The 60,948-nt window shown below is 46.0% G+C and overlaps 2 protein-coding genes across 4 annotated transcripts; both read left to right on the top strand.

Moving 5' to 3' along the window:
* The first annotated feature begins 299 nt into the window (after window positions 1-299).
* RHOH (ras homolog family member H) lies at window positions 300-27,923 on the top strand. 3 transcript variants are annotated; one of them, XM_054989570.1, is made up of 3 exons: window positions 300-584; window positions 4,050-4,178; window positions 26,257-27,923. In XM_054989570.1, the coding sequence occupies exon 3, from the start codon at window positions 26,407-26,409 to the stop codon at window positions 26,980-26,982; it is 576 nt and encodes a 191-aa protein (XP_054845545.1). In that variant the 5' UTR covers window positions 300-584; window positions 4,050-4,178; window positions 26,257-26,406; the 3' UTR covers window positions 26,983-27,923. The 3 variants fall into 3 exon arrangements, with proteins under 3 accessions (XP_054845545.1, XP_054845544.1, XP_054845546.1); XM_054989569.1 differs by lacking the exon at window positions 4,050-4,178; XM_054989571.1 differs by lacking the exons at window positions 300-584; window positions 4,050-4,178 and adding an exon at window positions 24,513-24,580.
* Window positions 27,924-50,886: 22,963 nt separating this feature from the next.
* On the top strand, window positions 50,887-60,088 carry CHRNA9 (cholinergic receptor nicotinic alpha 9 subunit). Its single transcript, XM_054990350.1, has 5 exons — window positions 50,887-50,969; window positions 51,470-51,615; window positions 51,712-51,866; window positions 53,244-53,776; window positions 59,498-60,088. Exons 1-5 carry the CDS (start codon window positions 50,903-50,905, stop codon window positions 60,055-60,057), a joined length of 1,461 nt encoding a protein of 486 aa, XP_054846325.1. The 5' UTR covers window positions 50,887-50,902; the 3' UTR covers window positions 60,058-60,088.
* Window positions 60,089-60,948: the final 860 nt, after the last annotated feature.

Raw genomic sequence — 60,948 nt, 5'->3', positions numbered from 1 at the left:
TGGCCCTTGAGGGGGCTTCCTTGCTTTCCCTTTTGGTAGGGATGGTCTGGGGCAGATTTTGGTTGATAAGTTGTGGGACAGCTGAGGGGGGGGGCGCCTGCTTGAGAGAGACAGAAAAGGGAGGGCTGGGGGGGGGGCGTGAGAGTGAGAAAAGAACCGGTTCCAAGTAAGACACCCCCCTGCACCTCTTCCTCTTTCTGCAGGCTTGACACGTTCAGATTGTCTCAATCATAATGAGACACACACACAAAACCCACAGCAAAATCCACTGAGGTCGAGCCAAGCAGCTCTCAGGAAACGGAGACGGACGAAACCTGCTTGCTTATCTCTCGCTCCGCATCAGATCTTCTGTCGCTGCTGTTTCTCTGCTCAGATCGTCAAGGATCCTAAGCTGAGTAAACTCCACGGTGGCACTTTTTGACAACTTCATTCGGTTTTCTCTGCTCTTTAGGGAATTAAAACATTCATTCAGCGCGAAGCCACAATTGGGAAGGCAATGTTTCCATTTTTTTCCAGATCGCTTTTCTAAGAAAATATTTGCTCTGGATACTTTACAAGAGGCTTTGTTTCTTATTCTGTATTTGGTAAGTAGGGTCTTCTTCTTTTTGAATTGTTCAAAAAAGGTGGACCAAAGCATTTCCAAATATCTAATGGGAAAGTGAAGCCCATACCGAAATGCTTTGATTGGAGTCTGTAGGACTTGAAATTGCTGGACCTTGGGCTATGTACTTTTTATACTATGTGCTGAGGATTTTTTTTTAAAAAAATGGAGGACTAATCATGCTTCAAAATGTGCCCTAATGCTTGTGTTTTGTGTGTAGAAGCTGCAGGAAAGCTGGGGTGACCCTCTCAACTCAGCAGCCCATGTGCCACTGAGATCAGAGGTGGGGAGGTCACCTGAAAAGCAAAGCTCTCTGTATCCAGTTGGAATACTTTGCTTTTCGGCAGGTGGTGGGGCACTCAGTTAGACTGTACAGACAGAAGGCAGATCACAGGACTGCCCTGTCCACCTCCCCGCCCATAGATCCTTGCCTGGATTTCTGTACGCAACAGCAATCTTCGGTACTGTGCTGTACTTTACAGGGTAAAGAAGTGGCTCTGAAAGTTAGAGTAGTTATTTATTATGATTATGCCTTTTTTGTGCATGGAGCTCTGCAGAGGAGCAACTAAGAGGCAAAATCCCCGTGCGAAGGAATTTTTAATCTAAAATTTGCCATGGAAGAGATGACTGAGAAGATGGAGGTGAGAGTGGGTTGTAGATTCAGCATAAGAAAGTATGTATTTTGTTAAATGTAATTATGTTCCAGCAGGGGGCAAGAATTATGGGATTGTGCCCCTGGCTTCTAGAGAAAGGTTGGTTTTCTTGTGGGAAATGGCAGAGACGGGCGTCACGCAGATGTTCTGGAATGAAGGTCCAGATCTAAAGAGCTGCAAGGCAGAAAGGGTGGAATTGTCTTTGGGCTAAGATCAAGTGTAGAAAGGGTGGAATTGTCGCAGGGAGAACTTTGGACCATTGGGGATGGCAGAGGCAAAAGAACAAAGGTCCCAGCCAACTCTTAACCAAAATCAAAGGCAGAATAGTGTCGTGGACTAGGACCCCACCTTCAAACAAATTCTCACTCTGCCATGACAGGCCCCGGGGAACTGTGGTCCAGACTCTCTCTCTCTCTCTCTCTCTCTCTCTCTCTCTCTCTCTCTCTCTCTCTCTCTCTCTCTCTCTCTCTCTCTCTCTCTCTCAGCGTAACATGCTTCACAGGGTAGTTGTTTACGAGGAAGAGAGCAGAGTGATATATGATACCTTGAGCTCCTTGGAGGATGGGAAGCATAAAATAAGTAACACACAACATTTAAAAAATAAAATCAATATTCAAGGACATTTTGTGTAAGGTTGGACTTTTCCTGGTGTTTTAAAAAAATATTTAACTGATCTTTAGGATTTCAACAAAAAAATTGCCTCTGGATAATTGCACCCAGATGTTGCCATTATTTATTTATTTTTAAACAATTTCTGTTCTGCACTGATGGTAACTTAGAACAGTTAGCAAAATATTTTTATTAAACATCAATAAATACTATTCTAAAAAGTTCCGTCACCTTGAGATAAAAACCATCAAACCTCTAACAAGGCCCTGCTAAAAAGAACACTTTTGTAGATTTCAGGAAAGCTGCTATTGCAAGCACCCTCCAAAGCCCCTCTGGTAGCCCATTCCCGCAGGATCTGTTCTATGACAGAAAAAGCGTGAGACCTCACGAATTAAGAGGGCACCTGATAGACGGAGGACACAGCCGTGGTGTTACCATGACCAAAACTGGCACCCAGGCTCGGTTGAATATGCTAGTATCGCAGTCCAGCCAAACTTATTTATTATCCTTTCATCCTTTTGATTTCAATGGCAGATCTTTAAACATGCATTTAACTTCCTGTTTGAAAATAGTGGGTCTTAAAATATGGTTAACATGAGTTGAGAAATGCATATGTATACACACTAAAGGAAAGAAAATAATGAAAATAATTACTTTGCAAACCTGGGATATAATTCAGGCCATATCCTGAGGGCAGGTCTATATTTCTCATCAGAAGTTTATAAATCATTAGAAATAGAAGTAATCTCAATCAGAATCACGCCCCCCCACAGTAAACTATATTTAATCAGAAAACAAATTCAGAACATTTAGTTCAAAACATAGCCCTCATGCTTTTATGAAAGAAAAAAAGGAAGCTAAAAGGGGAAATATATATCATGACTCCGAGCAAGGTCCAAACATTCATAGCAAAGAAATACGTGTGCAGTGAAGCTTGTACTTTAATGGCAAGAAACCTGACAAATGCCATAAAAATGGCACTTGGCATGCAAAACAAAATAATCTAGAATAAATCGACAAAGGAAAAAGAGTCACGGGCAGTTCTTTTGCATCAAGCCAACGGCAACCATTTGAGGACAGAATTCAGTACAGAGTTAGGCATGTTTCAAACCTTTGATATCAATGGGCTTAAATGTGCCTAACTCTGTCCTCTAAAAACCTTTACAGAGATAGCTTTGTTTTAAGAAATTACATTTACAAATTTTTATTTTTCTCACAAATGAACTATTGTCCCTGAGAATTTCCGGGACCACCATCTTTTATTCTGTGCATAAATGTTTCCAAATTCTAATGCAGCCCCCCTGATTTTCATTGGAAAGATTTTGTGTTAGATTCTTCCATTGAAATGAACAGAATTAAAATAATTGACTGGATTCCACCCTTACCCCTTATTTCATTGCTTTCTCAAATCATGCTTAAGGGTCACGTACCAGAAGTTACTGCTAGCTAGGAAATAGATCAAAGAGATGCCTTGATAAGGGACAGTGACTATAGATTAGGGATGTGCATTGAAAACAAAATTCCATTTCAGTTTTGGATCCTGGGATTTTGGACCAACTATGGCCCATTACTGATTTTTCCAGCTGGGGTGTGGCCGGCTTGGATCGAATCCATTTGGTTCTTTTCATTGTCATGCGATTCGGCCCTGTTCTTTGCAGAACAGGCTTCTAGGCACTTTGGGGCAGCTGTTTTAGTCACTTCACAGCACCAAAATCACATAGAATACAGTCCCCTCTCTCGTCAATCAAAACCCCCAACTTTTCTTCAGTTACACTACACGCGTGCGCGCATGTGCGCGCGCGCAGCAATGGACCCTGAAGAAGGCAAGGGTTTGTGGGTGCTCACTACGGCAATATACTGGCTGGAAAAGGGATAGTGGGGCAGAGGTGGTGGCCTTAAAAACAATCCTGCTTTATGTTCACTTTTTTCTTTTTCTATAGTGCCAATAAATTATTACCCTTGGTGCCACTTTTCCTTGTGCTAACTCCCAGGGAAGTGTCTTTCGAATGGCAACCTATGATTGAAGTCTGCACATTCCCCCTTCCAAACATTTCCAAAGCTGATAGGTAGAGAGGGGTCCTTGTGAGGACCTGGTTGTCAGGGAGACCCCACCACTGCCTGGGTAGTGATGAGGGGGGGAAGATGCACTTGTACACTTTATGCTTATCCCCCCTTCCTACCAACAGAGTTAATTAATAATGTAGGAGCTCTCTCTCCTTGGGATCCAACTGGTGAAGGCTGTTAAAGAAAACAAGAGGCTGCTGTGTGAACCCAGCGCCCGCCCGCCTGCTTACTGCTGCTGCTGCTGCTGTGAGGTACAAACCAAAATGAAACACACAAACTTTTGAGTGGGAGTTTGCTATTCATCTTCGTATCTTCTGTGCAGGCACACATGGGAACTGTGTATGCATAGGCCAGCCAGGGACATTCCAAAACTTCTAGAGGGGTGAGATGCTTGCTTAGCTTTTTCTCGTGCTCCCCCCCCCCCCGGCACAGCTATAAAAGGCGGGGCAAAAGGCTCCCTCTCTTAGTTCTTCTTTTTGCCACCACTTAAGAAGGACATGTCTTCTCTCTGCGCCTTGGTTCCAATCACGGCAGGTGCGAGTTCAGGCCTTTGATTCTGTGATGTTAAAGGCCCTATTCAAGAAGTGTTCACACTGTGGGACAAAGATGGCTCAATTAGATGGGCATGACAAATGCCTTCTTTGTCTGGGTAAAGGCCACGACACAATGTGGTGTGGGATCTGTAAACAGTTTGTGCCCAAAGCGTGCCATGAACGGGCGTCACTACTTCAAGTGGCTCTTTGGGAGTCAACTCTGAAGGGAGCTACCGACTCCAAGACTAATGCTGCAGATAAAGGGCCGCAGCACCCAGAATGGCCTCCTTGGTTCCCCCAGCATGCTCATGGCCTATCACTGCCTAGAAGGACCAGTTGGTTCCAGCTGAGCCTTCGTTGGTTCCATCTCAGTGCCAGTTAGAGCTGTCTACTAAAAAAGCTAAGCTCAAGTTGAAGCATGCTGATAAAACATCCATTTCTAAGTCACAAAAGAGAGAGAAAAACCCGCTTCTTCATCTCCAAATGCTTTGATTGCATTGAGTCTGCCCAGGGCTCCGAGAACCCCATCTCCAGCCCCCAGAAGGCATTCCGCTTCAGTTCCATCCCTTTCAGAGGGTGAGATTCTGGAAATCACAGAACTGTCTACAGCTATTTCTCCATTGCTGCCGTCACCAATACAGCCTGGAGAAAGACAGAAGGGTTCCTTGACGATTACTTGGAATTGACTCCTCACCATAGACACCATTGATTCCATTATGCATCTGACGAAGAGAACTGTGATTCTCGAAAGCTTATACTACAGTAAATTTGGTTAGTCTTAAAGGTGCTACTGGACTCTTTTCTATTTTGCTACTACAGACTAACACGGCTCACTCCTCTGGATCTATTGGTTCCATTATTCTCCATATGGCTTCCCATATCATTACTATGCTTAGGGGTTTGAAGGTTCGCCAGGCATGCACCCATTACTTCTGTGATGAGGGCCCTTATGTTTCCATTCACTCAGAACCATGATGTCAGGCTATGGATGACAGGATACGGTAGACAGATCCCTGGACCATTGCAGCAAGACACCGGTTCTTGGTTAAATGGTTTTATTTATTTATTTATACCCCACCCTCCCCACAGATGGGCTCAGGGCGGCTCAGGATTGTTTTTATTCAGAAATCAGATCATTTCCATATATATGTCCATAGGACTACTCAGAAGCAAGGTAAGCATCTAAGCAGAAAGAGTAAAAGTTGACAGGAGTGACATCATGTGAGAGAGACCTCTTTTAACATTCAAGACTGCTCTCCCCCCCCCCCCCCAAATCATAAAGAAGATTTTGGCGCTTTTCTTGGGTGAGAACGTTTCACATATTTGTAATATCAAATTGAGTCACTAGCAAGCAAGACATAGCAAAGTCTGAGAGGGAGTAGCATACAAGGTCAGAAACACTGGAAGCTGTTGCAGTTCATTAGATAAACACCTGTGAAAGCCTGTGAAAGAAATAGTTATGGCATTGGTAAAAGGACATCGAGTTACAGCAGGATACATTGGTTCAGAACAAAAGGATTTAAAATTGGCATGGATGGGGCTCAGACATGACATTCTGCCTCCCTAAAGATGGTCCCTCTCCTTAAGGGCCAGGTTTGTCAGGATAACGTTTATGGAAGTTTGAAATCAGTCCGGGGGCATTCATATGGGATTGCTCCACCCATTCTTGGTAAGATTCATCAAAGTCCACCTGACCAGGTAGAAAAGTTTGTTGTGTTTAATTTTAGAGTCTAGGGTTTCACTATTCACTATGAAGTGAATATGTCCATCCACCAGCATTGGATGTGGGGGTCCCCTTTCTGGATGCCACTGATTAGGTGGGGAAGCCTTTTTTAGAGGACTGAAGTGGAATACTGGGTGGATATGTTTCAAATTCTTTGGGAGTTCAATTTCTACAGTCACATCATTGATTAACTTCTTCACAGGAAAAGGGCCTAGATATCTCAATTCTAGTTTTTTACGAGGTTCTTCCACTTTTATGTTTTTGGTGGAGATGTATACAAAATCTCCCGGTTGTAGTTTCCATTGCTCTGAGCGTTTTTTTGTCAGCAAATGTTTTGTAGTCCTCTTTTGCTTTGTCTAAAGTCTTTTGGATGATTCCCCATTGGGAAATTAAATTAGTCCACCATTCCTCCAGGTCTCCCACTTGTGAGGAGTTGGGGGTTGCAGAGGCGTTTCCTTCATATCCATGTACTATTTTAAACGGTGTGGCTGCTGTTGAGCTATGTACTGAGTTGTTATAAGCATATTCGGTGAAATCAAGAAAATCAAACCAATCTTCTTGTTGATAGTTAAAGTAGCATCTAAGAGCCAAAACACACGTTAAGAAAAACCTAGGTTCAGCACGTGTTCTCTTACCTCAAGGTTTGCTGGGATCTGTAGGCGTCCTGGAAGCTTAAAGTTTAGCATTTACAGAGCAGCAAAAAGGGAAAGGGAAATACAGGCGCCTGTATTTTAAGCTTTAAGCTTCCAGGACGCCTTTAAGCTTCCAGGACGCTTACAGATCCTTTAAGCTTCCAGGACTTTAAGCTTCCAGGACCCTTACAGATCTTTAAGCTTCCAGGACTCCTACAGATCCCGGCAAACCTTGAGGTAAGAGAACACGTGCTGAACCTAGGTTTTTCTTAACGTGTGTTTTGGCTCTTAGAAACTGTTCAAGTACTTGATTTGTGTGTTTGGATTGTCCGTTGCTTTTGGGATGGTAGGCGGAGCTAATTCCTTGTTTGATCCCCGTGAGTTTAAGGAGCTCCCGCCAGAAGTTGGCAACTAATTGTGGACCTCGGTTGGCTATTACCTTATTAGGAAACGAGTGTAGTTTTACTATGTGCTTCAGGAACAGGCTGGCTAGTTTCTTAGCTGTAGGAATTGTAGTACAAGGAATAAAATGAGCCTGTTTTGAAAAGAGATCCACCACTACAAAAATGACTGTGTGTCCTTTCGAGGGGGGAAGATCGGTAATAAAGTCCACTGAAATCACAGCCCAGGGTCTAGGAGGGGTTTCCAATGGTTGTAAAAGTCCAGGAGGTTTCCCCTTCCTTGATTTTCCCATTATACATACTGGGCAGGATGATACGTATTGGGACACATCCTTTCTCATTGCTGGCCACCAGAATTGTCTTTATATTAAGTGTAAGGTTTTAAGATATCCAAAATGTCCAGCGGTTTTTGCATCATGGCATTGGTGCAAGATTTCCTTTCTTAAGCTGGTTGGGATGTAAAGTTTGCTCCCCTTGTACCAGTGGCCATCCCCCTCCTGTTTCAGTTCGGCTTTGGGCACATTTCCCCCCTCCTTTTCAGTTTCTGCCTTTACTCTCTCCATTCTGAGAGATCAGGTTCCGTGCTGCTTTGCTTTTTTCTGGCTTGGCTACGTGTCATCACCACTCCTCCCAACTGAGCTGGTGAGAAAACTGTATCAATTATCTCCTCCCTCTGGCTGTCATGTTGGGGCATGCGCGAAAGGGCGTTCTCTAAGAAATTCAACCACCCAGGGAGGTACTTCAATGTGAAGTTGAATTTAAAGAAGAATTCCGCCCACCTTAATTGTTTGGTGTTCAGTCTGCGGGGGGTGCGTAGAGCCTCTAAGTTTTTGTGATCAGTCCATACTTCAAAAGGCACCTTAGCCCCTTCTAGCCAATGCCACCAGGTTGTAAGTGCTAATTTTACTGCAAAAGATTCTTTCTCTCATACTCTCCAATTGCGTTCAGTCTCAGAGAATTTTTTGGAAATGTATGCGCAGGGGTGCAGTTCCCCCGCGTCATTGCGGTGGGAGAGGTGCAAGAGCACCCCTCCCACCGCAGTGTCACTTGCATCCACTTGTACTATACATTTCTGGTTCTCATCAGGGTGCTGTAGAACCGGTTCAGAAATAAACAGGATTTTTAGGTTTTCAAAAGCCTCTTGGCACTCGGCTGTCCAGTTTAATTTGGAACTGGGCTTTTCCCCTTGCAGTCCCTTCCCCTTCATTTTTAACAAGTCTGTTAAGGGGAGGGCAATTTGAGCAAAGTTTTTTATGAAGGGTCTGTAAAAGTTAGCAAATTCTAGGAACGACTGCAATTGTCTCCTTGTTTTGGGGGCCTCCCACCCCACTACAGCTTGGACTTTTGCCGGGTCCATTTTCAGTCCCTGGTGAGAGACTCGGTACCCCAAAAAATACAGCCTCTCTTCATGAAATTCACATTTAGACAATTTCACTAGCAGTCTGTGTTTCTTTAAAGTGGTCAGTACCTTTCTGACCAATTCTACATGGGATTCTTTATCAGCAGAATAAATCAACACATCATCTAGATAAACAACCACACCTTTGTACAGGTATTCATGCAGCACCTCGTTGATTAGGTTCGTGAACACACCTGGTGCCCCCTGTAGGCCAAAAGGCATTATGAGGTACTCAGACTGCCCTAAGGGGGTGTTGAATGTGATCTTCCACTCATCCCCCCTCCCTTATCCTCACTTGGAAATAAGCATCTTTTAAGTCCAGTTTTGAAAAGATTTTACCTTGCGCCACCACACTGAGCAAGTCTCTAATTAAGGGAAGGGGGGTATGCATTCGACATGGATACAGCATTTATTCCTCGGAAATCAGTACATAGTCTCAGCCCCCCATCTTTCTTTTTGTGAAATAACACAGGCACCACATGGGCGGCGCTAGCAGGGCAGATGAATCCCCGCTTCAGATTTTTATCAATAAACTCAGTTCCTTTCTTTCGGCTGGGCTCATCGAGTACAATTTTCCTTTAGGTAACTTTCCCCCTGGAATGAGTTCAGTAGCACAGTCTGTGCCTCTGTGAAGGGGTAGCTCATCAGCTTCTTTTTCATCAAACACTTGTTTTAAATCTCGGTATTCGGAGGGAATGGCTTCTTCCTCCTCTGCGGTTAATAACACAGTCTCTAACGGGGAGGGTGCCTCCTGGCCCCATACTTTAGTCCATGCATGTTTTGCAACAATGATCCCCCTTAAAGGCCACCATCCCTGTGGACCGTTTGATGTACGGGTCATGGTCCCATAGCCAACGACTTCCCAGTACCAAGGGATATTTAGCCATATCACTATATAGGTTCAATTCTCCCAATGGCCTCCCATGCCCGTAGGGGTAGGTACTGTTTTGTAGGGTGCAGGATACATATTGGACCCCTCTATTTGTTCAAATACTATAGGGTCTTTGAGTTCTATTAGTTCCAAGCCCAATCCATTAACCAAGGCTGGCAATATTAAGTCCCGGGAAAATCTGGAATCTATTAAGGCTTGCACCTGTACATCCATTTTTTGGATTTAGTAACATTACGGGCATAAATAGTATGGCCCCTCTTTCTCTCACCTTTGGTGGTTTGGGTTCCTTAGAGACCTGCCATCGGGACCTTTTTACAGCAGGTCTGTCTTGTTTTCCGCCTGCAGGGTAAAATCCTCCTTGGTGTCTTTTGGCGTGGGTGTCTTAGTATTTCCGGGACTTTCATCAGCATCAAAACCAGTCTCTGGTGTCCCACATTTCGGGCCCAGTTTCTGGCCCAGGGGTTTAGGGGGCCCTGTGGGTTTCACTACGCTTTGGTTCTTTCCCCCCTGCACCTGCCTTGTGGGGCACTGTGCTGCAAAATGTCCCATGCCCCCACAGTTGAGGCATAGTCCTTGTCTCCATCATGCTTCTCTCCCAGTCATGGAGATGGGAGCTTTTGGACCCAGTGCATTACGACCCCTGTCTGAAGTGGTTCGTCTCCTCGCCCCAGCATGCTGTTTCATCCGAACAAGTTTTACTACTTGAGTTCTATTTTCGACCTCACATGCCAACTGGATCCAACCTAATAGGGTTTGTGGGTCATCCTGCATTAATGCTCTATCTAGCAAGTCAGCATTTAATCCTTTTTGGAAAAGTTCAATTTTTACTTCCTCATGGTCACCCTGTACTTTGGTGGCTAGTTGTCTAAATTCGGCAGCGTATTCTGTGATGGTCCTGGACCCCTGTCTGATGGTTCTGAGCTTTGTTCTAGCTCTCTCCCCTTCTAGTGGGTCATCGAATTGGGCTTTGAGCACATATACCAAACATTTAAGTCATGCAGCTTAGGTGCTCCCATGTTACGTAGGTTCACGTACCACTCGGCTGCCGCCCCTTCCATTCGAGATCCCAGGTGTTCCGACTGTGTTCCGAAGGAAACAAATATCCCCAATCTTGGAAAAAACTCCGTGGCTTGTATTATAAAAAATCCTAAGTTCCTGGGGTTCCCATCATGGTCCCAATTTGAACCATCCTTGCAGCAATCCCACTGCAAGAGCTCCTGCTCCCTGGTACCCCACCGCCTGGTGGATCGGGGCTGCTCCAAAGGGAGGTGGTTGAATGTGTCCCAGCGCCACATAGGGTATCTGGTAGGCTCCATTTGCTCCATAGTCCATTGGAGCAGCCTGCAGTATCCCTCCATACTGTGGTTGAAAGGCTTGTGCTTGGATTCTTGGGGCTCCCTGAGGGAAATTCACTGAAGGACCCCCCACTTGCGGGTGTCCTATTTGTACTCCTTGAGGGACATTCATTTGAGGACCCCCACTTCCAGGTGTCCTATTTGTACTCCTGTCCCCGTTGGGACAATGATGGGGGTTTCTTGTGGTTGGCCTGGTTGGGGTACGCTCATCCCACTGACTGCAACTGATGCCCCCGTGCTTGTTTGAACTTGAACTGGTAGGTTCCTTGACACTCTCATCCCCGTTGTGGCACTTGGCGCCCCTGCGCCTCTCATTCTTGGAGGTACAATCAAAGGCTGTGGGGCCCCTCTTGACTGGGTCCCCCCTTGTTGGGTCCTCACTCCCCCCTGGGGTGGTAAAGTGGAAATTGTCTGGGCTGGTAGGGGAGTTTGGCTCTGTAAGTTCGTTGGCACTCTCATCCCCATTGTGGTAGTTGGTGCCCCTGCGCTGGCCCCAATCGGGGGAACAGACAACGATTGTACTCTCCCATACGAACCCATCCCTACTCCCCGGGATGGTACATTTGGTGCAGTCACTAAGGGGGAAGGTGGTATGATACTCCTTCCCTCAATTCTTGTTGCTACTACCAGAACCTGTGTAATTAAGGTAACTATTTGGTCATCCATGAACTGCATGGGAGTTATTAAAACCGCTCTTCCCCTTTCCAGCGATACAATCCCTGTAAAGTCTATTGGTTCTTGCCCAATTTGTGAGACTCTCCTGCTGTGGTAGAAGAGGGGGGTCTCTTTGACTCCTCACTGGCTCCTGTTATTGTCCTCACCAGTGCCTCTGGTGCACTTATGTTCTCTTGCTCTTTGAGGAGGTTCCATTCCCATTCTTGTATTCTCAAGGCATGAGCTAGTTCTTCTTGAGTTGGATGCATCCCATCTCTCTTGATTTGCAGCGTCTGGCCCCCGATAGGGATTTCTTGCCCAGCTGACCCCTCTAAGTTGCTTGATTCCAGGGATTCCATCTCTTCCTTGATGGTATAATCCACCAAAGTGTGTCTGTTATCAGGGGTTAATCCATGTTCCCCCTGCCTTTGTACATCCGGCAACTCTGATTGTGTTGCTTTATTCTGCAGCACGGGTAGCTGTGGCGTCTGGCCCCAATCCTGGTGTGTTGGCCTGGCCACAGCCCCCAGCTCGCAGGTATCCAAAGGATCTGTTCCTGGGTTAATGACAACCCCACGATATTCCACAGCGTTGCCAGGGAGTAATCCAGGGTCCCCCAATGTTTGTAATTCCTCTGATGTCTCTCACAGGAAGCAGGACTCTTCGGTCTCCTCCGTTTACGGTGGCCTCAAGCTCCATCCTGTGTGGGTCACTAAAGTGGTGGCCCTCCTTGCCATCGGCTCTCCAACATAACCTTCCAGTTCGAGAGAACACCGAAAATATATTGTTCCACGGTGTTGCATCCTCTCCTCTGCAGTTATGGATCTGCGAGGGCCCCTCTCACGCGTGGTTGGCAGATTCCATTGTTGGTAGGTAGACCCGGCTTTGGGGATCACTCCCAGTTCATGATACATTGGGAGGGTTCCTGTGGCACTGAGTCCCCTCATAGCAGAGATATTATGGTCCATTAGGTAGTCGAAACGAGTATGGGTCACCGGTACCAGCTCTCTGGAAGTCGTCTCTAGAGTTACACCCAGTCCCAGTTGATTGATGGGATCCTCTGGTGCTGTTGGCCCCAGGTCAGGCTCTAACGACGGGAAGCCGGTAGCCATTATCCAAGGGTTGCAGGTACAAAGGAAAAAAGAGGATTCCTGTCAACATGTCAGGCTATGGATGACAGGATATGGTAGACACATCCCTGGACCATTGCAGCAAGACACAGGTTCTTAGTTAAATGGTTTTTATTCAGAAATCAGATCATTTCCATATATGTCCATAGGACTACTCAGAAGCAAGGTAAGCATCTAAGCAGAAAGAGTAAAAGTTGACAGGAATGACATCATGTGAGAGAGACCTCTTTTAACATTCAAGTCTGCTCCCCCCCCCCCCCCAAATCATAAAGAAGATTTTGGCGCTTTTCTTGGGTGAGAACGTTTCACATATTTGTAATATCAAATTGAGTCACTAGCAAGCAAGACATAGCAAAGTCTGAGCGGGAGTAGCATACAAGGTCAGAAAAACTGGAAGCTGTTGCAGTTCATTAGATAAACACCTGTGAAAGCCTGTGAAAGAAATAGTTATGGCATTGGTAAAATGACATCGAGTTACAGCAGGATGCATTGGTTCAGAACAAAAGGATTAAAATTGGCATGGATGGGGCTCAGACATTACCCATGAGGCAAAACTAAACCTTCATCAGTTCTGACCACGGATCCTGAGGACAACGCTGTTACAGAGCCAACACTGAACCATGCTACTCAGTCTGATGACGACTCTGATGTAAGATCGGGTTTTGCATCAGAACCATCTCCACCAGGATCCCTAACTGAGGATTCTGCTGTGTCCCCGAATGAGGACCTCGGTTTGTACATTGAAGAGTTAGTCTAGATGGTGAGATCTCTGGACAATGAGGCGACTTGTTCTGCTCCGACCTTGTCAGATCCAGCCTTCAATGTCCTACGTCTGAAGTGGCTGCATCAGTGGCATTCCGATCATGCAAGGCATGTTTGACCTGACCAAAGATGTGTGGTCCAGACCAGCCTTGACTCCAGCAACGTCAAAAAAGCTGGACCATATGTATAAAACCAAACAAGAAGGATCAGGTTTCTTGTTTACTCACCCTTCTACCAATTTGATTGTTACCAAGAACCTCCAAGGCAAGGGTCTCCAAATAAGCACAGGCTGTTCCGCTCCAATTGATAAAGAAGGCAAGAAACTAGGCATCATGGGTAAAGTGCAAAACAAATTCAAAGACTGTTAGGTTTTATGGCCACTCTGACCCCGAGAGTTCTGTTTGCCAGGCTGAGGCTTCATCCCTTGCAGAACTGGTTCATCAGACCAGCAGAACCCGTACAAGGGGTTATCTGTCCCGAGGTTCACCCACAGGTCCTTGAAGTGGTGGAACAAAACGTAGAACCTCTTGGTGGGGACCCCCTTTGTCTCCTCCCCGGTGCATATATCAAACTGCACAGATGCCTCTCTGTCAGGATGGGGGCTTGTTCTGGAAACACCCATGTAAAAGGAGCCTAGTCCCCCCAAGAATCATCCTTGCACATCAACCTCCTTGACGTCAGGGCAATAAGGTACATTCTGAAGGCTCTTGTTTGCCCAGCGGAAGGCAAGAATGTTCAGATATGCCCAGACAATATGACTGCCATGCATTACTTGAACAGGCAGAGGGACACAGCTTCCCTGGCCTTCTCCCAGGAATCCTCACTGATATGGGAATGGGCTGTGCAGCATTGAGTCGCTCTCTTTGCCATGCACATAGCGGGCAAGGACAATGTTCTGGCAGATGCACTAAGTCAGTCCAAATCCCAGAACTACGAATGGTCCATCTGCATGGACTTCCTCCATCCTGTGTTTGAAATGTGGAGGTATCCTACCATAGATCTGTTTGCCACAGACCTTAACAGGAAATCTGCTCAATATTGCTCATGAGCAGGAAAGGGGAAGACCTCTTTTGGGGATGCCTTTCAGATTCCTTTGTTGGGCACCCTCCTATATACATTCCCTCCTCTTCCTCTTATGATGTTGACACTCAGCAAGATGATGAGGGAAGGTTCCTCAGCAATTGTAATCGCCCCTTATTGGCCAAGGCAAGCCTGGTTTGCCACTCTATTGCAAATGGCGCAGGACAGAACCTACTATTTTCCCCTAACACCACACCTGCTGCAGGACAATGTGGTTCTCCTCCGTGATCTGGGCACTCTGAAACTGACAGCCTAGTTCATATCCCCCTTGGACTGAATTTCTCCTCATCAGGCTAGAAAGGCCTGTTGGAAACTAGGAAACCATCCACAAGGAAATCATACCTTGTCCAATGGAATAGATTTTCTTTTTGGGCCTCACGCAACAACTTGAGCCAGTCTCAGCCTCATTTCCATCTTACAGTATTTGGTCCAGCTAAAGGATCAAGGTTTGGCTAATTCCTCCATTAAAGTCCACCTAGCGGCCATTTTGGCCTGCCATGACTATATAGACGAGAAATCTCTCTTTGCCCAACCACAATGCAAGTTCTTCCGTAGAGGCTTAGCAAACTTATATCCTCCAGCATCTAGGCTGATTTGCCAGTGGAATCTTCCTTGGTTCTGGCTTCACTCATGCATAAACCTTGAGGTCCTGACAGCTAAAACAGCCTTCCTGGTGGCCATAACCCGGGGTAGGAGGGTGAGTGAATGGCAAGCCCTGAGGCACGGCCCTCCTTTCCTTGAGATGTTCCCAGGTGAGGTTGTCCTCTGTCTGAGCCCCCCCTTTCTGTTGAAGGTTGTCTCCATTTTTCACTTAAACCAGGACATTGTCTTACTGCAACTCCTTTCTCCTCTCCCCTACCACTCACTTAGAGAGACTTTTGTATACCCTCGAGGTTAAACGTGCTTTGTGCTTTAACTTGGACAGGACACCTCTTTGTCTAGTTTAAAGGGCCCAGAAAGGGTCTGAAAGTCACTGCACTGACCATTTCAAATTGGATAGTTTGACTCATTAAGGATTGTTATAATTAAGCTTAACAACTATGTGGAGTGCAGTTGCCAGGCGCCTCTTGACACGGGAGAGCAGCACTGTGCCTGCCTGGCTCCATCCTTGGTGTGCCGCACTGCCGCTCTCCTCGCCCCATGGCAGGTGCATCTGTCTAACTGCGCACGCAGGAACCCTGGCTCCTGCAAGTGAGGAGGGAAGGCAGGCAGGCAGGCAGGAAGCAGCCCTACCATCGCCGCAGCCCAGCCACCAGCCAGGCAGGCCTCTGCGCCATGGCTCAGCCTTCTCACGGAGCCCCCCCAGCGCCCAGGAAACCTACCACATGCCCACTGGACCCGTGCCCATCATGGCTGGTGAAAACCGGCGGTGATGGGATTTGGGCACCATTTGCTGACATCATTAATCTTTCTCTGAGTTCTGGGTTTTTTCCAGACTCACTGAAGGAAGCAGTGGTGTGGCCCTTATTAAAGAAACCATCACTCGATCCTGTTGATTCAGCCAATTACCGCCCAGTTTCGAATCTTCTGTTCCTGGATAAGGTAATTGAGAGGGTGGTAGCAGAACAGCTGCAGGTATACCTGGGTGATGCCTCTACCTTGGATCTATTCCAGTCCGGCTTCAGGCCTGGCCATGGTACAGAGACAGCTCTGGTCGCCCTCACAGATGATCTGCAGTGACACCTGGACCGGGGCAGGTCAGCACTGCTGATACTTTTAGATCTTACAGCAGTATTCGGCACAATCAATCATAATCTTCCAACCCACCGCCTTGCTGATGTGGGGATTCGTGGAACAACCCTGCAATGGCTGAACTCCTTCCTCCACAATCAGAGATAGAGGGTGGCACTCAGGGAACAGATGTCCGTTCGCCATTCTTTGGTATGGAGCATCTCTCAGGGGGTGATTCTTTCCCTGATGCTATTTAACATCTATATGCGCCCCCTCACCTGGTTAGCCTGCAGCTTTGGGCTGGGTTGTCACCAGTGTGCAGATGACACTCAGCTCTATCTGCTGATGGACGGCCAGTCTGATCTCGCTCTGGATTCCTTGGCCAAGGGTCTTGAGGCTGTGACGGTATGGTTACATCAGAGTCGCCTGAAATTGAATCCCCTGAAGACGGAGGTTCTGCGTCTGGGTCATGGGGCGATCGAGCTGGGGACCCAGCTCCTAGCCCTCGATGGGGTACAATTGAAACCTTCGCCAATGGTGAGGAAACTGGGTGTGACCTTGGATGCCACACTTTCAATGGCGGCCCAGTCACGACTGTTGCCAGGTCTGCCCTTTTTCATCTTCGACAGGCCAGGCAACTGGCACCCTGTCTTTCACCCTGGGACCTGGCCACAGTAATCCATGCAACGGTCACCTCCAGGCTAGACTACTGCAAGTCACTCTATGCTGGGCTGCCCTTGGGCCTAACCCAGAAGTTACAGCTGGTCCAGAATGCAGCGGCACGCGTCCTTACCAGAACACCAATCTGAGCGCACATTCATGCTGTGCTGTGCCAGCTGCACTGGCTCCCAGTGGAGTTCTGGATCCAATTTAAGGTGTTAACCTTGGGGTGTAAAGCCCTTCACTGACTGGGACCGGCATACCTGCGGGACCGCCTCTTCCATTACATCCCCTGCAGGGTGTTGCGCTCTGCAGACAAGCAACTCCTGGTGGTTCCCGGCCCGAAGGACATCCGTCTGGCCTTAACCAGGGCCAGGGCTTTTTCTACACTGGCCCCGGCCTGGTGGAACACTCTTCTGCTGGAGATCTGGGCCCTGCAGGACCTGTTACAGGTCCGCAGGGCCTGTAAAACAGAGATGTTCCGCCGGGCCTTTGGCCGAGTGCCAGCGACTGTCCTCCTTCTTCCATCTAAGACCACCACTTTTTCTGGTGGTCATCTGCTATGTCCGTATACCAACTCCCAGTATTTGTTTAAATAGCCTGCTCCTGGACTATTTTAATGACTTTAAAAAAATTATTATTGATTTTATGGTTTTGTGACTTTTAATGTATTTTTTTTAATGTTGTTAGCAGCCCTGAGCCCATCTGTGGGGAGGGCAGAGTATAAATCAAATCAAATCAAATAAATGAATAAATAAATAAGAGCAAGTAAAAGAATGTATGACTAAATGGGCGAAAAATTGTGGACATTATATATTAATGGAGCAATGGGGAAATGTGTGGACAAGAGGGTTGAAATTTACATTAAGCTCTAGTATTAAAGAAAATTTTTACAAAATGATGTATCGTTGGTATATGACTCCTGAAAAATTGGCTAGAATGTATAAGGAGGCGTCAAATGTATGTTGGAAATGTGCTAAACAAGAAGGGACATTTTTTCATATGTAGTGGACAAGTAAGAAAGCAAAGAGTTTTTGATTGCAGATAGATGCAGAGAAGTTAGCCGTGTTAGTCTGTGGTAACAAAATCAAAAAGAGTCCAGTAGCACCTTTAAGACTAACCAATTTTATTTTAGCATAAGCTTTCGAGAATCAAGTTCTCTTCGTCAGATGCCTGAATCAGGTATCTGACGAAGAGAACTTGATTCTCGAAAGCTTATGCTAAAATAAAATTGGTTAGTCTTAAAGGTGCTACTGGACTCTTTTTGATTGCAGATACAATCATCGATTCAGAAGATTTTGAAGATTAAAATTCAGTTGAAACCAGAGACTTTTCTGTTGGGAATAATGGACAGCCGGTTGGAAAAAAGCTTTAGAACTTTGTTTTTATACTTTATTATGGCAGCAAGAGTACTTTATGCACAAAAGTGGAAAACTCTAACATTGACTACAGAGGAGGAATGGTGGACAAAAGTTTTGGAGTTTGCGTCAATGGCAAAACTTAGTGCATTGATTAGAGAAAGGACATTAGTTAACTTCTTGACTGAATGGAAACCGTTTATAGACTTTTTGCATGAAATGGATAACAAGGATTTGATGACATCTGGATTTATGGATTAAGAAACATGAACAATAGAAAAAAGACGGGTTTTGTGACTAACCTAGAATAAGTGTAACTCTAGAAATGATATATACTTGTTGCGGAGAAAATTGGAACTCAACCTGTAGTGTCATTTAGGGTTCCCCCCCCCTTTTAATTATATAGATATTATGTATTGTTAGTGTGTCTTATGTTTAGAATGTTGTGTTTTTTCTCATTCTCTGTGTTTATTGTTTATAGTTTATAGCTATTATGTTATGGTTTATAGTTTAAATAAAGAAAATTCTACCTGTAAAAAAAAGAGAAAGAACTAAGCTGTAAAAAGATTAAAGTCAGTAGTTTTGATGGGATCTAGGGTTGAGCTCCACGTAGCCCTCATCTTGGGTATTTTCGAGTCTCTGGGTGCCAGTTCCTTGGCCAGGTCAGATGAGAGGTTGGACATTTTTTAGTCTTTTGATGAAGATTCTTCTAATAAATCAGGTGGAAAATTCATTTTTAATAGATTCAGCAAGGTTCGTCTTTCGTCCAGATCTCTAGAATAGCACATAGTTCCATTATGGAGTTCAGATAACTTTGCAGAGGAGCCAACCCATCTATGTTTTATATTGGTCTTTGATAAAATGTTAATGATTGGTTTTAAATCACGGCTCATTCTCAAGGTCTTGATATACCTGGATTTTCTTGTTTTGATAGACATGGTGGCTATGCTTGTGGGCGACTTGTAGGATTTTTTCCTTTGATCTATAGTCCTTAAAAGTTACTAATATGTCTCTTGGATTTTGAAGTCTATTTGGCATTTTGGAGCCCAGTCTATATGCTTGCTCGATGCCAGGGGTGACACCATCTTCTAATTGAAGAAGGGTTGCCAACCATGAAGATATTAATATAGAAAGATCAGCATTCCTTTCTTCATCCTCTGGGAGGCCCCTAAATTTCAGATTTCTAGCTTTAAATTTTGTTTCTAATTCAATGACTTTAAGAGATAGGGTGTCTTCTACTTTCTAGATTTGTCTTATCTCTTCTTGTAATGTGATCCCCAATGGCAGGGCTGTACCAGCCATTTGCGCTATTGTTGCTATAGAGCCCTTAATGTCCTTAAGCTGAATGATTATCAGTTCCAAGCAAGTATTCACTCTCTTAGTCAGCTTTTCAGAAATTCAAGCTATATTATTCTCCAGTGCCTAGAGAGAGTTAGTAAGTTCTTGTTTCGTAAGCCCATTTGAGCATGCATTTGGCTCTACCATTTTGGATTGCTTACCAGAGGAAAAGTCCTTGCTGTTTTCCTGGCTTTCGGCTACAAAAGAATTCTTCACATTTGCAGATTGCGACTGTTAAGGCTTTGTCTTGCCTGCCCCCGTTTTCCTCATCTCTTTTAAGTGCAGTTGGATGACTTTTGTCGGCTTCGGTGAGGGTGAGGTCCAGAGCCTCAGCAAGGAGCTTCTGGCATCTTCCGTGCTGTGCTCGGCCCCCTTGTAGTATGAGTTTTCAAAGGCAACAGCCTGCTTCAACAGATCCATGATGTGGATAGTTAAGATCTTGTACGTTTGTATAAAAATTGATGTGTTTTGAATGACCACACATCCAGTGATGGTGCTGGATCATGTCTTTCACAAGTTTAACCAGCTGTTAAAGTAAAAAGATTAGTCACGTTAGTTAAAATAACAAAAGCAGCTTTGTGGGGTGGGGCAACTTGCACTCCTGTGTAAAAGGATTGGTTTTGTACTGTATTAACCACTTTAAATCATGATTGAATCCTGATCAAATTGTGTCAAAGTTGTAAATGAATTCTGGCTAGTTCTGCAGCCTCTACCTGATCTTCCCTGTAAACAAAGTCTAAGGATCTTGAGATCAGAAATGTCTGTTTCAGAATCCATTTTTATATTTAAAAATTCAGCATCTCCTTTTTTTAGCTTTAAATAAACTTTATTAAAACAGAGAAAAATTGTACAATAACAGCTTAAAAACAACATACATCAGAAGTTAGAAATCAAAACATTGACAGTCGCTAAATATTAAAGTATACACAAAAATTACTACATAATTAAAGAGCAATGGGTCAACTAAATTTACAGTTAAAGAATGGATAGAACTACAGTTAACGATATATCTACATCATAAAAGTAGAAACTGGGATGACTGAAGTGGAATGTTGCCTCGTTTCTTGTTATAAAGTCAATTATAGGTTGCCGTGTTTCAGCAAAATCAGAGATATAATATGGTCTGACTCTATCTGCTTTTGTTGGTCTAGAATTTTCTCCATTACAAATATGTCCCATATCTTCTTGTACCAATCAGATAACAAAGGGAGTTCACGGCTCTGCCGAGCTGCCGTAATGACTAAGCGGGCTGCGGCACATAAAAATGCTATTAAGTCTTAACCAGGGTATACTTGTATTTTGAAAGAAATTCAGTAACATTACTTCCAGCTTTAAAGGAATTAGACATGTTGAAATAGTAAATATTTGAGTTCGAATTAGATGCCAGAATGATTGGACGTGTTTACAAGACCACCAAGTATGAAAATAGGAACCTCAGTCTCCTCATTTTTACCAGCAGGCTGATTGCTAGTTGTAGGTCATACGATGAATTTTAACTGGCGTAAGATACCATCTCATTAATAATTTAAACATCTGGGTTTTAATATTGATTGATCTGGAAGCAGCCGATGTAGATTGCCAGATCTGTTGCCACTGAATTTGAGAGAGTGTAAAACCAAGGTCTCTGTATTGCCAAGCCTGCACGTATAATGGTGGTTTATTATTGGAGGCTGTAAGACTCTGTAGATGCTTGAGATAATTCTTTTGTCACTTGCTGGAGGTACTTTTAATAATTTTTCAAAGTCAGTCAAAGGTTTTGACAAATGTCCTTTAAATGTATTAACTGAGTTTCTTATTTGAAAGTACTGATACAGTGAATCTGGGAATCTGATTTGGCCTCTAAAGCAGACTTATCTAAAACCTTACTGTTCTTGCTTAAATCTATTAGCCTCGAACGGTGAGTTTTCCTCCAAAACCTATAGTCTTGTGCCTGCATCCCTGGTTCATACCATGACTAACCTATGAAAGCAGAAAGTGGTGATATTGGGGGTGCAAGCTTGGTATGCCTCCTATCCCATATTTGAAGTGATTTTAAAAGGAAAATGTTATCAACAACAGGGTTTGGTCTTTCCTTTGGATCATTCCAAAATATTACAGGCAAGGATTTTGGATAAACAAAACTCTGTTCGATGTGTATCCAATCTAAAGTCGGAATTGGATTTCGGGTTTTTAATAGACTTACTAGGAGTGATAGCATCTCCTTTGTTATGTATAGATCCAGAGGAGTTAGCTGTGTTAGTCTGCAGTAGCAAAATAGAAAAGAGTCCAGTAGCACCTTTAAGACTAACCAACTTTACTGCAGCATAAGCTTTCGAGAATCACAGTTCTCTTTGTCTGATGCATCATGACAAAGAGAGCTGTGGTTCTTGAAAGCTTATGCTACAGTAAAGTTGGTTAGTCTTAAAGGTGCTACTGGACTCTTTTCTATTTTGTTATGTATAGTTATAGGGCAACGTGGTAATGTTTAAATGTTATCCTGGTAGTTTTTTAAAAAATCAGAATCTAGATGTTGAAAAGTAAATGGCTTGATTCTCAAAAAACATGATAGTCTTGATGGGGAAAATTTAAAACCAAATACATGATTTTGGCAACAACCTCGACATTTTTAAGGGCAGCGCCTAGGTTTCTAGACATCGGTTCAGATATGCTGTAACACTGCACAGGCACTGCGGGAGGGCCAGGGCCTCCGACACACACAAAGCTGGGCAGGCTCACGGTGATCATTGTTCGTATGAAGTTCTGCCCCATCGTAGGTGGTCGTCATGTGTGAATGCCCCGATTCCTGTGCTGGCAGCAGCAGTTTCTTGACGGCAAGAGCAGTTCCTCAGATTGGCACGTCCACACAGTCTTTGTTTCTGTGAGCCACATGGCGGCCCTCATGGGCTTCCCATAAACTCCCACTGGAACAGTTCTAAATCCCCTGCACTTGTAAAACTCTTGTCAATTGGAGTTTCAATGGAAGAAAGTTAAAACCTCATTTTTAACTCATATCATTGAGACTGAAGTATAATTTGGCCAGGCTGCCTTTTATGCTTTGAACAGGAAACACTCCACATTGTGAATTGATTTATGGGCTTTTTTTTATTCTGGGACTGAAAGAATTTGGGATAAACTAGTTTGAATTACGTTGGCCAGTGTGGATTGTGAAACATCTGGCAGTTGTGCCCCGGGAGAGTGTGGCCCTACTGAGTGGGTGCCTGTTCCACCCTGGCTCCCTGAGGAGGCAAGGGGGGGGCACCATCTCCAGGGATACTGAAGCGGTGCTGGGAGGCGATTTTACTTGCCAGGGGTTTTAATGGGCCGCAAGCATTTTAACAACAACTTTGAAAAATCTGCTACCCTGCCACTTAGTTTTGAAAATGCTGTGTGAGGTTCCCCCCCCCCTTGGCATTAGGATAAGACTCCTGGAGGAAGAGAAAAAGCAGCCATTTAACCCTTTCCTGGCTTTTTAAAGTCAGGAAGAATGAGCAGTAACATTACAACTCATTCCTAGCTTTGAAAAAAAAAATGGGAGCGTGCTCATTCCACCAAGGGAGGAAGAGAAAAAGCAGCCATTTAACACTTTCCTGGCTTTTAAGGTCAGCGGGGAATATGCAGCAACGTTAGGAGGACTCATTCCTGGCTTTGAAAAAAAATAAGAGTGCATGCCTCTCCGGGAGGAAGGAAGTGAACAGAGAAGCAGCCTTATGACCCTTACCTTGCTTTATGATAAAAATGGCGGAAAAGGAATTCAGAGAGCTAAGGAGGGTGGGGGTGGTTGCCGGCAGACAGACCATCAGCTCCTGGGGGAAAGGAAGGACGGGGCATGAGAAGCAGAATGGGAGTTTTTGATTCTGCACGGACGTAACACGCATGGGCAGCAACTGGGCAGCAGCTTTAAAAAAATCGTGGAATGGGAGTGGGGGGGAACGGAGAAAAGGCGGAGAAAAACCATTTCTGCTTCCCGTGATTCCCTTGCACATGCGGAACTCTGGAGAACATGGGAAGCAGAATAGATTCTGAAACGCTGTGAAGTGACCGCGTAGGAAACACCTCAGGCTGGTTGATATAATTTCACCACAGCACTCTGCTGCTCCTTAGCTATGTCCCAAGCCCAACAGAATCCTGTTGACCTACTGCAGCTCTTCAGTTCATTTCCTGTCCAGGGCGCACGGCTGTTTCCACACTTGAAAGTGGCTGCGGGGGGAGCCGATCCCCTTATCCCTGTGCAACAGTCCTCAGCAGGATCTGACCCAATGCAGTGTTTTGAAACATAAAAATCCAGACTGTGAAATGGCACGAATAGTGACAGGCTCAGGAACGTGGTTTCATCTAGTTTGGCTCCCAGAACACTGCTGTGGTAGGCTGCTGTGTTTCTGTGCTCACTTGACACGCAGTTACTCTTCCGTTCTTTGATGTTGATCTCTACAGGGCAGTTAGAAATAAGAGGACTATATATGAAGACGGTTGTCTCTTGAGAGGCGGCATGCGGGTGATCCTTTGTTCCAGGAAGGGCCAGACTTCTCCAGAATGCTGGGAACCTCAGGAAGCCCGTGATGTGGCATGAAGGCACTGCCCGTGAACTAGGGGAATGCCTTCTGTTGCAATGACTGCCGCATAAATACTGCTTAGCAGAAGTCAGGGTGAAAAGCATCAGTGTGCTCTAGAAGCCATTTGAAAGATTTCTAAAACCCAGTTCCAGAAGAGTTGCTGTGTTCATCTTTAAGCTGCCGAGAACAAACATTCCTGGAAGCACGTAGAGCACGGTAGGAACTCTTGCAGGCAGCAAGCTCCTCCATCAGAAGCACGCAGGAAACTGGAGGGATTTGGTTTTCATGTGTGGGTTTCTTCACTTGGTTCATGGTGGGACCAGTGTGTAGTAGTAGTTAAGAGCGTCAGGCCAGGATCTGGGAGACCCTCGTCTGAATCCCCACTTTGCCTCGGGGACTGGCTGGGTGACCTCGGGCCAGTCATCCACTCTCCGCCTAACCTCCCTCACAGGGCTGTTGTGAGGACAGAACGGAGGACAGGAGCACCACGTCAGCCACTCGGGATGCCTGTTGTGGAGAAAGGCAGGGTATAAAATGTGAGTACGTAAATTGATATTTAAAAGGATGGAGCAAGAAGGCCTCGTGTGCTGTGGGCAACGGCATGCAAGGGAGAGTCGGCAGCCTTGCAAACACAGAAGGGATGTTTTGTAGTCTAAGAGATACTGAAGTCCTATTATTGAGGGGGGGGGAAGGAACAAAATAGAAATAAGAGACAAATTAAACTGGGCTTAGCAATTCCCCATTACTTTAGGCGATATTGTAAGTGCTCCTCGTCCCCAAGGGATGTGAAGTTCCAGGACTAGGACCACCTTTGAGCGAGAGGCCACTGGGGACTCCATGGCAGTTCTGCTGTATTTGCTTGATTTATAGAGTGTAAACTAACAGAAGAATTGTGGTACCTTCAACACCTGCAACAAATAGATCAAGAAGGGTAGCTGTGTTAGTCTGCCTGTAGCAGTAGAAAAAAGCCTTATTATTCGTTTTTTAGGTGCTACTGGGCACCTGCAACAGAGTAACCGATGCATCTGTTGCTCTCCCGTTTTCCTGCTCTCCTTGGGTGGGGGGGGTGTCTTTAAAATGGAGATTCATGGCATATTCTTCACTTTTTATGCAACTGCTGCACCAGCAAGCAGGACACGCTTGGACTGTCAAAGCACTCTGGTAACACCTCTGGCTGGAAGGGTGGTCCATGAGGGCAGAAAAGTGGATGAGGGCCAGGGGGAGATGCAAGCGGGGAGATCAGTGTTGAGCCTGGCAGAGAGGGGAGGGAGGCCTCCAATCCCACAGGCGCCAACAGAGAAAAGGGCAGGCTTCGTCTCCTCTCGGCTGCCACAAGCAGCCCCTTTGCTGACAGCCGCCTGTGTATGTGTGTGGATATAAAAACAGTGAACATTTTTAAAAATCATTGCTTTTGCCTAAGGAGCCTTCCTCCAACTTTTGTCAGCAGAAGAACTGCTCACACTTGAGGAAGCCGCTTTAGGCTAGAGAAAGGTTGAGCAACCTGGCTTAACTAAAGCAAGTTGAGGTTTGGACTGCATCTGTTGCCTGCATGTGAATGAAGAGATCTGTAGAAACGTACGTAACCAAGTTATGCCTCTGGAGCAGATGACTGAGCTGGAAGAAGCCAGGCCTGCACCATACATGAAGCTGGATAAAGGGATAGAATTCAGAGGTGATCAAACAGGCTACACCGCAGATTTTAAGGTTTCTCCATGTTTTAAGAAAAAACCTTCCTGCAAATATAAAATTAAGCATTTTGGGGAGAAATATTGTAGTCTAGACGTTTACGTGCTACGCTAGTTCGCCATTTTCAAGGAATTGTTATATTGGGGAATAGTAATTAAAAGTTGTTAGACTATACCCCTGATGTTTTGCTAATATTCTGGCAGGACTTTTTGACTCCTTTTACCAGTTATGTATGTAATGCCACCTATATATATGGACCTGTATCCTACCACTGTGCTCTGCGAAGTGGAACCTTCCTTTTGCCTAAGGAGCCTCCCTCCAGCTTTTGTCAGCAGAAGAACTGCTCACACTTGAGGAAGCCGCTTTAGGCTAGAGAAAGGTTGAGCTAAGCAGTAGGGTACAAGCCACAGCCTGGCTTAACTAAAGCAAGTTGAGGTTTGGACTGCATCTGTTGCCTGCATGTGAATGAAGAGATCTGTAGAAACGTACGTAACTAAGTTATGCCTGTGTTCTCTTCTTATGGTAGGAACCTGGTTTAACTCAAATACTGTGGAAGAAGATTTTGGATCTTCGTGTGAAACTCCAAAAAATACCTGATAGAAAATACTATGGATTCCAAGTGAATGGAGTTCAGCCCCTTTGAACTGCATCCCTAGAAACAGCAGACGTTGAGGAAATGTTGGATTCGGTGAAATGTGTTCTGGTGGGAGACGCTGCTGTTGGGAAAACAGCACTGTTGCTGCGTTTTACCTCTGAGACTTTTCCAGACAGTTACAAGCCGACCGTGTATGAAAACACAGGAGTTGAAGTTTTCCTGGATGGAATCCAGATTAGTTTGGGTCTTTGGGACACAGCGGGCAGCGACACTTTCAAAGGGATCCGTCCTCTTTCCTACCAGCAAGCTGATGTGATCTTGATGTGCTTTTCAGTGGCCAATCACAACTCGTTCCTGAGCCTGAGGAACAAATGGGTTACAGAGATCAGGACCCACTTGCCTCGGATCCCAATTTTAGTGGTGGCGACTCAGACTGACCAGAGAGACGCAGGACCTTATAGCGCAGCCTGTATCAGCTCTGTGCATGGGAAGCAACTGGCCAAGGACATCCGAGCGAAGGGCTACGTGGAGTGCTCGTCTCTCAGCAACAGGGGAGTGCAGCAGGTGTTTGAGTGCGCTGTCCGGACTGCAGTGAATCAAGAAAGAAAACGATCCAGGAGGAACATTTTCTCTGTCAATGAGTGCAAGATCTTTTAAGCAACAGGCACAAAATTATTTCCTTCTGATGGCAATCTACACACACAGAAAACTGCATCACTCCAAGTTTTGTTTGCCTGGCAGACTAATCAGGATTGGGAACTTTGCATGATAGGCACAGCAAACTATCTTTCCCTAGAAAATTGTTCTGAAAATGTTTTTACTCCAAGTTCTCCCAATTTGGAGAACTGGGAGACATTAGAGCCTTACAAACTGGATCGCAGTCTTGTTATTATTGTTGGGCATGTTACAATATATTTATTTAACATTGGACGTGTCGTTGCTTTTCCTAAATACCAGAGCTTGTCTTGAATTGTTGGGGATATAATTTAAGAGGCAGACTTATTTTGGTTTTCGTGTTAATGGCCTTCCATGCAAAAATATCACAGGAATTTTTATTTGTGGAGCTGCTGAGAAATATCAGCAATTGAAATTTTGCTCGTGCACGCATGCATGCGTGCACACACGCACATGTGTGCGCTCACAGAGCAGTTCCCAATGTTCTCTGGAGAAAATGAATATTTGTTAAAATCAATGTTAGACAGGAACAGGGGTCACCAAACTTGCTGAGCTTGTGAGCACTTTTAGATTTTGGGAACGGATAGCAGGCACCACCACAAAATTACCTCCAAGTGGACTAGGTCCAGTCATAAAATTGGAGAGGCTCCACAAAATGCTACAAGGCTCCAGCCAAACATCCTCCTACGGTGGCAGCAGCTGTTTCCAAATGGGTGCTCCCTGTAAGCACATAGGTGATGCCTCCTGGGTTCTTCTGGAGCACCATCTCTTCCAGTCAGGCAGAAAAAAATCGGGCTAGGCTCTTTGCTTTACAGGAGAATGGCGTGGATGCCATGTTGAGGATCAAAGGTTTATAATGTAGATGTGCCTGTTGATTGTTACAAGGCTAAAATAGCTCATAGCTTACTTTCCCCCCAGACCTATATCAGTAGCAACTCCAGGGTTCTGGCAACATTTAACAGGTGCATTTAACAGGTGCATTTAACAGGTGCACGATGGGCAGAAATTCAACAGAGTTGAAGCAGTCTCCGTCATTACATCACTTTGTTGCATACAGTCAGCAAAGTTTTAAGAGCCGGAAATCTGGTAGCAACCTCTGGCAAGAAAAAAGAATAAACAGGAGTGGTGTGGAACTTTAACAAGATTTTGTTCCAGCATAAACTTCAGTAGACTAGAGCCCACTTTGTCATATGCATCTAATAGAGTATCCTTTAGTGCATGAAAGTTCATGCTGGAATAAAATGGTTTGTTTTTAAGATGCTACAAGACTCCTATTTATTTTTGGTACAGTAGAGTTGCAGTACAATTCTAAATAGGCGTGGGCTTAAGAAGGATGCGACTCAAGTATAACCCAGCTACGTCGCTGGAATTATTATCCTGTCAAAGACTAATTTTTGTTAGTGGAAGCTGCCAGGATCAAAAGAAAATATAGAAGATATATGCAGGAACTGACCATGACCATTTAAAACTGACCATGTTAAAGTTTCCTTGATAAAACTTGCTTTTTTCTCAGGGAACCTCTTGACTGAAGTCTAAATGGGAAGATCAGCGAGATAAAACCAGCCATTAATTTGCCTAATACTTTTCAAAAAACATCTAACAATTACCACATCTTGTCGTTGTGAATCCCCACAAGTTCATTATGCATTAAGTAAAAATTACCTTTACGATGTCCTGCATCTGTTTAGATTTCAATACATGACTGTTTGGCCATATTACAGGTGGTGACCGGCTGCTCCTTTACGTGGTTTTAGACTGGCTGTCACTCCTCTGCCTTTCACAGTAGCTTGATCGCAGGTGTTTCTCTCCATGCCTTGAGAGGCTTCGCCTCCTGCTGAGCAAGATGCTGTTAAAGGCACAGGACCAGGCTAGGACACTTTTACCCAAATCTGTTACCAACCGTAGCCCACCAACATAACTGCAGTTACACCGTGAGAGTGTCAAACTGTGTTCTGGATTTTGCTGACTTCCTGAATTTTTGAATTAGTATCACAAATGAAGGACAGAGAACTCAGGGAAGTTGCTATCAGAGCATGTGAGCAGAAGATCCTGTGAGCCCCTACAGTGCTTGTCGTCACAAAATATGTTTTGCCAGGGCTTTTTTTCAGTGGGAACGTGGTGGAACAGAGTTCCGGAACCTCTTGAAAATGGTCACATGGCTGGTGGCCCCGCCCCCTGATCTCCAGACAGAGGGGAGTTGAGATTGACCTCCACACCGCTCAGCGGCGTGGAGGGCAATCTCAACTCCCCTCTGTCTGGAGATCAGGGGGCGGGGCCACCAGCCATGTGACCATTTTCTCTGAGGGCAACCCACTGAGTTCCACCACCTCTTTCCCCAGAAAAAAAGCCCTGTGTTTGCCATCTCAGTTCAGATATCAGTGATCATACTACAAGATTACCCCATTTAGTGACGCTGAGAATCTGTGATGGTTGGTGACTTCAAAGTGGTAGAAGTGTGAGTGGGCAGGATGGAAACAGCTTCCCACTTTGAGGTAGTCTGTCAAAACTAGGTTTAAATTAAGCATACCAGTGAAAGAGGTTAAAGCTATTCATAATGCAATTTTCTGTGCAAACAGGAAGCTTTCGGCCATGCTGCCACAACCACCTAAATGTTAATGTCAGGGGGGAGCTGATTATTTCAGCAGGACTACTTCAGAGTAGGTGGAATGCAAACAGCACCTTTCTCTGAGACTGGTGTTATCTTATTAAATGAGCACTAAAACTAATGCCTTTGCTACATTTTAATGTGTGTATATTTCTTAAGGCTGGTTTTCTAGAAACCAGTACTTTCATAATAAAAATGATTTTGTGGCACGTAAGCATCCTTCTATTCCTTAAAAGGGGTCTTTCAAAAAGACAGCTGACCAAGATGACCAGTCAAACCCTCTGACAGCTGACAGCAAGTTTTGATCTTCAGAAATCAGCAGGTGAAGCTTTCCTCAGCGAGAAGATCAGCGGGATCGCCGGGTACAGATCAAGCAGCTATTCGACAGAGGAGAAAGGGGCCGTTTCCAGACGGCCCCCCGCCTCGCGAAACGTCGCGCGTCGTCGCGCGTCGTTGCGCAGAAAACGCGAAATATCGCGTTTTCTGCGCAACGACGCGCGACGACGCGCAACGTTTCGCGAGGCGGGGGGCCGTCTGGAAACGGCCAGGGATACTGAAAAGTTGGCAAGCCCCCCAAATTACATGCAAAATGCTAGAACTGGGCTGCAAAGGGTCTGCAAAGAGCTCTCACTTAAGTGGAGATTATTTTTAACTTTTTGTCTTTCACAGCAAATCCTGTTTAGCATTCACTGGTGTTACAAACCCAAGGCAGCAAACCTCATACTCCTCCTCAGAACAGCCATGTTAGGTAGAGGAGGCTGACTGGCCCAAGGACACCCAGTGCATTTTCATGATGAACAGTGATTTGAATCTGGATCTCCCGAGGTGTAGTTCAACTCTCTAACCGTTGCTTCGCACTGGTTGTAGCTTCCACCGTAGCAAAATGCTTTTTTCAGATTCCTTTGTTTCGAAGTCTTTTGCCAGGCACCACAGAACAAGCTTTTGCTCAAGAAAGCAAACAGGGTTATGCCCTGTGTGGCATAAGGCCCTAAGGTCTGCCTTCCACAGCAGCCAACCCGTGCAAGGGCTCTCCTAGTCTGCCTGGCTTCTGTGACTGCCAGCGGCCCAGTTGGGCTAAGTGACCCTTGCTTCAGTTTGGTTTTGTTGGGGGCTTTCTCAGGGTTGAGCTTACATTTGGGAGGGTGCCTACGGCCAGTGGCACCTGTGTTTTTCTGCCCGAGAACCTACTTGGAAACAACGGAGAGTGGCTGCGGGCACCTCCTTCAGCTGTCCAACCAGGAGTAGATCCCCTGCAAATTTGGTGAAATTTGCTTGAAAAATGTCTCCCCCCACCCCCGTCTCCTGGAAAGCTTTCCCCATAATGAGATAAATGAGATTAATATTTACCAGAGGATCTTTTTTACCTCTGCCACAGAGAGCTTCAGCTGCCCGTTTCCACACACTCTATTGAAGGGCCAGGGCATTTTTCTTCAGGCCTGTTGGCAGCCACAGATGAAACCAGAATCTTCATTGGCCTTTAAATGATAAATTGCAAAGCTGCTCCCACATTTAGATCTCAATCCCAAAGGGAGGTGAGGGGGTTTCTTTTTCCCTTTGAAATGCTAACAGCCCAGGTGTGTGGGTGTGGGCATGTTTGGGGGAATTTGCTAAACCAGCTAGAAGTGGACAAATCTGGCGTTCTTAAAACCCTTTTAAGAAAGCTGCATTCAATAGACCCATGCAATGTGGCCTTTACTGGAATATACTTGAGGCATCACTTGAAGGATTACTCATTCAGGGGGATTTTAAGAGTTCCCCTCAGAAAGTGACATGGCACTGACATGGCTAGTTCCCGGAGCAGCAGTTCCAAAGTAATCGCTTTGCTTCTAGCTTGAAAAACAGGAAGGAAACAGCAGCCTCGGTTGTCATGGCGCCCAGAAGATGATGTGAGAAATGGGCTTGCATAAAGCCCAGAAGTTTCTGCCAGGCTGCGGTAGGAGGAGAAAAACACCAGCTGTTGAACTTTGTGCGAGTGTTTAAGGCATGGGAGTTCTTTCAGGCTTTTTAAAGAAGGTGGTCACCCTAGTTTGACAGCCATGATTAATAAGGAGACTTTTCTAAATGGTAGTTTGGTCAGCGGTTGTCGTAGTTTGTTGAGCAGGAAAAGAGATCAGAACAGCTGAAAAGAATACACAGGGTGGGGGGAGCCTGGAGCCCAGGCCGAGGCCTAGAGAAAACTCTTATCTCAAATCTTTTTTCAAAGCATGAAAAGTCTGAAAGTCTTTACAGTTAAAGTCAGGCATTTAGGCTGCAGTCCTAAAAATGTTTTCCTGTGAGTAAGCCTAACTGAATAAAAGGGTGACAAGGAGGCCTTAAGATTCTGGCTTGAGAGAGTGAACCTTCCTCAGACCAGTCACGGCACTGCTGCTCACGTTCTCCTCGCCCTGCTCAAGGCAACGGAGCAAGAACGGCAAACTGGTTAGTGTTGGACCAGGGTCTGGCAGGGCCGAGGCTCATATCCACACTCTGCCGCGTTAGCTTGGCGGGTGACTGGGCCAGTCACTCGCCCTCGTCCTAACCTACCTCGCAGGGTTGTTTTTGTGAAAACAGGAGCAGAGAATGATGTTCGAGCTGCTTTGGACCCTCATTGGGGAGGAGAGCGGGGTATAAATATCTAAAAAAATGTAATAGATTTGTTCAGGAAATGAATCCAAGGTGCTTTGTCTATCCTCATAAGCTGAATTCTGAGGCAGAGAAATTCTGCCGAAATCAGCCGAGTGAGTAAAAATACTCGAGACAAATACCCAACCCAAACATCATGACAACAAACTGCATAACTTACTGTTACCAGGAATAACCAATTAATTAATTTTTTAAAAAGTAGGTATCCATATTGGTCCAAAACAAATGCCAAAAACAAAAGCCATATTATTCTTTTTATTAAGACCATCTAAGATAACACAACACAATCTGAGTCTGCCTGGTTCAGTTCCCACACTGCAGTGTTTTTTTCCGTGACCGTTTACACCAGATTTGCCACCATGAGTAGTCACTCCAGCCACTACGCAGCTTTTCTCTGGCTTTCCTAGAAGTGCTTATACCATGACCTTTTTCTAAAACCTGCTCTTTCGATAGGCATATTCTTTGCCCATGCATATTCTTTATTCTGTTTTTGGGATTCCACCCTCTCCCTCCCGACCTCCGAAGGTGCAGGCAACGGCTCATAATTCTCGTCTGAGTCACAGGATGCTTGCAACTGTGCAGGAAGTGGCTCAGAGAGAACCGAGGGAAGGGGGGGGGTCGCTCCTCCTACAGGGTCAGGTGCCCATTTAGGCAGGAAAATGGGCCTCTACGTGACTCTGGAGAAGCAGCCCCGAAAGGAGCATTTTAGAAGCTATAAAGACTCTTCCGAGAGGCAGGACTGCGTGCATGCAGAGTCCCAATGTGTGCCAGCACAGAAGAATGATAATGAAAAACTGATCTCCAGACTGCAGAGATCAGCTCCCCTGGAAAGAATGTCGGCTTTGGAGGGTGGACTGGATGGCATCGTATCTTGCCGAGGACCCTCCACTCCTCCGGCTGCACCCCCGGGAAAGAATGCTCCTGGAACATGGTCAAGTGTTTTAAGCATGTGAGTTGGGAGGATGGCAGCTTCTGCTTCTATTTCTGGAGATGGCGCTCCGCTGATCACCATTAATGTCCTAGCCATCCCAATATATTTACACCAATGGAAGACTCTCACAAGAAAACTAGTGGGGGGGGGGTTCACTGGTTCTGGGGAAACTCAAATCCTGCCTGCCGACTCACCTGGTGACCTGGGGCCAGTCATTTTCTCTCAGCCTAACCTACCTCACAGGGCTGCGAAGAGAAAAGGGGGAGGGAGAAGATAAAATCATATATCAGAATGAATTCCTTCAAAGAGGAGAGAATAAAGAAGTAATAAATTAATACATACATGTACAAATGAATTAATTGGTCACAGAAAGGATTTAATTAGTATCAGCACTCAGTCTTGTGGCCTGGCTCTATAACACAGCCTTGCATGCACGCAGCACCTAAATTATTATATAGAACCTTTTAAAAAGCAATCAACAACATAAACCAAGGGTCCCCAATCTTTTGGCACATGGGGCCGCGTTAGAGTGCCCAATACCTAAAGAAGGCCACATCTTAAATCAAAACATAACAAAATGATTAACATAATAATAATAATAATATTTAATTTATATACTGCCCTTCAGGACAACTTCACGCCCACTCAGAGCAGTTTTCAAAGTATGTCATTATTATCCCCACAACAACAAACACCCTGTGAGGTGGGTGGGGCTGAGAGAGCTCCAGAGAACTGTGACTAGCCCAAGGTCCCCCAGCTGGCTTCAAGCGGAGGAGTGGGGGATCAAACCCAGCTCTCCAGATTAGAGTCCTGTGCTCTTACCCACTACACCAAACTGGCTCTACCTATTTAGATCAACAGTAAACATTTAGAGGTCAATGAAGAAATGTTAACTTTAATGCAATCCATTTTGGAACAATATTTTACTGTCAAATCCTTTTATCTAGCTGAACTAGTCAGTGTGATTTTTGTGGCTGTTTTCTGTTAGCCAAGGCATTAATGTCCAAGTCAAGGTTTGTGACAGACACCCTTAAAGTGTCAAATAAATGTTCATCTGTAAGTCTTGACCTGCCCTGCCCTGCCCTGAATAGCCCAGGTCAACCTGATCTCATCAGATCTCAGAAGCTAAGCAGAGTTGGCCTTGGTGAGTAATTGGATGGGAGACCTCCAATGAAGACCAGGGTTGCAGAGGCAGGCAATGGCAACCCTCCTCTGTTAGTCTCTTGCCTTGAAAACCCCAGTAGGGATCGCCATAAGCCAGCTATGACTTCAGGGCACTCTCCACCACCACCAACTCTTGACCTACACTTGGGACCCACAATTTTCATCTTGGAGAAGGGTTGTTCACAGATGTATGTGGTGTCAAAGACTGGGAACATGCTGGCAGCAAATTTCTTTAGGCTGATAAATATATCAAGTAGGCCACAATAGAAATCTAACAGATTATTTTCTTTATAAATGTCTCTGAGATGATCATTGGTTTGAGAATCAATTAGTTCCATCAGAAAAAAATTACTTGCATCTTCTGGCGCTACTTCAAATGGATTCTGATACATTCTTTTTTTCTTTCCATGCTTATGGCAATAATTCCACCTGCAATAGATTCAGTGCTTTGACATCTTTCAGCATTGAATTATAAATTCCTGTTCTTCTCAAATTTTTGTTCATTGCCGCATGAGAAGTTTGAAAAGTTAGTTTCACTAACTTGCTTCACGACAACCAGGGCTTTTTTTGAGAGGGAATGCCCTAGAATGGCATTCCGGCAGCTCTGGAATCTGCACACATGATTCCTCCTTCCTTCATTCTGCTTTCTTTTCATTCCTTGGTGAGTGAGTGAGTGAGTGAGTGAGCGTGCGAGAGAGAGCGAGAGCGAGAGCGAGAGCGAGAGCGAGAGAGAGACAGCGCACAGGTTAAGCTAGTTTGAGTTCATTCTACTTTCATTTCATTCAGGGGTTTCTGTGTATGTGTGTGCTGCTTTGAGTTCATTCTGTTTTATTTTCAATCGGGGGTGGGTGGGGCTGTGTGTGTATGCGTGCTGCTTTGAGTTCATTCTGCTTTCTTATCATGGGGTGTGGGGGCTGTGTGTGTGTGTGCTGCTTTGAGTTCATCTTATTTCTTTTCATGGGGTGGGTGGGGCTGCATGTGCATGCATGTGCGTGTGCGTGTGAGGCTATGGATAACAGGCTATGGCAGATAGACCCCTGTACCATTACAACAAGAATCCAGGTTCTTGGTTAAAAGGTTTTGTTCAGGAATCAGATCATTTCCACAGATATGCCCACAGGATTACTCAGAAGCAGAGTAAGCATCTAAGCAGTAATAGCAGGTTGACAGGAATACTCGAGACATGTGAAAATCATTCTATTATAGAGCACAATTACACTTTCCCCCTCCCAACTGTAAACATAACTTTTCGCACGAGACTGCCCTGGGAGCTGCTTGCATATTTTACATATCAAATCTAGACACTAGGAAAATACAAAATTAAAGTTGAAACACAGTGATTCATGAGAATGAACAGTTACAAGATCAGAAGCTCTGGGAGCTTCAAAGCAGTTAGATAAGGCACCTGCGGCTTCAGTAGGCCTGTGAAAGCAAGGCAATTTATGGCATTGGCAATGTGACATCAAGACACAGCATTAACAATGGTTCTTAGTGACAGCTCAGCTGGGAATAATGGCATGGATGGGGTACAGATATGACAGTGTGTGTGTGTTGCTTTCATTCTTTTGTTGACTGAAGTTGACATTGTTATGGTTCCCACAGATTTTGAATGCAGATTGGCTCTGTGTTAGTTAAATATATGTTTTTGTTATTTGTATTAGTTAAAATATCAGTTATGGTTATTCCAGTTTTATGCTAGGAATGGATAGCTGTGTCCAAGTCACAGAAGGCTTTCATCAATATATTCTTCAGCATATAGGTGTTCTTATGTGTTAATAGCTGTAACTCAAATGGTTTTCCCCACCCTCAGCTGATTAACATCTCTGAAATTTTAGTAGACGTATGGGTGTTAAGGAAGTTTTTATGAATATTGTTTGTCTGGACATTGGAATATTTATGAGCATTTCACAATGTCACAACAGCTTAGCCATTGGTAAGGTAGAGCTGGCAGGCAACCAAAAAAAAGCCATTTAAGCTAAATATAAATCTAATGCAGCTAAAGTTGAGTATCTTCTTTTGAATTGCTCCAGTAAAGCAAAACCCTCCTTGAAAATTTCAAAATTCAATATTCATTAGATTAGGAATTTCAGACTGTGGAATTTTGAGAAAGAATTTTGGAATTTTTTTTCTACGCTGGCAGAGGGAATCTGTTAGAATTTAGATTTGTGAGATGGGTTTCGGATTTTTAGAGGGCCCCTCCTCCTTGCATAGTTTAAAATATGATTCCAAAGAAATGAAATGTTTGGGAAAGGGAATGGAAGATTTCACTTTTTGTACAGGATACAAAAAGAAAAAAAAACCCCTTTCTCGTAATAGTGTAATTTTCCAAGCTTACTAACATTTATCTCGTTGTAATGCATTGTGCCGGGTTCTGGGCAGTGGCGTCATTTCCGGGAAGCGGCATCACTTCTGGGAAGCAGCATCACACATTTCCGGGAGCACGTGCGTGCTTTGCGTGCACACATGTGGTAATAGAGAGTTCCACCACCTCTTTTCCCAGAAAAAAAGCCCCGACAACAATGTTTAGTTCTGCTTCAAAAGCTTTCAGTTCAGGATTCATGTCACACACAAACTTTCCTTTCCTCTGCAACCTTAGATTCAATGTGTTCAGACGCTCCGTGATATCAGTTAAGAAAACCAAATTAAAAATGGTTGAAAGATCTCACTACACAAGAATTAAAAGACTCTCACTACACAAGACTTGCTGATGAATGAGGCAGTGAAATTGCATGGGAAGTGTATCGTTAAATTTCAATATCTCTTAATCGATTGTTGCAGCAAGTATCCTACACAGTTTCTGCCTTGACAATCAGTGATACACGAAGGTCTTCTCCTAGTTCTTCCAAACGGTGATTGTAGATGCAGATAAACTGACACGACTAATACAAGATACCTTATCAGGGCACATTTCCTCCACTGCTATAACCACACACTTTTTAACAAATTCACCTTCAATGAATGGCCTACCATTCTCATTAATACATTTAGCAACATGACAGCTGGCCCTCACAGTAGACAGGTTCTCCTCAACACGTTTTCTAAAACTATTTTGCTGCAAAAACATTGATTTTTAAAGAGAATTTATCTTGTTCACTTGCGCCTCTCCTTGATATATTGAGTAGCTCTTGTGACAGGGTTCAAAGTGCCTTTTAACATTTTATTCCTTTAATACGGAGACAAATTTGAGATATATCAGGCCGACTGCTTTATCCTTTTTTAAAACAAAGAAGTACTCAGTAGTCCACTTGTCATTAAAGACACGGTTCTCATCTGCCATTTTTTGTTTCTTTGAAACAGCACTTCCATCTTCTTACAGAATTTTTAGCAGAGCAGCAGTTGCAAAGTTTCAATATTATCCTTGAATAAACAAAAATATGAGAAGAATAGTATTAGGGGTCTAACTCTTCCCTTTCCCATCAAGTCCACCCACTCTAGCTGCTATTAGCTGAGGATTTTCATTTCAGTCATGGCTCTACTCTTCTCGGGAGCATTGGGCCATATGCACAGGCTAGGTAGAATTTTTAAAAAATGGGTTATGAATCTGACCTACCAGATGGCATAGTTGCAATCCTAAATACATTAAATGCTTTGTAGGGATGCCAGATCCCCTGCCCCCACCTACCTGGCCAGCGGGGGGGGCGCACCTTCCAAGCGCGCCCCCCTGCGGTGCTGTGCACTCCCACACACAGCAGCCACCAGGATTGGGCCTGTTTTGGCCCGGATCGGGGCTACTGCGGAGCACGGGAGTGCTCCTGCGCTCCGCAGGGGCCCAAAACGGGCCCGATCTGCGTCAAAACGGGCCCGATCTGTGCCAAAACGGGCACAGATCAGGCCCATTTTGGAGCGGATCGGGCCTGTTTTGGGCTGCTGCAAAGTGCAGGAGCGTTCCTGTGCTCCACAGCAGCCCCCAACGGCGCGATCCAGGGGCTGTGTGATGACGTCATCAAGCTTGCAGGAGCACGCACCCCCCCCTCAGGTAAGAGCCAGGCCCCAATCTCCCGCTGGGAGACAGAGGGGGCCTGGCCACCCTAATGCTTTGAGAGTTATTTCTTAATAAACATACTGCCCTGAGGTTCAAAACTACACATACTAATACTTTGGGGCCCCCAAAAAGGGACAGATAGAGAAAAACGGTGAATAAAAGGACAGCCTCCCACTTGGGGCAGAAGACATGCCATTAAGTTGCTTTCAAATGATATGCAGGGTGCGCGCGCGCACACACACACACACATCACTGCCTGCCAGCCAAGCCTCAGTCATGAGAAGCATAACGGCAGCTGGGCAGAAGGGAATTTGGCTGGAGGAAGATGTGGGAAGGGGGATCCCATAAGCTTCCCTGCTAAGGCAGTCCTCCTTCCTGCCCAGTCCGAGGGGCCACTTCCCGGCTCTGGCAATCACAGATTGCATGAGAAGACCCCCGGCTAGAGTGGGTGGAGGAGGAGGAGCAGAAGCAAGCACGGCAAAAGGCAGAGCAACCAGCTCTTGCGGAAGGAAGACGGCCTCACCTGCAGCAGCAACCATGGAAGAGCCTTCGGGGGTGGAGCCTCTAGGAATGTTCAGTATGCAAAACACTCTGCATACTGGTTTTTGCAAAAAATTTTTTTGCAAAAATACCAGCCCTTTTACTGTTTGCAAAAGACATCATCTGTACCCATTCACACAGCTGCCTTACCTCCCTTACACACACACATATAGCCTTCAACACGGTAATGCATGGAGAGGGGTGAGTGAAAAAGCTGAGTGGTGCAGGCAGCTGAGCTTCGCTAGCTAGCAAAGCACCCCCCGAACAGCTAGTATGGAGGATAAGGCCAAGAGGGGGCTGGCAGAGGGAGCCACGGAGACCAGAAGAAACAACGTTGCTGTTGCGTTTTTGGCAAGAAAGGGACAGGAAGAACAGCAGTAGGCAATGCCACCTGAGGCAGGGAAAATAGGGTGGGTCTGAGGGAAAATGCCTTGAGGGCGATAGCAGCGAACAAGCAGGCTGGAGGGCCACACAGAAAGAGAACTGGGCCTGCGTGCGGCAAGCTGGGCACCCCGACTGCTCTCTCTCTCTCTCTCTCTCTCTCACACACACACAGATTATTATCCAATGGAGCAACAAATCAGAGTTACCCATGTGTATAAAAGATGTATATGACTTATTATAAGGAAGTGAGTTTGTAACAATCTTTAAGAAAAACCAAAGAAGCGACAAGAGCGTTCACCAGATAAAGCCTTTTTCCAGCCTAAAACTGAAGTGGTGGAAAAACCTTCATCTACCAGACAGCCAGCTCTTGAACACCCAGAAAAACGTTGATATCCTTTTCAGCTGGATAAGCCGGGACTGAGTTCCGACCTTAGAAGACCAGGTGGCCGGACCAGAACTCTCTTGGCCGTTATGGCAACGCAAGATGTTTTCCCCTCAAAAACACGTCTTGCAGCTTAATATCCGTCTTATGGCATCATGGCCTCCCGTTACAACATTTGGAAGTGGGATGTTGGCAAGTTAAACGTGTGCTGCCGGTACGGTTTTAGGGAATATAGTAGAACTCTTCATATTGGACGCTTGCCACTTGCCATTTCCCAATAGCAGCACAGGGGCGCAAGTATAGTCTCTGCACTGTACTTATTCGTTTCTGTAAATTGTTAGGGAATTAATAAATCTATTTTCCTTCAATACTTGTGTGTTTATTGCCCTTTGGCAACACAAAGGCTCTTGCAGTTTTATTGATTTGTGCATGCTGTTTTTTAAAGTAAACACGTCTTAAAAATAGCACCCCACTCACGGAACGCTGGCGGCTCTTTTGTGCGATTTCTGATGTCACTGTTTTCAAAATGGAGGCAGGCAGCTAAAATTTCCGTTTTTGTGGTGCCATCTTCAGGCTAGAAAAGCCCCGTGGCGCAGAGTGGTAAGCGGCAGCACTGCAGCTCAAGCTCTTCTCACGACCTGAGTTTGATCCTGGCGGGCGCTGGGTTCAGTTAGCCGGCTCAAGGTTAACTTAGGCTTCCATCCTTCTGAGGTTGGTAAATGAGTACCCAGGTTCCTGGGGGCAAAATGTAGATGACTGGGGAAGAGAGAGAGAGAGAAGGCACAGGAACAACCCAGGCTGATTCTCTGTTATGTTGGCAATTCTATTTCTGAGCAATACTAAACTTTTAAAAAAAGAAATTAACTTGTGTGTTAAGATCAGAAAAAAGAAGAGTGTCACACTCTACCTGTGAAGGAAAGTTAAACCTCAAAAAAGATCTGATTTTGTTTGTGGTAAGATTGTAGGAAGATTGTTCCCTGCAAATAAGAGCCAAGCTGAACATTTGTTAAAAGCATTTAAAGGTTGGGGGTGGACTAACCTGATGGACACCAGTCGAGGATGTTTTGGTTACTGGCTGTTCATTTAAATTTAATTTGAAAGTTTTTAGTATAAGCTGCTTTGTGTCCCAGTGGGGGAAAAATGCAGGCTAAGAAATAATCTGAAACTAACCCAGAAACCTTTGTACAGTCATTTAATCATACACTAACAGTACAATCCTAAACAGAGTTACTCCAGTCTAATCCCATTGAAACCAATGGGTTTAGACTGGAGTAACTCTGTTTAGGATTGCACTGTAAATGTGTACTTTTCATTCTGTAGAATTTTGTTTCAGTAGGCTTAGGAGAAACTTCAGGTACGTGTAATAGTAAAGAGTGACAGAGTATTCTAAGTATAGTATGTGAATAACTTTATTTTCATCTGCAAAATGATGTGTGTGAGGGTTCTATGCAAAGATAAAGCTTATCCAATCCTAAACATTTTTCAAAACCAAGCTCCATTAAGTTCAATGGGTCTCTGCAGTAAACATGTTTGCATGATTGCAAACATAAGATTAATAAAGTGTATTAAAACAAATGCAAGAAAATACAATTACAGAAGTGTGCAAAACAGAAGAAGAAAATAATAACCAGCTAAATAACTCTCCTAGTAACACTGTAAAGGTTTTCAGTGCGAAACGAAATGTTACCTTTCATCTAGAATCTGGGAATCCAGGCAACGCCTCAAAGTCCAAAATCTGGAGGACAAAAGCAAAATCATGTGCAACTACAGCCTTCCACCCACCACCACAGCCAACAAGCACAGCAGCCAAGGAGGATGCGACTAAAAGCAAAGTTGTATCTAGAATGAGGGTTCAAGATTTAAGGCTACCTGCCTGCAGTGTGGACCGAACAGCTTGGCCAACCAGTGAAGGGCTCAGCTTGTGTTAACACAGCCCTGCAGAGCGCACGCCTGCGTAAGTCAGAGCAAATCACTTTGCTGCCAGGCCGCTATGCATGAATGAGATGGAACCGGATTGCAAAAACCCTCTTCCAGGTTCTGTCCTTGGGGCTGTTCCGATATGCACCTGCGGCCAGTTCCATCTCTTTCTCATTTACCTGGGAACTTCCCAATTGCACTTTCCCAGAGGAAAAGGCTTTCTTTGCTTCTAACTAGGTGGAAAAGCCTGGACTAATGTTTGCATAGGCCAAGAAAATGCCCAGGCAGAGTCAGTTTCTTGACAGGGAACATGTACATTCTGGGTCAATAAAAGTTGTATATTCACGTCTGGCTGATAGGAACAAAATAAGTAAGACAAGTAATTGGACCAATGAGTATTGTGGTACTTGAAAGACCAATGAATGGGACAAAGTGGTTCCTGGCTCATGGATGCTTTTGCTGAAATACATTAAAAAGTCTTTAAGTTGCCACAAGAGTTTTTTTTAGTTTGCAGTAGAATAGACTAATATGGCAAACTCTCTGGGTCACAAGCTGTGCAGTTAGTTTCAGGTGGGTAGCCATGTTGGTCAGCAGTCGAACAGAAAGACGTGAGAGTTCAGCAGACCCTGAAAGACCTGCAAGATTTCCTGGGCATGAGCGGTTGAGAGCCCAAACCCCCTTCACGAGAGACAGCTGTCGTACTCTGCACTGGGTTAGGATCTTTAATCCCCCTGTTCTGAATGAAGGCAGTAAATAAATGTGAGAAATAAACCGATCTTAGGAGGTACGGTTGCTGCTTTTTAATGGTTCGATTCCTCAGGCTGGTGGTAGCGGAAAGTGCCGTCAAGTCATAGCTGACTTCTGGAGATCCCTGCTCAAGTTTTCAAGGCAAGAGATGAACAGAGGTGGTTTGCCATTGCCTGCCTCTGCAACTCTGGTCTTCTTTGGAGGTCTCTCGTCCAGCAACTAACATGGCTGACCCTGCTTAGCTTCTGAGATCCAGCTTACCAGGGTTATAGACAGAAATTAATCAGGTAAAACTTATTTCCACGCCAGAAAAAAAACCCCTCCCAAACCTCTGCATGTTTGACTGCTGTTGTACAGCACAGAAACCCCAGCCAGTTGTTGATCCCCTTTTGGGGTTAAGTATCTTCTTTCCTGTTTGATTTAACACCAGAGGTATCTCTGTACATTTATCAGCAGTGTGATTATCGGCTGGGGAGAGGGGGGAAGGGGGGGGTAGGAGACCTTACTAAGGAGTTCAAGTGAACTTTATGCTGCTTCTGAGTAGTAATGCCAAGCTAGTTTTACACAGACCCTCAGATGGCAGAGTAGGACAGTGTTCGACTAGGATCTAAGAGACGCCGTTCAAATCCATACTGTGCCACGGAAGTTTGCTGAACCCCCTTGGGCTGGTAGCAAACTATTGCTCCGCTATGACACGTATTTACTCCGATATTTATTCCAGCTTCTCCAGTCAGGCTGGGGCCCCCACGCGATTTCCATCCTTTTCTTTTTCTTGGTTTTTCTGAAGGCTCTCTTTCACCTGCTGTAGTCAATACTAATTTACTCTGCAACAGCCTGCCCTGTGGTATTGTTAATAAATCAATCACAACGTCTCTTTTCTTTTTTTCTTAAGAAGTTTAATTTCATAGTATGTCTGGCTAAGTTTATTATAGAGTAGATGCAATATTGACTGCATCCTGCAACATTAACTGTCCAGAGAGAAAGACCATCTGTGCACACTCCTAAAAAACATTTTTAAAAAATCCCCCCCAAACCTGTGTCAGTAAATACATACTAGTCCTGTTAAATGGAAACAGTTGGATCCTTTTTGCTCAATGTCAGTTGCTTAAAAGGCGTCTGTGAAGTGTAATCTAATCAACACAAACAAAAGCTGGGAGGGGTCTTACCTCAACTCCTATCAACTCAGTGATTATCTACCATTCTGCATGACTCTAACGCCTCTGGGGCTAGAATTAGCACATTCTGCCAGGGCTCCTCTTATCTTTTAACAGTTACTCAAAAGCTGATGTCTCATCATTCGATCTTCATACTGAAGAAAGACTTACTTGATAAACTTATGTATTGGATGAGAAAAAAATGCAATTCTAGATTGGATTATTACACTTTTCACAAAAACATTGTTCTTTAACTGCCATGTGAAGAACCAGGAATCCAAAGGTGAAACTAATGAGTGATGGAAATTGGAAAAAAGTGCTGCATGCTCTACCGCTGACTGATCTTTTGTGCGCATAATTATGTGTCCCAGTAGCAAACAGAAACTTTTGAAAAGCATAATAACAAAATCTCTTCTCCAAAAGGTGGACTTGCTACTTTGATGGGTGAAAGAGCTCTCCCATACCACTTATATTCCAGTCAAGATGGTTAAAAGTCAGGTTTGTTTTTTCAATGCAGTTTATTGATAACATGTGAATTCTGAGGACCACTGAGGTATCATGACTCTACTACCCCTTAACTAGGACTGAGTATTAACCCCTTCTGCACAGGCCAATTTCACTGGTTCAGTTCTCATACTGCAGCGTAGTTTTTTTGTGACCATCTGCACCTGATTTTCTGCCGCAAGTAGTCACTCTGGCTACTGTGTGTGGCTTTTCCGCAGCTTTTCTGGGACTGCTTATACTGCAACTTTTAAAAAGAATCCCATTTTCCAGTCAGCTGTTTCCCCGTGCATACTCTTTATCCCGTCTTTTGGCATTCTACCCTTTTCTGCCCCCCTCCCAGCCTCTGCCAGCCCGCTTCATTGTGATTGGTCACTCTTGTCTATCCAGCCCACCCCCTCCTTCTCTTTTCCATTCCTCCCCCTCCCCTCTTTCCTCTCCCTTTTCCTTTCCACTTGTTTAAATTTTTTTTAAAAAAAATCTAGCATAGGATTGATGCACCGATGGGTTGAGAGGGAGAAATCTAGGAAATAGATTGGTCCAGCATTCCGGTGATGCTCTGATTCATTGAGAGTGCAAAAAAAAAGTAAAAAAGGGCTGGCTGGGCACTGTGATGTCTCTGATGATGGCATCAGTGACACAAGGTCCAGCACTCACCAATCCCGACGCATTTTGACACAGTACAGACTCAAAGGAAGGGCACCACACTGACCAAGCATGGCAAGTATTAAAGGGCCTAGACAAGCCTGTTTTATGCCTTTCGACTTGACTTCTGGGATAAAGGAGTTATATCTTTGGAGCAGAAGGGGCTATTGACTAGGACGGGGAAGACCTGAATCTAAAGCCACATTGACACTTAGTGGGTGACCTTAGGCCAGTCACTCTCAGCCTAGTCTACATCACAGGCTTGTTGTTATGAGAATAATATGGAAGAAGAAAGAACATTGTAAGCCGCTTTGGGTACCCAAGGGAGAGAGAAGCGGGGTACGGTAAAATGGAAGAGGGGAAAACACTGCCCCGAGCTTCCTTAAAGGAAAGGCAGGATAAGAATGCCCAAAATACATACAAGTTCTCTAGATCATGGACTAAGGTATAGTGTTACACATACAGCCTAAATATCAGTTTGCCAACTTCCGAGCAGCAGAACTGGGCCTTGATGTGCTGGCTGTATTTTGGGGTTGGCACGTGTGTAGATGTTTCAGGATCAATGGTTTAACTGTGTTACTTTTTTGCCGTTTTACCTTAGTTTGCTGGCCTGCTCCTGTTCCTTCCCTAATTCAGCTAGTGATAAACCTTCTCCTTTCTGGGGATGCCTGGAGAAAAAGAAGTCCTGTCGTTTTAACAGAGGCTTAATAGGATGCTATTGACCAGTCAAAGCTATTGACCTCCATGCCGTGAAAAGCTCCAGCTGTCCATTTTCACACATTATGCTTCCATTAAATGGACAGGTCATATTTTGCGAGGACTGTTGGCAACCTGGCTAGTTATTTCTATGCCATGGAAGCGTCAGCAGCTTCATCCGATGAATCAGATGAGTAACTAATTTCAATTTACATGAAATACTTGAACAAAGTGCAGGACTTGAGACTGGTGGCACTTTAGAGACCAGCAAGATTTTCAGGTCTGTATCTGAAGAATGTTTTGACTCTCAAAAGATTATACCCTGAAAATCTTGCTGGTCTCTAAATTTCCACTGGACTCAAACCCTTGTTCTACTGCAGACCAACCTAGTTATTTACTTGAATTGTGAGTTAATACAGAGTACGTGTTACACTGAAGTGTTATTGAAATCCTTGTTGGGTATGATCTTCAGTGTGTAAAATGAAAAAGAAAAACAAGTGTCAGCGGTTGCCTTTGTGAGACAGAGAGGTCTGTCCAGAGAATATGGCAGTCCTATTGGGTTGGTATGATGAAGATATGATGTGTTATGACATAACAATGGTGGTGTTGATATGTACGGAAAGTCCTCACTAAACTACAGACCGTATCTTGGGTAATCACAGTGAGGAACCGCATACTCTGGGCTCTGGATTCATGGTAGATCCTAGTTCTGCCTAGTGCAAACGCAACCGGTTGGTGAATGTGAGGGTGGATATACTAACGGAAACAGCCTAACCACACAGCTGTTTTTCTTTCTGCCCCGGAAACACCTGCCAAAAACTGTGTTCACTTGAACGTCCTGTAGAAAAAAAGAGATTATTTCTCCTTCTGCTAAATTAGTTTTAAAACTAGTACGTGGTTGATTTCAATCAAATTTCCCAAACAGATCTTTTCTATGGCAAGCGCGCAGTTTGTCTGATACACCGCCCGATTTTCTAAGTGAAGATTTACTCACACACCTGGCGGGACTATTAGTCTGTATCCTCTTTACTCGAGTAAACTTGAGCACCGCGGTCCCCAAGGGGGCACAGTCAGAAATCAGCCACGTTCAGCCGAAATCAGACTTGTCCCCTAGAACCAGGCAGGCGGCCGCGGCCCTCGGCCGTTTCCGCAGGGCTGCGCGGGAACCGCTCGACGGCGGCCGCTCGGGCGCGTCCGAGCAGCGGGGAGGGTTCGCGGGGCACAGGCCGCCCTGCTTCGCCCGCCGGTTCAGGCCCGGGGATTCGCCCCGTCGGGAGATCCGTCCGGAGCGAAGCGAAGCCAGAGCCTGCTCCGGAGGGCCGCCGCCGCCGCCGGGCCCGGAGCCCAGCCCAGCCCAGCCCAGCCCCGCGCCGGTCCCCTCGCCGCCGCCCGCCGCCTCTCCGGCCGGCCCGCGGGGCAGCGCCGCCGCTGCTTTGCTCTTCCTTGAAGCGGAGCTCCCTCGGGGCGGATCTCGGCCGCGAGCGGCGTTGGGTTTGGCAGTCGCGGCGGCCCTCCAGACCCTGTTGGGGGGGGGGGCACAGAAGCTCACGGGGGGGGCAGGGGGCGTGGCTCTCGGGCGTGGCTCTCGCGGGCGCCAGAAGGCCTCACACGAGGCCGGCCGGCCGCCCCGCCTTCGCACCTCGCACCGCCCATTTCGGCCCTCAGAAGGCCCCGCCCGGGGCGAGAAAGGGCCCTCCCGGCCAATCAGAGAGAAGGGCCGCCGGGCCCGCCGCAGCTAATGGCTGCCCGCGGCCGGCGCAGGCGCTATAAAGGGCGCCCTGGCCGCACGCGCTGTGCTCTTCCGCCGCCATCTTCTTCGCTCTCGCCTTCCCGACGTCGAGAATGAGGCGCACCGGCAGCGGCAGCGGCAGCGGCAGCGACGGCGACGGCGCCCCCCTCCGGCAGCTGCTGGCGCTGCTGTCGCGGGAGCCGGACCTGGGGCCGCGGCTGGGCGGGCCGCTCGGGCGGGCCGGCCTCGGGGGCGCGGAGGGCGGCGCGGCTTCCCCGGCGGAGGCGGCCCCTCCTGGGGGAGCTGCGGGAGCACAGCCCGGCGCCGCGCGCGGTGAGTTCGGGCCTGGGGGGCGGGGGAGGGTCTTTGGGCGGCCCGGCCCGGGCGGCGCCTTCGCAGCCCCCTGCGAGCCCTCGGGGCGCCCCAGGGGCGAGGAGGGCCCGGCCGCGGCTCCGGCCCCAGCTGGCGCCCCCTCTGCCCCGGTCCTCCTCCCCGCAGGGGGCCGCGTCGAGCTCCGGGGGGGGGGCGGGGGCGGGGGCGGACGCCGCGCGTGGGAAAGGCCCCGGCGGAGGCGCGAGGAGCCCTTTGCCGATCCAGACCCGGCTGCAGAGAGGGGGCCGGGGAGGGGGGAGCCCGCCTGAGCCGCTGCAGGGGCCCCTCCGGGTGCCGCCGGGACGGGGAAGGGCGCTGCGGCCCACGGGAGCTCAGGCCCCCCCCCGCTCGGCGGGGCTCCTGCAACTCCCGGTCGAGGCACGTGCGCCGCGCCGTTGCTGTTGGGCTCCAGGCGCGGATCCCTTTCGACCACCCCCGCTGCCTCTTCGGTGCTTTCAGGGCCTGAAGAGGGGCACGAAATTGGGCCGAGCGGCCAAGGAACCCGCCCAGTTCTTACTTAATATTGCTAAATGAGGGTTCGGAAGACACTCTGGACTATTAAACTCCACGGTCTTCTTGGGCACCAGCGCCTTGCTTTTGGGGAGCGGGTTCAGGCCTCCTGGGGACCTCGTGGGTGGGTCGTAGTGTTTTAAACTAGTACCCCTGTTTGATGGTTTGCCAAGCGTTCAGTGCAGACGGCTCATCTTGGTGACGGGAGCGTTTTCACTTCAACCTCTCCCCCAATCCCGTAGTGCGCCCGTCCCCCAGTAAATGAATTCTGAGTCTGCATAGATCAGTTCCTGGCTGTGTTTCAGTTTCCACCCTCACCCCACGTTCACACACCCTTCGTGGTCATCGCTTCCCTCTTTCCCATAGAGCAACTACTCCAAGGCTTGTACATCTCACTTTTTATTGCTGCCTGTGAGCTATGGCTGACTGACTGTTTTATTTCCTTCATCCCAGATTTTCCTCCTTGTCGAAGCCAAGCCAGTCTCCGTTTTGGCCGTGGGCCTCTGGAAGTGCTGAGATCTGTGGAGCGTTCAGGGCACCCCAGGATTTGGAAGGTGTACAGAGCAGGACTGAGTCGGTTTGTGGCCTTCCGAGAAGAAGCAGGGCTGCCGTCCGCTTGGCCTGTTCCGAGGGATCAGGTCATAGGCTTCTTGGTGGCTATGGATTCCCAGCGCCTGTCTTCAGTCAAGATGCTTGCGTACTTGGCAGGACTTTCGTATATTTCCCGGATGTTTCATTTCCCAGATCCCCTTCAAGATTTCCTTGTTTCTCGCATGGTGATTGGCTTGCACAGGCGGGGAGACATTCAGCGGCACGGCTGTACTCCTCTCTCCATAGAGACGCTCCGATGCCTGGTTGGAGGAGTGGAGCGCATATGCACCACTTTCTACAACCGTATTTTGTTCCGAGCAGTGTTTATATCGGCATGGTTTGCAGCACTGAGGCCAGAGGAGGTGGTAGCTGAAGACGGTGCTTCTCTAGATCCAGGACTGCTGAATCTAAGCGACTTTCAATTCTCAGAGGACACTGTTGACATTCAGCTGCGTGTATTAGGAGTTGGCCCGGAGAGATTTGCATTTCGTTTGAGTCGGGCCAAGGAGCCGTGGCTGTGTCCTGTTCTGGCGCTTTCCAATTATTTGGCGGCAAGACCACGCAGAGAAGGACCTTTCTTCATTCATGGCAATGGACAGCCCCTGACCAAGGGACAGTTCTTGGCTGTCTTTGACCCTATCCTGAGGCTTCTTGGGCTTCTTCCCCAACACTTCAGCCTATGTTCTTTTGGGCTGGGGGCTATCATAACTGCAGTGAAGTATAGATTTCCCAAGGAACTGATTCTGCGTTTGGCAAGGTGGCCAAACAGAGGCAATTTATAAATTCCAGAGACTGAAATAACTTTTATTTAGTTTTGCTGCTTGCCCGAAGAAAGCAGTTTTGTAGAAGTATTTTATTGTACTGGCTTTCCTATGTTATACATTTAGTAAGTTGTGTGGCTGATGAACATAGATTTACTTGTGTAATTATGGGATAGGATACAGAGCAGTGTATAGGGGTCATCTCTTTTCTGCATTGTGTCTCTTTCCTCCCCCGTTTTTCCATTTACTGTAGCATTTTTTTCATATTATTTTTACTAGATGGTGGTTTTACCTTCTTTTGCATTTAGTGATTTTAGCTGTGCAACTTTGGGGTTAATAAGCCTTTTTAAATTCGTGGCATGACCTTGTATTATTCTGGAGTGAGACTAAACAAAGTATTCCATAAATTAGTTACTGACACAACACAGTAAAGGTTAGTCAAATTGATTAATTGAAAAAAGGTCAATATTCTCATTCTATCTTAAAAGTCCTTTCAGGCCTAAATCAAAGTAGATGGGGGGAGGGGGCAGGGAAGATGTATTGTCCCTAATAATTGCTTTCAAGGGATTTTCTCCTTTTGTTAAATTTAAATTATGATTATATGCTAAGTGTGTTGTATGGTTTATGTACTACTTGTTTATTGATTTATATGCAGTTTTTTTGAAAATTTGTATATTTTTATTATCTTGGGAAAACAAATAAAGCTTGTTTTTTTGAGAAAAAAGTTTAGTTGGTTTCATTTCTACCACGTGTATTGTATTTTTATCCCACCCCTTCCTCGGAGCAGCACATGACTGTTCTTACTCCATTTTGTCTTTCTTAACGTCACTGTAAGTTGGTTAGGCAGGGCAGTTCTAGAGCAAGCGGCAAGCCCATATCCATCATATGTTATGTGACTGCTAAGACGTGTGTCTTGGTTTGCCCCCATAACATCACATACTATAGCAGTGGCAGGGAAAAAAAGGTGGTTCGAATGCTGCTCGCCTCACCCCGCCCGTCTTTTCTGTGATGTACTGCAAGTTGCAGGACATGCCTAATGTGTCAGTAGTAAATACTTAAAAGTAGCTCTCAGGCAGATCAAATACAAATTTATATCGGCTTTATGCTTAACTGGCCTCCCTCAAAGGCTCGTGGGAATTGTAGTTTAGAATGGTATTGATAATTTTGTACATACTACATAACCCTCAGCCCTATAAACTGCGGATCTTTGAAAAGAAGAAATGCCTGTAGCTATCCGATACGAGCCTTAATAATTCATGCGCACCCCTTCCCTAACTCGGTTTAACAGTTTCATTGAAACCCATTCTCCTAAAGATCCTAAAAGGCACCCGTGCAGAGTTTATGACGTTCTTCTGCAGCTTCCCTGCTTCTTGCTTTACTGCTCTAGCAGAAACGTAACCACTGTGGACTGGCAAGAGTTCTTGTGCGACAGCTTCATTGTGATCGTCCTTCATCTTATCACTCAGGCAGTAACTCAGGTAACCAGTTACGTAAGGGCTCTGCTTGACAGACCAAGAGGGTGCCTGACAACTGTTGCCACTTCTATGCACAGTCGAGGCACCTTTTAACCGCAGCACTTCATTTCCCTGTCCGGGTGCTTTTCTCCTGGATATTTTTCTTCATAAAGCTGTTTGAAAATTCTTTTCACCAAGGACAACATTTTCTCACAATGAAAGCTGGCTTGGGCATCCACACTTGCTGTGCCTACTTGGTTTTCTCCACATGGAAAATTGAGGGTAAGTTTCTAAACAGCCGGCTGTGAGGAGATGAGATCTCTTGGCTAGTGTAGTCCAACTGAAAGAAAGAAAAGAGGTTTAAGCAAAATGGCCAGAGAACCAATGGGAGCTGCAGTTCTGGGAGGTACAGAATATTCTGTGGATCCCAACCTTTTTGTATTAGAGTAGTTGCCATGGCCCCTTGGCTGGGAGACACAAGGATGAAAAGAATTTGCAACACAGAACAACATGCCATCCTTTTAAATGCTCACTATATTTAGCACATCTCCAAACATTTTGTGTGTGTGTGTGTGTGTGTGTGTGTGAGAGAGAGAGAGAGAGAGAGAGATCATGTGCTATATTTTGCATGGGAAATATTTTGATCAGCTCACACTGCTTCACTTCCTCTGATTTGGCCAGCAGTGGAGTTCAGATTCCAATAGCGGGTTAGGAATATAAAACAAATATAAGTGACAAAACACATAAATGGAATAGATGCTTTTTCCTGTTCCCCACCCCAGGTACGCAGGCAGCACAAGGGAAATACGCCCAGATGCTCTTTAGTGAGCTTTTTGAGGACTATTCAAGCGCTCTTCGGCCAGTGGAAGACACAGAGACAGTCCTGAATGTCACCCTTCAGATCACCCTTTCCCAGATTAAAGATATGGTAAGCACACGGACGGGGATTGTCTTGGTGGAAAGGCTCCAGATTTTATTCGCCACGTTAACTACAGACACATTGAGATGCGCTGTCATTTTACAGGATGAAAGAAACCAAATTTTAACAGCATACTTATGGATTCGACAAACTTGGTATGATGCATATCTGAAGTGGGACAAGGATAAATACGACGGTCTGGATTCTATCCGAATTCCCAGCAACCTCGTATGGAGGCCCGACATTGTCCTGTACAACAAGTGAGTGTTGCTGGAAAAGAGTACTTTCAATTGTGCACGCAAGAAATTAGCATGATATTTATGTTTCTCCCCCACCCCAGCCTCTCCTCATACAGAATTTCAAGGCTTTTTTAGACCAGCCTTTTTTTTTAGATGAGAGCCCCACAATACAAGGGCAGCTGTGTGCATGGGACCACACCCCAAATCTTCACATCAATTGCTCAGCAGATTTCCTCCCCCTTCAAACCATCCAGACCTAAACTTATGTTTATATGAACAGTTGCATGACTTGCACAGGCCCCTAAGGGAAAGAGCACTGCCAGAATTCTGTCCATCTGATCTTCCCATCTTGACAACCCTGGACAGAATTTGATGAAATCCCCCACAGAAAAGGTCCAAGGGAGAGACGACAGACAACCAGCCATCTCCAGCAGCAATGGCTGCTGAAGAACTGGATCACCTGGGCACGTTTCCCCCTGAAAACTCTAAAAAAAAAAACCCGATAGCAACAGGCCACATCTCCAACAGCAAACCTGTACCTCCCAGAAACTCTGTAGATTGTGCAAGGCGCAGCCTGGAAATGTCTGCCTTACGGCAAACGCTGTGAGAGCATTTAGACAAAAGAAGTTTCAGTCACCTTTTCACCTCTTTGGTACTATTCAGGGATGTTTCCCCACAAAGCTCTTCTTGTTTCAATTGGGTGTATAAGCGTGAATGAAAACCTACCCTGGCTAGTGTACTCATTCACACTGTAAAATGATTGTGTACTCCTATGTTTCTGATGAAGCTAGATTGGACTCACAAAAGCTTATACTGGAATAAGTTTTGTTAGTTTTTTTGTGCCATTGGACTTACAGTTTACTTTGCTGTGAACATGGCTTACCCATCTAATATTATAAACCTTTTGTTTTCACTTCTGCATGAACAAATGTTAATTATGATATTTTTAAAGTAGATTTATATCCCCCAACTTAGATTTAAATCCTACCTTTCAGCCCAATCGGACCCAGGAAGCTAACAACTAAAAATATTAGACATTGATAAAAACATACATAATTAAAAATGGAGGGTGGGGAGGAGTGATTATTAAGGGAACAAAACAAAAAAGTCTTCACTTGCTGACAGAAGGTGATGGAACATACAAAGCACCAAAAGGCGATGGGTTTAAACTGGAGAAACTGCGTAGGACTGTACTGCTAAGCCTCCAGTGTGAAAACAGCCTGCATCACATTGGATTCTTGTTCACGTGGATGGGAATTCAGAGGCATTTGTGCTGTGGATGAGCTATCTTGCTGATGGAGGCTTTACGTTTGCATTATGAACACCATTGAAGCCAAAATGTTTTGTGTCTCATATACCACCATTTCATCTGTTTGTGTATTTCTTTGTTTTATTTAGGGCCGATGATGATTTTTCTGAGCCTGTGAACACCAACATTGTACTACGGTACGACGGAAAGATCACTTGGGATGCGCCAGCTATAACGAAAAGCTCATGTGTGGTAGACGTCTCTTACTTCCCATTTGACAGCCAGGAGTGCAATCTTACCTTCGGTTCATGGACCTATAATGGTAACCAGGTGGATATATTCAATTTCTTAGATAGCGGTGACCTCTCGGACTTCATTGAAGATGTGGAGTGGGAGATTCATGGCATGCCGGCCATTAAGAACGTGATCACGTATGGCTGCTGCTCAGAGCCTTATCCAGATGTCACGTTCACGCTTATTTTGAAAAGGAAGTCATCCTTCTACATATTTAATCTCCTCCTTCCTTGCCTTTTGATCTCTTTTCTGGCTCCACTGGGATTTTATCTCCCAGCAGACTCTGGAGAAAAAGTCTCTCTTGGAGTTACTGTTCTACTGGCTCTAACCGTGTTCCAGCTGATGGTTGCAGAGAGCATGCCTCCTTCAGAAAATGTGCCCTTGATCGGTAGGTACTCGCCCTTTCGTACTGAGGTTTACAATCAGAAGTTGTGCCATTGAGCACTGGAAGGGTGCTGGGTGATGCCATCTGCCTAAGAAACAAGCCAGCACACTGGTGACAACTGGTCTTAATTCCTCTGCCCAGTCCGGGTATTTGAATTATTTGGAATCCTTAATGCAAGCGTTGAAAGAGAACCAGCAAGGAGGTTGGTGGAGTTTGCTGGAAAAATAACTCCCCAGCCCCCCCCCCCCGATAGCCGCTGGATAGGTTTTCCCATAGGGAATAATGCCCAGATAAATCTGGGATTCTCTAATTTGTCTAAACTGGATCAGAGAATCTTTCCCAGATTTCAGGAATCCTAGATTTTTGGGGGGATCTCTGAAACGGGATCTGGATTTCCTGGACTTTTTTTGCTGCAGACCCCTGTTCAGAGGCAGGAATGGTTTTGGGGACAAACAGGGATTAGCTTTCTTCGTGTTGCTGCACATAGTTACATGCCCAGCCAGACGGCTGGGGAGATCTTTGATCTGATTCCCAGGCAATTCTTAGTCACCGCAGCAGACGGTTAATGGCCGACACTTTTCTTACACATAAAAGAATATATAATTCCACGTCAAAATAAACCTCCTTATTATTATAGGGACGATGATAAGGATCAACATTCAATGGATTTAAAATGTCTGATAATGGCAACTTAATTCAAGGCTACCTTAAAACCTCTGAAGTGCCTATGGAGTTCTGATCATCACTGCTTTATTTATTCAGATATTCCCATTCCACTTTTTTCCCCAAAGGGGAACCAGAGGCACTCACAGCATCCTCCCCCGCCCCCGCCCCTGCTTCATTCTCCCAACAACCGCCCGTAAAAAAAGAGACGACTCTGAGAATGACGATGAGTGATCCACGGCAGAGGGGGAGGGGATTCAGCTCTCTGGGGCCAAGCGGCCGACCCGACCCTTCCTCTACAGCCACACAGCAGCTTCAGGGGACGCTGATGCCCTGGAGAAGTGTATGGAAGCGGCAGCCAAGACGGTGACTGGGGTGGCTTGTCAGGAACTTGTCGCTCCAGTCTTGGCTCATTTTCACTGGCCCCCAGTCTGTTTCTGGGCACAATTCAAGGTGCTGGTGTTGACCTTGAGAACACTCAATGGTTTGGACCAACATATCTGAAGGGCCACCTGCTCCCTTAGGAACCTACCCAACCATGGTAGTTACCATTGGAGGCCAGGTTCCAGTGCCCCCCCCCCCACCCTCCCTTCTAAGACCAGGCAAGTGGCAGCCCTGGAGGGAACCATCCCCATAGTGGCACAAAAACTCTGGAACTCTCGCCTAAGGGAGACTCATCTGCCCCCTTCTGTTGCCAGCTTCTGCCAGTGGGCTTGTGTGCTTTCTCAATGACATCCAAGGTGGATTACAATACTGCAAGTGACTACAATACAATCAATAGCTAGGACATTCACAGAGCAAAATACAGTATTATCAACAGTTAGGGTATTCAATGAAAACAGGTACTATAGGGTATGAGCTGCAAATTTGAAAACTAGCAGAAATCCAAACACTTAGATGAAACTTCTCTGAATTAAAGCATAAGTGATTAACACAGCATTGTTAGCAACAATGAACTATTTGGTAGGAGCGTATTTACATCAGCTGAAAGCACACAATAGTGTAGTCTATAGTCCCTGTCCCTTACCAAGGTATCCCTTAGAGCTATTTCTTATGGCACAGCCCGATAATCTGTGCAGAAGGCCCCCCCCTGCCAATAGAGTGGGTGCTTTCCTAACCTCAGGCAGACCGTTCCATAGGGCGGGGGCTACCACGGGGGAAAGCACCTGTGCTGGCAGCTGTTGATTTTGCCCACCTGCAGGGTGGCATCTGCAGAAGGCCCTGAACAGATGAGCGAAGCTGCCATGGCGGGACACAGGGGGAAAGACGGTTGCGCAGATATGAGGGGCTGAGACCATGAAGGGCCTTGAATAGGCTCATCGTGACTTTGATGTGAGCCTAGTAACTGATGAGAAGCCAATGGAATGACTGCAAAATGGGAACGATATGCATAAAATCATAGAGTCGAAATGGGCCTTGCAGACCACCTAGACCAGCGATGGCGAACCTATGGCACGCGTGCCACAGCTAGCACGCAGAGCCCTCTCTGTGGGCATGCGAGCCAAGTTGCCGGATCATTAGTTCCAGGGCTCATTTGGAGGGGGAATGCCTGGAACGGCGTTCTGAGCAGAGGTCACTTGGGTTTTGGCCCTGCCCACGTGATTCCTTTTCCTCAAGGCTGCCTCCCTGCTGCCCGTCTCTTTAGCAGCAGGAAGCGGAGGCAGCAGTCGGGCTGCTGGGGCTGGCTTTCTAAAGAAGAGTAAGCTGCTTTGATTTAACTTGCTTTACTTTCACTCGTGGCTCTCAGAGCTAATTCAAACTTACAAATGAGCAAACATCAACATGACACAAGCCGTATAAAACAAACATTAAACAAGCTGCATATTTCAACAATTACCTAAATTTAAAATTTATTTAATCAATCATGGAAGCATAATTATACCATCTTAAACACATAATTAATCAACGTATGTACTTTAAAATATTTCCAAACAGCTAGTAAAATTGTATCTAGCTAAAATTTAAATAATATAAATTGCATAAAATTCAAGTTACCTTATATTATATTGTACCAAAACTTATCTAGGGTTCATATTTAACCAGGATTTCCTCCTATTAATGACTATCCAACCAAATTTTGCCACTTTAAGAGTCATTTCCCTATTTCTGTCAGCTAACATTATTATAAGATAGTTTCTATCTTTCCCCAGCAGACTGTTAATTATAGGTTTAATATATATTTCCCTAAGAACACATGCCGTAAGAACTCAACACGCCCATTTTTGCATGAGCATAAACATTTTTCATAAGCTATCCTATAACAATTCAGTAAGCAGGTTTCCAACGACTCACCTTGATTCCCCTGCGCAGGCACGGTACTGCGCCCCTAGTGGGGATAAGAGGAGAGTCGCTCCCCTCCTGCAGCACCTGATCCCATGCCAATGGGCTGGAAGGGGCTGCTGATGGGCCGGAAGGGGCTGCTGCCGCGTGTAGAAGCCCATCAGGGGACTTGGCTCCACCTCCCCCCGCCCTCACCACCTGCAGCAGCCCACTCTGACCCCAATGGGGCCTGAACGGGCTGCTGTCGGGTGCAAAAGTTGGGCACCAGGCGCATCCCCCTCAAGCCTCCATCCCTAGTGCTTGGAGACAGGCGGGCACACCTGCAGCCCTTCGCGGATTGTGGCTGTGAAGGGCTGAGAGGCCTACCTGCCAAGCCTCCAGCCCCAAGCCTGGAGACGGGCGGGCGCTGCAGCCCTTCGCGGCTGGGATCGTGGCTGATAAGGGCTGGGAGGCCTACCTGCCAAGTCTCCAGTCCCAAGCCTGGAGACGGGCGGGCGCTGCAGCCCTTTGTGGCTGTGATCATGGCTGTGAAGGGCTAGAAGGCACGCCTGCCAAGCCTCCAGCCTGGTGGTGCGCCTGCAGCCCTTTGCAGCCACAAAGAACTGGGAGGCATGCCTGCCCGCCTGCCAAGCCTCCAGCCCCTGAGCATGCCCTCCTCCCCCTGCCCTGCCCTCCTTCCCCAAAGCAGATTAGGGCGCTTGGGAGGAGACAATGCCCGGCCAGGCCACCCTGCCCTCCCCCCTCTGCCCCATCCCAGGGTGTTGAGGAGGGGGCAATACCCAGCCCCACCAGCCTGCCCTCCTTCCCCCGCCCCAGATCAGGGCACTGGGAAGGGGGCAATGCTTGGCCCCATTGTCCTGCCCTCCTCCCCCCAACCCAGATTGGGGCGCTGGGGAGGGGGCAGTGCCCAGCCAGACCGCCCTGCCCTCCTCCCTCTGCCCCATATCAAGGTATTGGGGAGGGGTCAATAGCCGGCCCAGCCCCCCTGCTCTTTCTAGAGCCCGTTGTATTTTTTGCCACAGCGGGCTTTGTTGCTAGTCTCTAGGCTGTTTATATGGGGCATCAGAGAAACCTTATTCATAATACATCTCTCGAGTAAATAATTTTAAACTAGTCAGGTCATGTTGCCTTTCCACATCTAAGATGCTTCGTTTAATTAAAACCTTAGCCTGGGTCCTATTCATGATCAATAAGTGTTGTTGGGAAAAACCACAGTAGCCTAATTTACTCTGCAGCAGTTTCAACCAAGGAGGGGCAAAGTTAGCAATCAGATATGCAAGCGCAGCTACAGTAGAAGCTAATTTTAACCAATATAATATAACTGCAATCCATAATCTAGCTGCTACCATTACCGTTCCAACTTCCAGTCTTATAGCTATATTTGACACATTCATTGGTGTTGGAAGTACTGCTCTTAGGAATTTGGACTGTTATCTTCAAAGGTGTTTGCTACTTCTCCCAGTTTGGTGTCATCTGCAGATTTAATGAGTAATCCCTTCACAACCTTGTCCAGATCATTTATAAAAATATTGAAGAGCACCGGGCCCAGAACCGATAACTTCTGGATACCTTTACAGGATTTCTCTCCAGTGTGAATCTCTTGATGGGATACTAGCACAGATGGTCTTCCTATAATCTAGGCATGTAGAGGGTTTCTATCCTGTGTTGGTTCTTTTATGGTAAGTAAGGCCTGGATGGGTACTGAAGCTCTTTCCACATCCTCAGCAATTGATACAGAGTCTCCTGTGTGTGGATTCTTTAATGGAAAGTGAGGCTTGAGTGGTTACTAAAGCTCTTCCCACACTGATGTTTTCTTCCCTGTGTGGTTCTTTGATGGGAAGTAAGGCCTGAGCCATCTCTGAAACTCTTTCCACATTCTGAGCATTTATATGGTTCCCCCCTTGATAGATTCCATACTGGCATGTAAGGTTTCAGCTCCAGCTAAAGCTCTTTCTTCACTCTGTGCAATTATACAGCGATGTGGAATTAGGTGGTACTTCCTTTTAAGGCCTTTTCCATAAAAGGTTTCTGCTAAGCCAGAAGCAATTCCTACACTCTGATCCTTTCACCTGATTTTCGTGACTATGAATTCTCTGATGTGAGTCAAGGTTTCATTACCTAGTTAAAGCTTTGTCACACTGAATGAAAGTAGTTGTTTCCTTTGTGACTTGCTTCTTGGATGGGAGCTTCATGGAAATGGCCCTCTTCAGAAGCCGTGGATTTCTTCCTCCCCTTTGATACTGCTTCAGGTTCCCTCTTCTGCTCTTCTCCCCTTCTGTTCTCTTGCACTTCTGCTCAACAGAAAGTGGGTGAAGACTTTGTTTCATTTGATGTTCCTTCCTGCTCGGTGTTTTAGTTGTTCTGTGTTTCATATGAACCCTTGTTTTAGTAGTTTTAACGATGTTTTTCTGGTGACATTATTATGTATGTTGTAATTTGATAGCCATCTTGGTGGTCCTTATTGAGGGCAGAAAAGCGGGATATAAATTTTGTAAAATATATAAAAGACCCTGGGCCACAATTTGGCTCAGTACTGTAGTGTGGGGGGAGGAGGGGCTCCTGTCTCCCACACCACAATCCTGGGGCCCCCAACAGACTTTAAATAAGACTTTTAAGTACCCTGCAACTGCACAGCAGTTAAATAACGCATTGTGTAATTCTGCTCCCACTCTTGACACTGTAACCGCTACGCCATGGGGGCTCTCAAACCCTTCGCAAGGTCAATTACTGCTTATTAATCTTCTGATGCGGTTGTTCTTGTCATTTTTTTTAACATCCTAGGTAAATATTACATAGCTACGATGACGATGATCACAGCCTCCACAGCACTGACCATCATCATAATGAACATACACTACTGCGGCTCAGGAGCCAAACCCGTCCCTCAGTGGGCAAGAGTGGTGATTCTGGACTACATGTCGAAGATCTTTTTCGTTTACGATGTGGGTGAAAACTGTACAAGTTTGCAACGAGCAGAAGATCAAGACCCAAAGCTGAATACATATCCAAGAGAGGAAGACAAACATGAAGGGGGAAGGAGACCAGTTGTGAAGATGAAAAACAATGGCCGTGACCTCAGAAAGGAACCACCAGGGGGCACGGACGACGGGGGCAGAGTTCCATGTGGGAACCCAAGGGACGTGGTCAGCTGCTGCTCGTGTTACAACGTACTCATTAAGAATATTGAATACATTGCAGACTGCGTAAGGCGCCACAAAGCCAATCATGCAAAAGGAGTGGAGTGGAAAAAAGTAGCCAAGGTGATGGACAGGTTCTTCATGTGGGTATTTTTCATGATGGTCTTTTTCATGAGCGTTCTGATCATCGGCAAAGCCCTCTAGACGGAGACCGAAAGCAGGGCTGCGGCTGCATTCCCCGTCCCTCGGGCACTCCCCTCGTGTTGTACCAGGCCCCTAAACTTGGTGAAAAAGCTGAACCGTTTCCTCCCCACTCTTCTCCACTAGGTAGGATGTGTATATTCAGGGTTTAAGTCTGCAATCTTAAGTCGGCTTGATTTGGGAAGCAAACGCAGCAGTGAGCTTCCCTCCAAGCTAGTGAGTGCAAGACTGAGTTGATCTGCCTGGATGGCGCTCTGTAAACAGCCAAAGTATTCTGAAAAAAGAAAATGTTGAAATTGAACATCTCTAAGAAAAACTAGCTGTTTAATGGCTAGAATGTTGAGCTGGGATGGGGGCTCAGGGACAACCCCCCACTTTGTTGCCTTGGGCAAGTAACCATCTCAGCCTACTCTACCCCACAGGGTTGTTGTGAAGATAAAATGGGATGACTCCATCCATTTCCATCCTGAGTTCCTTGCAGAACAGAAAACGTTGTACTTTAAGACCCACCAGATGAAAGGCCATCAAACACTGCTTAGCTGAGAATTGTGTATGCAAGTCTGTTGATACCTGGAATTAACACATGACCGACAAAGCACATTTACGGGCCGTGACGATATTTTATTCATTTATGTTATTTATAGTCCACCTTTCTCACTGAGACTCGAGACGAATTACACAGCATGAGTCAGTACAGTCAATATCAAAGATGTTTAAAAAACATGTAATGGGTACATGCAGGCAAATTTGCAAAGATTTAAAAACCAGCAGAAATCCAATACAGAGCCGAAGAAATGCTGAAACAGAGCATAAGCCACTCTGGGACTGATATATTAAACAACATAAGATCATACTTATAGCAATAGTAGTGAAGTCTGTGGTTCCTCCTTCTCC

This window comes from Eublepharis macularius, chromosome 10 (assembly GCF_028583425.1).
Source record: "Eublepharis macularius isolate TG4126 chromosome 10, MPM_Emac_v1.0, whole genome shotgun sequence".
Lineage (NCBI taxonomy): Eukaryota > Metazoa > Chordata > Lepidosauria > Squamata > Eublepharidae > Eublepharis > Eublepharis macularius.
Note: the sequence above shows the minus strand (reverse complement) of the source record. Positions and strands in the feature narration are given on the sequence as shown.

What these genes read in the sequence shown, in the direction of transcription:
- RHOH (XM_054989569.1), top strand. Translation starts at nt 26,407, where the DNA reads ATGTTGGATTCGGTGAAATGTGTTCTGGTGGGAGACGCTGCTGTTGGG.
- CHRNA9 (XM_054990350.1), top strand. Translation starts at nt 50,903, where the DNA reads ATGAAAGCTGGCTTGGGCATCCACACTTGCTGTGCCTACTTGGTTTTC. An exon ending in CTCCACATGGAAAATTGAGG is followed by an intron (nt 50,970 to 51,469) that starts GTAAGTTTCTAA and finishes TCCCCACCCCAG; the next exon opens with GTACGCAGGCAGCACAAGGG. An exon ending in TTTCCCAGATTAAAGATATG is followed by an intron (nt 51,616 to 51,711) that starts GTAAGCACACGG and finishes GTCATTTTACAG; the next exon opens with GATGAAAGAAACCAAATTTT.